The following is a 72,089-nucleotide window of genomic DNA, read 5'->3' on the forward strand; positions in this document are numbered from 1 at the left end:
CAAAATAGACTTGTGGTTGCCAAGGGGGAGAGAGGACAAATTGGGAGCTTGAGGTTACTAGATGCAAACCATTCCTTTTGGATTGGATTATCAATGAGGGCTTGCTGTGTAGAACTGAGAACTATGTCTAGTCACTTATGATAGAGCATGATAATGTGAGAAAAAAGAATGTATACATGTATGTGTAACTGGGTCACCATGCTGTACAGTAGAAAAAAAAAACTGAATTGGGGAAACAACAATAAAAAATTTTTTTTTTTTAATTCCACCAGGAACCTTGCCCGTGTTGCTCCAAAATCTCCATCACTATCAGTTTTAACAACCACATAATAGACAACGATTTGTAAATGCTGACATTGAATTAGCCATTCCAATATTGTTAAGACATTCAGAGCTTCTAATTTCGGGCCGTTATAAACGATGGTAGAAGGAGCGTTTCCACCTCTATAGCTTTTCCTGTGCGATCAGATTCAAAATTACCTGTGAGCACAGAGACAAGACGAGCAGCCCAAGGGTGTGTTTCCTCCTTGACCGAGTGCCGTCCCCTCTGCAGGGCTGCCCTCTTCTGATACAGGGTGGGGGAGGGGCTGTCTTCCATCCTGCTGAGCCAGCCTGCTCTTCCACCTGTCCCTCTGCTGCTCCAAAACCAGGTAATTCGAGAGTTCCTGTTGTGGCTCAGCAGGTTGAGAACCTGACATAGTGTCCATGAGGATGCAGGTTCGATCCCTGGCCTAACTCAGGGGGTTAAGGATCTGGCATTGCCACAGTTGCAGCATAGGTCCCAGATGTGGCTCAAATCTAATGTTGCTGTGGTTGTGGTGTAGAGCTGCAGGAGCAGTTTCAATTTGACCCTAGCCGGGGAGTTTTCATGTGTCACAGGTGCAGCTGCAGAAATAGGAGAAAGAAAGAAAGAGAGAAAGCAAGCAAGCAAGCAAGCGAGGGAGAGAGAGAGAGAGAGAGAGAGAGAGAGAGAGAGAAAGAGAGAAAGAAAGAAAGAGAGAGAAAGGGAGAGAGAGAGAAAGAGAAAGAAAGAGAAGGAAGGAAGGAAGAAAGAAAGAAAGAGAGAGAGAGGGAGAGAGGGAGAGAAAGGGAGAGAGAGAGAAAGAAAGAGCGAGAGAGAAAGGGAGAGAGAAAGAACGAAAAAGAAAAAAGAGAAAGGGAGAGAGAGAAAGGGGGAGAGAAAGAAAAAGAAAGAAAGAGAAGGAAGGAAGGAAAGAAAGAAAGGAAGGAAGGAAGGAAGGAAGGAAGGAAGGAAGAAAGAAAGAAAGAAAGAGAGGGAGAGAGGGAGAGAAAGGGAGAGAGAGAGAAAGAAAGAGAAGGAAGGAAGGAAAGAAAGAAAGGAAGGAAGGAAGGAAGGAAGGAAGGAAGAAAGAAAGAAAGAAATAGAGGGAGAGAGGGAGAGAAAGGGAGAGAGAGAGAAAGAAAGAGAGAGAAAGCAAGCAAGAAAGAGAGGAAGGAAGGAAGGAAAGGAAGAAACAGGAGAAGAGAAAGCCAAACCAGGCAATTCAAAGCACCCCAGTGCAAGGCAGCAAACAGTTTCACATTGAGTGTCAGCCTCCCTGATGCAGAAAGGCCTTCTGAGACCCTTACGACGGGCATTGCTTCCTGCTGGTGCTGGCCTCTACTGAGCGCCACCGGGCCTCCCCTCTCTCCTCGTGGACCCCTCCTCTGCCTCTAACCCTGGACAGACTCTCACCTCCTAGATTCTTGTTAGCAGAGTTTAGACACACACACACACACACACACACACACACACACACACACACACACGCCCTCTGCTTTACAGGCATTTTCCAAAACTCATTAGGGTGTGGTGGGAAAACAAGAGAGCTTAGCAGAATCAGTTTTGAAATCAGAATTTTCTCTATTGGGACAAAATCTCGAGGCATTGCCCTTGCCTGTCGCAACCAGCATGAACTCCAGGCCTTGCCCTTCTCTGTGGTGTCCAAGGTCATTGTAGATCCTGGGCCACAGAGTGCATCCTGGGAAGGAGGAGGTTGCTGGGGGACCTGTGTCAGCCTGTGGCCTCGGAGCCCCGGGGAGGCACACAGCCCAGGAGGATGCTCCTAACTGCTGCTTGCTCAGCACACACACAGGAGGGGATCTGCAAACACTTTGTGGGGGGTGACTCACTAGGGTCAACCACAGCCTCTCCCCTCCTGCCCTGGACGTGTTTCTAACAGAAGTTACAGCAGCACGAAAAAGCCGGGGAAGCGGGAGCTTATTTCCAAGGACAAGAGCGCCTCTTCCCTTCTGGCCACTAATTTGGGAGACAGAGGCCAACCTCTATCAAATATTCTCGAACTACCTGTGTCCTGTCCTGGTTCCCTGAGCTGAGGACAAGGCGCGTGGTCGTTTGTTGAATGAATCCTCAGACCAGGAGATAAGTCAATAGTGCCACCTGCATCTCAGGGACAGGGACCTGACACTCCGAGAGGTGACGATCAAAGAGCTGCAAACAGTGGGGCCAGGACTCAACCTCCAACTACCCCCACTCCCCCACCATCCTTGCCAGTGGGGCTTTCAGATACTCCTCAGCATCGGCAGGTGGAGGACTATGTACCCAATGCTCTGACAGTTACACTGATTTTTAGGCAAATCTTTAGCGAGAGAGCTGTATCTTTCCATTGCAACATAGAATCAAGGATGCATAGTATATAACTCCCCACGTATTCAGCAGAGGAGCTTATATTCAAGTCAATTCCAAACCAAATAATTAAACATAAACCCTGCAGCTCTGTCCCCCCGCCCCCCGATGCCATTCTTTGTGCTGTTCTGTGATAAACACACACAGACACACACTCTCACTCTGAATACTGACGGTAGAAAGAAGGAATTAAGAAGTCCACCAATAAACAATGTGCTTCTGGAGAGCTTTTAAAAAAAAAATCATTAAAATAACATTTTCTAACATGTAGCTTCACACCCATTTTGGAGAATCCATTAAGATCACAGATATAAGTGGATTCGGACGCTAGAGGCTCCTTGGCGAAGTGTGTTTTCATTCGCTTGGGAGTGATGTTTATCAGCATAACCTTCAGAAGATGCCTTTCCAGAGACCGCCAACCTTCTGGAGTCTGTTTTGTGTTCAATAATTCTATAACCTGGATGGTTGTCGGAAAACAAACAGCACGGCCGTTTCCCCATCACACTCGGCAGCCTGGGGGAAGGAGAGCCCGGGGCAGCCGGAGAAGCAGGACCCCGGACCCCAGGCAAGGGGGCGGATCTCGTCGGGGAAGAACACCAGAGCCCGCTCCCCAGAAACCCGAGGGGCTAAGCCCCCTGGTCGGTGATCATTGGCTAAAAGCTCCCCGAAGCTCACCCTGGACCTTCCCCCCGCAACTACTTAAGCAACAGCGCGTTTATGTTCACAGCAAAGCCAAAATGCCGCTGCTGCTTTTTTAGCAGAATCCAGGCTCACACGACCTCAGGCTTTGAGAAAGGTCTGGCAGCGTCTTCTTCAGGAAGGGGTCTTAGGAGCAGATAATGTGGCCGTAATGTGACACTGTCCCCAGACAGATGCCTGTTCCCACCACGTCCTGGCCAGCTCCTCCAGGGCGCAGGAAGCCCCGAGAGAAATGAGACCAAAAAGCAAAGAGCCCCACCCCACGGGGCCACCAGGCTCCACAGGTGGAGTCTTCAGAAGCCTGGAGCAGACATGTGGGAGTTTTGTCCCCATTTCAATAACCCGCCTAAGAAGAACGAAGCATCCTTTGCAGGAGCACATGTCCTGCGTGGAGCACTAGCCACGTTTGCAGAGTGTGGTTCAGACATGAGCTTCTCCCTGCTTCTCTAGTTCTCAGAACAAGGTGGACAAGGAGACATGCAAATGGCCCGGCTTATAGAGCAAAACGCCCTCGGGGAAACAAACACAGCTCACTGCAGGCCACTCACAAAGCAATGTTCATATGCACAGCTCTGGGATGGTTTGCGGTCCAGAGACCCACTTAACCATTTTGAAACTTGGGTGACAAAGAAGCCCGAGCTCCTGTCCCAAGGCTCTTGGGTTCGACGAGGCCACCCCAGATGGAAGACCTGAGGGGTGCAAGCAGGGCCCTTTCCCCTCGCTCCCGATAGAACTTCACTCGCAGTGGCTTTGACATTGGAGCATTTTCTGGCCACTCAAGCAGTTAATGACTCAAAGCAAACACTCAAAAACTCTATGCAAGGAACTATATTGAATATCTTGTAATAAATTATAATGGAAAAGAATTGATTGAGCCGTTCCCACTGGGACTCCGCGGTTTAAGAACCCCACTAGTATCCGTGAGGATGCGGGTTGGATCCCCGGCTGGACTCACTGGGTTAAAGAATCTCGCGTTGTCTTGAGCTGCAGCATAGGTCACAGGTGCAGCTTGGATCTGGTGTTGCTGTGGCTGTGGGGTAGGCCGGCAGCTGCAGCTCCAATTCAACCCCTAGCCTGGGAACTTCCATACGCCGCAGGTATGGCCCTTAAAAGAAACGAAAAAAGAAAAAGAATTGAAAAATAATTTTTAAAGAATATATATGTGTGTGTGTGTATATATATATATATATATATAAACTAAATCAATTCACTGTACACCTGAAATGAACACAATATCGTAAATCGACCACCCCTAAATTAAAAAAAAAAGAAACTATTCAATTCTACGTGGAGAATCCCTCAGCAAAGGGAAGAACCCTTTGGTAACATACGTTTTCACCTCTTATAAAGCCACTTATCTGCTTTCAGACAAACTGGCACAGCGGCTGCCTGGTGGCCGAGAAGAATAGTCATTTGCTTCCTCCTTGGAATTGATGGAGTTTCATCCTGGAAACTGGCCCTTTGAGCCAACAAGGAAAGTTTTTGGCTTTCAGAGTTCCTCACTCCTCTTGGAAAGCTGGCTTCCCTGGAGCCTGTGGATTGGCCCGGCTTCTGTGGAGGAGAGAGGGCGGGTCCTTCACACAGTTCAAGCTGTGCCCTGAAGCCCAGGCCCTGTATTCAGCGGCCCTGGGCTTGGGTCCCCAGGGGAACAGAAGGAGATGCTCACCTTTCCTTTCTGTTTCTTTTTTTTTCTTTTTATTGCCGCACCTGCAGCATGTGGAAGTGCCCAGGCTAGGTGTCCATCAAAGCTGCAGGTGCAGGCTACGCCACTGCTACAGCCACGCCAGATCTGAGCCACCTCTGTGACCTGTGCTGCAGCTCACGGCAATGCTAGATCCTTAACCCACTGAGTGAGGCCAAGGATGGAACACACATCCTCAGGGAGACAACTGCAAGTCCTTAACCTGATGAGCCACAACGGAAACTCCGAGATACTCTCCTTGTATCCCCAGGCTCCTGGTTCTGCCTTGCTGGTTCTAGGTGTGCATCCCCCCCACCCTACCCCCATCCTTCAGCCTCAGTTTTTCTCATCCCCAGGAGGGCCTGGCTGTGCGGTACTGCCTGGAGTCAGGGCAGATGACTCACACGCCAAGAATTCGCCACTTGACTTGAAAGCCCAGCCAAAGAAAGGAAACTCCCTTGCATCTGGCATCCTTCTGGGGGCCACTGGGGGCGGGCCTGCTCTCCCAGACTGGGAGGGGCCGGAATGTTATTCTTCTTTCCCCAAACTACAGATGTATCTGTTTCCTGAACTTGCTGTTTATTCTGTTGGAAACTGAAAATACCCAGTTAGAATCAAGTTTCATTTCACCCAGAAATAGGGCAAACGTAGACTCTTCGAAAAGGATTTGTGAACAGGAAATGAACCTTAGTGTTGAGTTCCAAAATCATGTACTCCTTGGTGAGTTCTTAAACAAAATTTCAATTCCTTGAAAATAGGACATGAAGAGGATTTCAAAAACCACGTATGATGGTCACAGATACTCACGAATTCTCTTTTATACCCAACAAATACAAAGAGCAAAGATGGTTCTAGAGAGCTGGCCCTCGTGTGGCTCATCCCCAAACTAGAGCTCTCGGGTCCATTCCAGAGGGTTCTCACAGGTGCATGAAAAACAGGGTCATTGCAGGACGGCAGCGACGCAGGATAAAGAAATCCTCGCACAAGCCCTCAGATCTAGTTCCAGACCCCAAGCCAGGAGGAAATGCTACAGAGACCGTGTGTGCATGACGTGGGAGTGTTGCCGGCTGTTTTCCTGCTTATCCAGAAGATAAAACCAGAACCAACTTGGCCTTGAGGGAGCCACACAGGCCTGCACCCACAAGTGTATCTAAGAGAACATATATTCAAATATGTGAGAATTTTGTAAGCTAGTTGTTACATTGTTGGTAGTTTGAAATAGACTATGATGGGAGTATTTCTATCACAAAAATTGGCAAATGCTACAAATCTTTGCCTTTTCTTTTCTTTTTCTTTTCTTTCCCTTTTTTTTTTTTTTTTTTTTTTTTTTGAGTTGATTTATCAGCACACCATTGCCTGAGCTGGAGGAGGAGAAGGAAATACCTCTGGCCAAAGGGCAGACCTTAAAGGCAAGTCACCACATTTTAAAGGTGTGAGCAACCCCGATTTGATCTGATGGGTCACCACGCCTAGAGCTGTGACGTTGAAAAACAGGCATGACCATTGTACGGGCCACCAGCAAGCCCGGGGGGTGCAAGGGACCCGAGGCTTTCATCTCCCCAGAGTAAGGGTCAGGAAATGATACAATCCGTTCCTTGTGCTGCTGTGGGAAGTTAAGAGGAGCCGGGGTCATGCTTGGGTGGAGCAGGGCAGAGAAGGCCCATTTGTTCAGACCACCTGTTGATGTGATAAGAAAGAGCCAGAGCAGATTTGCAAATCAGGTAACACTGGCGTCAGGATCTTCCTGGAAATGCACAAGAGAGGATTGTCTAAAGTCATCCTGGCTGGGGACACAGGCTATTGCACTACTCCTTTGAGCCCTGAAAAGTAACATGGCCTTTGGCGACCTGCTAGCATCAGGAACCTGTAGGATACTAAGCAAACCTATGACCATGTTTAGTGTGTTGGTGGAGGGCTCACGCCTCTCCAGGCACTATTTTGGACAAGCGCACGCCATCTTCATAGCGACAGCACAGAGTAGGACTTGGCTTCTCCCATTTTACAGATGAGGAAACTGAGGCATAGATTTGATTCAGCTACAAGGTAGAAGAGTCAAGATGGTGATTTGACTAAAGCCAGCACTCTGGGGATGTCACTGAGGATTCCCAGGGCTCTGCTGTCCTGAAGCTGCCACCCGCTGGTCCAGGCACAGCCCTCTGGGGGCCACCTGAATGGAACGCCCTCTACAACGCTTCGGATATTTGAAGACCACTGTTCCATTCCTTGAACCCTCTTCTGTCCTCCAGGGTAAACGTCCTTGGCTCATTCAGTCGCTTCCTCTGCAAAGTGGCTCAAATCCCCTGACTGTGGTGAAAAACCATGGCAAATGCACACCGCACTCTGCATGTGTGAGATCAGAAGCGGGTTGCAAGCACCATGCTCTTTGTTCTAAAATGATCCACCTCTCTTAATACACCAGCTAGCGGAAAAAACAAGCTGCAGAACAATTTGTTAGCGGGGTTCCATTTTTGTGGAACAGTTATTTACGTACGTAGCGTAATACACCTGTGCATATGCACAGCTATTAATATGCACAGAAAAAAGCCTCTGAAAAGGAGAACTAAGTGCCCCCACCATCGCATGTAGGTGGTGAGGCTGCAGATGGAGACAAGAGATTGGGGAATTTCACACTTTGCACACTGCTTGAAGTGTTCATAATAATTAGGTGTTACTTTAGCATTTTAATTCAGATAGCACAATATTGACTTCTGGAAGTTATTCAATGACTCTTTTTAAAACACTGCTTAAATGCTATCTTTTATAAACTCATCTAAGAATTTCATGGGGAATAAAATGATTTAATTCGGATTCAACTCCTCCCCCTTCCCAAAACAGTCAATGTGAAAGTTTGAAAATTGTGGCTCCCAAGTCCCGCTGTGTCTTCTGGCAGCGAAGGCGTTTCCCAGCGACGTAGATGCGCCATTTCTGGGCATGTCCGGGTCTCAGGACATCCTGTCAGCTTTGTGCATCCTTGGCTGTTTTCCAGCCTGCATCACTTGATACGGATAAAGGGCCAGCCCACGGCGTCTCCTCATCCTTTCAAAGGTGGCGCTACTTACTCGTTCCCTCATCTGCTTCTGAGGTTGCTCAGGGAGTCCTAACCCCACAGAGCAGAGCCCAGCCTGGGGAAGAGGACAGAGCCTCGGGCAGGCCTTGGGCAGGCATGCCCACGAAACTCAAACGTTCTGGAGCTGACGGGGCACGAGGCCAACGGTTTCCTAAGACCTAGACGAGCTGTGGTGCTGCTTGGCTGGGTGGCGTTACCTTTTCATGGCTCCGGAAACCAAGGTTCATGGAGAGGAAGTGAATTACCCTGGTTGGTACAACTGGGACTAACTTATATTCCTTCCAGCCCATGGCCACGTATTTGAACTAGAAAGTGAACAGTCTGGAGCCCAGTTCCGATACCCCTGGGGTGGGGGCATTACATGGTGTCAGCCTCTGTGGGAGGCCATTGGAATGATGGCCCACATTTTAAATTCTTAGACTCTTTGACAATTTTACTTCCAGGAATTTATGGAACACACATACCCATGTTGAAATGATACGTGTCCATGAACTTCTACTGTAACGTTATTTGCATTAAGAAAAATTGGCTCGGCAGTAATGAATCCAACTAGCATCCATGAGAACACAGGTACAATCCCTGGCCTCGTTCCGTCGGTTGAGGATCTGGTGTTGCGGTGCTCGGGGACATAGGTGGCAGTCACGGCTCTCATCCCGCATCCTGTAGCTGGTGCGGACTGACAGCTACAGCTCCAGTTCGACCCCCAGCCTGGGAACGTCCATATGCCATGGGCGTGGCCAGTAATAATAATAAGGTTCAAAAGGAGAAATGTCTTGGCTCATGAACTTTGGCCAATTCTGCAGACCGTCCTACGCCTTCACAAGACTGAGAGCAGCCTTGCTGCCGGCCCTGCGACAAGAGCCAAAAGGGTCCCAAGAAGAGGAGCCTGGCATCCTGCTCCTGGAGAAGGCATGAACCCACCCTACATAAGAGCTCCGTGGCTCATGGAGTCCCCAAGTGGAACAGGCCTCCGTGTCCTGTAACCTAGGTCTCTCCCACCACAGCACCCCAACATGGACCTCTGGCTGGAACACCTCCGCCTAAGAAGTCACGTGAGCATCCGTGAGAAAAGCCCAAGAAAACGCCTCACACCAGGCCTGGCACCCAGTACATGTCCCCTGAGTGGTTGTCTGCTGAATGCGAGGGATGCAGAGCATGACACACTGGAGGAGAGAGGCAGCATCCTCTCCCTCCTCCGCCCCTTCCACCTGTCACACCGGCTCCCATTGTACTGTCTTGCAGAGGCTGTGCAGTACCCCACTGATGGGGAGCTATCATTTTCCTTTTTTTTTTTTTCCTTCTTTCTGTTTCTTTTTTTTTTTCTTTATAATGGCCTCACCTGCGGCATATGGAAGTTCCCAGGCTAGGGGTTGAACTGGAGCTGCAGCTGCCCGCCTACAGCACAGCCACAGCAACGCCAGATCGGAGCCCCATCTAAGACCTACAAGGCGGCTTATGCCAACACCGTAACAGGAACTCTAGGACCCGTCATTTGCTAACCACACATCCCATTTGCTTTGAAATTTTCAGAAGCATAAATGTAAATACAGATGAGCATCCTTTTGCACATTGTATGTTATTTTTCATGCATCCTTGTTTCGGGAGCACAAGTATTCCACCATAGGAGTGACCTGTTTGAGGCACAGGCAGCTGTTTGTGAACAATAGCACATGGCCGTGGCATGGACATTGCGTTCGAAAAACAAAGCTGCAAAAGAAATGGGTCTGAGGAGGAGGGAGGAACTAAGAATATAAGCTAATAGAGTCTCCAGGATCAAAGCACTAAAGATTAGTCTGCACGGAAGAACCAGACTCTGCGTATATCACTGAGACCACCCCCGGGACACTCAGAGTCCTGTAACACTTGGGGACCTGCACACAGTATTTCCACAAAAAGCAAAAATGGCAAAAAGCCTCGTATTTCAAAGGGTAAAGAGGCATAACGTCAAGATGCAGAAAGTTTTCATTGCCTCGGAGAAATATTTTTCATCGCCCCAAAGAGAAATATTTTTCCTGTTGGAAGAAAGAGAGAGAGCAGTGTTTTATAGGCAGAAGGTGGCGGTCCCCTCCCGCGGTGGGAGCCTGGGGTGAGGGGAGGAATGAGAGCTTTGCCGAGGGGATGGGAGTGTCACAATGGCTGGGGGCACTGGGCCAGGCCATGTCACCAGCCTGAGCCCCTGTGTTTCTAATGCATGAGTTTACAGTGAAAATTAGGAGTTGGGGGCTCTAGTATGTCAGGTGCTTTAATTAAGCCCCTCTCACTGGTGAGTCCCCAGGCCAGACAGAGGCTCGCTGTGGACCCTCAGTCCGTAGACTCAGGCCCCGGCCCCTCCCCTCGGCTGAGGGGGTTTAGGGGCCCATTGCTATGGGCAGGGGTGGGAGGAAAACCACAGGGTGCCCTCCTGATGGGCCAAACTCAAAAGTAGGACCCAAAGAGGGAACATTCCTGTACCTGGAGCCGGTCAGTATGCTGAGCAGCCCCCAGGTGAGACAGCGCCAGGGGTCCCCCCTCCTTCCTCCTCTTTCTCTGTAGGTCCCCACCTTCAGGGCACCCCCCGCCCCTTGGCACCACTTGACTTCCAGAACCATGCCAATCACACCCATCCTAGAACTTCCTATGGCAACAGGAGATGGTTTCCTTTCTCCGGGCAATTCCCTCCACCTGTCAGGACCTCTGATGCCCTTCCTTGCTGTGGCACCATCCCTTTTCTGCCACACCTTGAAATCTTGGTGAGGCCGCGGCTCAGTCTTAGAAGGTCTCCACCTGCCCTCCCAACAGGTGGCCTCGCCTACACCTTCTAAACACTGTAGCACCCAAATGAAATAAAGACCACCCTATAGCTGTAGGCGTCCCAGCCCGTTCCGGCTGCTATAACAAAACCGCAGCCCAGGTGGCTCATGAACAAAGAAATGTACTTCTCACAGCTTTGGAGGCTGGACGTCTGAGGTCAAGACCCTCTCTGAGTAAGACCCTCTTCTATGTAAGACCCTCTCTTCACAGCCAGTGTCTTCTCCCTGAGCCCTCACAGGGTGGATGGGGTTAGGGAGCCCTGGGGCGGGGGGCTCTCTTCTAAGGGCACTAATCCCAGTCACGAGCTCCACGCTCAGGACCCATCACCCCCCAAAGTCTCCACCTCCTAATAGATCCCTTGGAGGAAGGGTTTTCTGATGGACGCCAAGGTTTGGACCAGAGTCCAAGTCCCGCTGTTTCCTCCTCAGTGGCCAAGCTCCATGAGGGGTCTGACACTCAGTTTCTCCATCTGCAAATTGGGGATAACAAATCCAGGGTGAACTAGGAGTATGAATATCGAAGCGCTTCGCACAGCCACTGATGCCCTAACTCCAGCGCCCGCGGGCCCCAGCCCGGGATGGGCTGCCTCCTGGTATCCTCAGGGGCTCCAGTCCTACCCAGGATTTGGAACTGACCTTCGCTGGATCCTTGGAGGGTTCTTCTGCCTGCTCAGATCACAGTGGCCTCTCCTGGGCTCACCCCAAATCTGGGCGTCCCGATGCGTTCTCCTTGCCTCACTGAGCTTCTGGGCAGTGGGGTCTGCCCTGTCCCTTTCACCCCTTCTCTAAGAATGTTTTGGAAGCAAAGTGCCTTGTGTACACCTGACGTGCTCTTCCAGGTCAGACTGTGGAGGTGCAAGTAGAGAATGGACTCCAGAGACAGGTCTTTTTTGTAAACACCAGAAATTTTAATTTGTGTTTTTGGAAACCTCAGATCAACTCAGTCTTTCAGTTTTTCAATTTCATTTTGCTTTTTCAGTCCAATATGGCTCCTCTTCATCCTAGTGGGAGACCTCTGGCTTTCCAGCATGACCCAGTGCGTCTCTTTTCTGCAGAGATCCAGACACATCGAACCTGAAACTGCTGGCGTGTCAACTATGCCCTCATTTTAAAATCCATAATGTCTCCTTTGCACCCAGTGGTCAACACTATTTAGTTCCCTGACATTTTGATAGAAAAATATCTGTAACCCAGAAACTTATCCTGCTACACAGTAATATTTAATAAACATGGGTTCCCTCTCTCCCCTCCCCAGCAAGCATTTCAGACCGGAATGTCCTTTCTTATTTTTCTGTCTTGGCAGGAGAGTTGAGGCCTGAGTTCTAAAGTTTACTGCAAGAAACCAGAGTTCCTATTATGGCTCAGCAGGTTAAGAACCTGACATAGTATCCATGAGGTTAAGGATTCTCAGTGGGTTAAGGATCCAGCATTGCCAAGAACTGTGGCATAGGTCACAGATGTGGCTCGGATCCAGCATTGCTGAGGCTGTGGCATAGGCCAGCAGCTGCAGCTCCAATTCCACCCCCAGCCTGAAACTTCCATATGCCACAGATATGGACTTAAAAAAAAAAAAAAGAGAGAAAGAATGAAAGAGAGAAAAAGAGAGAGAGAAAGAAAGAAAGAAAGAAAGAAAGAAAGAAAGAAAGAAAGAAAGAAAGAAAGAAAGAAAGAAAGAAAGAAAAAGAAATTCTAGCTTTTTCTCCTCATCTTTGTGCATTCTGGCTTATTCCCCTTACAGCTCAGTTTTTAGATACAACATACATTTAAAAAAAAAAAATTTAAAGCATGTCCACAGTATTCACTTCAAAGTCCTAACCCTACTATAAAAATTTCTGGTACATTATTCTCATTTTCCTATTTTTCCCAGAAATGTTGGCCCGTTCCCTTACCAGAAGGATCAGAGTTTGATTTGATAGAACATAAAAGACCCCAGGGTACATTTATATGTCTTGTCTCTGCCGATGACTGAAAAACCAAAAATAGCTGTCCTAGGAACAGAGCTCGAGCCAAGCAGCCTAGTCCCAGAACACAGAGGCAAGAACCTGGGACCCTAAACCCACATCTCAGCCCTGTTCTTATAAAGAAACAGAAAGCGAAAAGAAAGCAAATCCAGGCTACTTTGCCTGAGCACATATTGGGTATTAATTTAGAAAGTCTGACTTGCCAGTTGCACCCGATGCCAGAAAAGCATAAATCCAAGATGCGTCTGGTTGGCGGTGCCTCTCCCCAAGACCACAGATAATGAAGCACCTGATTTAAGCTCCCTTTGGGATAAATATGCCGAGGCTCCAATTCTGCAAAGGAGTCATAGATCAACCCCCATCTGGAAAATGCAACCAGCGGCGTTTTCAACATTCATCAATTGTTGCATCTGGTGACTCTAAATCCTGGGGGTTATGATATTAAAGCAGACGGTTGTATTGGGAAGAGTTATACTAAGCCAGGAAGATTTCTAGATTCCTAAAATTATGTATTTTTTAAGTAATGAGAAAACAGGTTGCTTTGAGGACTAATGAGTGATTGGTTTCCTTTTGGATAATTGGTTTGGTTCGGTTTTGTCAGCTCTGCCCACTCAAGCATCTGGTCAACAGTAGGCTACCTGGTATCTGATGGCCTTGGCTGGGACCCTCAGCTCTCCTCCACGGGGTGTGTTATCCTCCAGCTGGCTAGGCTGGGCTTATCTCTTAGCATCTCGAAGTTTCTAGAGTAGAAGCACCCACTGTCCCCTGAGGTGCAGCTCAGAACCAGCTCATCCACATTCTACTGGCCAGAGCAGATGACAAGGCCAGTCCAGGTCCCAAAGATGGGAAAATAGACTCCACCTCATTTGACAGCAGGGGACCCAAGGCCACGTCACCAAGGGTGCTCGTACAGGGAGTGGTGGGAGCTGTGCTCCACTTCTGGTCAATCTTGAGGGACTCGGCATCAGTTGTTTGAATAAATTTGCTTTAGTGGCAGCTCCAAGTTCCTGCTGAAATATGCCACCCGGAGGCAAAGACAAGGCTGGGGAGCAGACAGCCTGTGAGAAACACTCACCAGCGTGGCTGGAGGAGAGCAATCCCTCCTGTCCAATGGGTAAGAAGAAAGGAAACAGAAGAAAGGGCAGAACAAGGCAACCCAAGGTGAACCAGCTTCTGAGAAGTGAGTCAGGGTGGATGAGCCAAGAGAAGACTATGATAAAGAATTCATAGGAGTTCCTGTCATGGCTCAGTGGTTAACGAATCCGACTAGGAACCATGGGGTTGTGGGTTCGATCCCTGGCCTTGCTCAGTGGGTTAAGGATCCAGTGTTGCCATGAGCTGTGGTGTCGGTCGCAGACGAGGCTCGGATCCCGCATTGCTGTGGCTCTGGTGTAGGCCGGTAGCTACAGCTTCAATTCGACCCCGAGCCTGGGAACCTCCCTATGCCACGGGAGCAGCCCAAGAAATGGCAAAAAGACAAAAAAAAAAAAAAAAAGAATTTATAGACTGTGGGGCTTATACTGTGATACACAGGATGCAGGAAATGCCTGATTTTTTTTGTCTTTTTAGGGTCGCACCTGCAGCATATGGAAGTTCCCACATGCAACACCAGATCCCAGCCACATCTGTGACCTCTGCTACAGCTTGTGGCAATGCTGGATCCTTAATCCACTGTGTGAGGTCAGGGATTGAACCCACATCCTCACAGAGACTAGTCAGGTTCTTAATGTTATGAGCCACAACGGGAACTCCCGATTTTTTTATTTCTACAAAGCAAGTGTCACATGCTCTGTACCCACAAGCACAGAGCTGCTGGTAAATCCAGTGGCTGCCTTTCTGAGGTTCCATCCCCCATCTTCGCGGGTGGCACTGCAACGACCTGGATCCTGCCGTCTGGTCCTCTCATGTCTATCTATGCTGGTCATCTCCGATTGGCTCAGTGTCCAGCTTGGACACAGGACCTTCATCCAGGCAGGGATGTTCTGAGCTCGGGGTTCAACCATCTCTGGGAGCAGCACCCAGCCATGCACCTGCCACCTTCCTGATGCTGTGGGAAGCAAAGCAAGCCCCCCTAGGTCCTGGGACCCCAGGTCTCTGCCCCTTTCATCTTAAGTAAGATTAAGTAGTGCAACAGGATGGGCAGTATCTCCGGAGCGCTGGGACACAGGTTTGATCCCTGGCCCTGCACAGCAGGTTAAGGATCCAGCATTGCTGCAGCTGCAGCTTAGGTCATGACTATGGCTGGGATCTGATCCTTGGCCTGAGAACTCCGTATGCCAAGGGGCGGCCAAAAATGAGAACAAATAAATAAATAAACCTCTCTCCACATCCATTTCCATGTTCTGCATCTCCCAGAGCCCCACGTGGCCTCCAGGACACTTTGCTCAGCTTTTTTTCTAAAGCAGAAGCTTATGGGTGCTGAGGTTGTCCAGATTTTCCAGAACTTAAGGCAGAAAAGGGGGGAGCAGAGTTAGAGATGGCCAGGAATTGTTCTCCTTCTCTCGGACCCTTTCACAGAGTCAAAACAAACGTGAATTAATATCTCAGTAAATCCCACTGCCACTTTCAGCTTCTCTATAAACCTGCTCTCAGGGCTGATCACGAGGGGCAGCCTGGTCAGACTCCTCACAGCCCCTCCCTCAACTGAGTCGCTGATGGGGCCACAGGGGCTCTCTTCTCTGCCTCACCAACAGACAGCCTTTCTTTCCTTTCTAATTTAAAGACAAAAAGAAGAATCGCTTGGCTCGCAACAAAAACTATTTTTATGTATGTCATGCTTTTATTTAAGTGAGATCTTTCTTTTCTTTTTTCTTTTTCTTTCTTTTTTTTTTTTTTTTTTTTTTTTTTTTGGTCTTTTTAGGGCCACACCAGTGACATATGGAAGGTCCCAGGCTAGGGTTGAATTGGAACTACAGCTGCCAGCCTATACCACAGCCACAGCCACGCCAGATCTGAGCTGTGTCTGCAACCTACACCACAGCTCATGGCAACGCCAGATCCCCAACCCACTGAGCGAGACCGGGGATCAAACCCGCATCCTCATGGATACTTGTCGGGTTTGTTAACCACTGAACCACGACGGGAGCTCCCTAAGTGAGACCTTCCTTGATCGTGTGGCCTGGGCTTTTAAGGGCTGTCCCATGGTGGAGACACCTGACCCTCGTCGAGGGCTTTTCTCATGGTAGTAAGTGCCTGATGCATGGTTTGGTCCCAGAGTTCCCAACCACCAACTGAGGCTCACCCCTCACCTGTCAAAGCCCTTCCACCTCTTCAAACTCAATGCATCTAATTCCAGAGCCCTTGACCCTAAATGCACCTCCCCCTGGATTCTGGGATGTGCGACTCAGGAGGCGAGAGTGGGATGAACATTTGGGTCCCCTTTCCTCTTCCTGCCTCATCCAGAGTCCAAGTGACTCCTCACTGCTTCCCGCCCATTCCTCAGTCCCCGCCCCCCTGCCCCCGCCCCCCTCCGCCCATCTCCTCTCGCCCCGACCTCCGCCAAGGTCTGCCGGCCTTGCCTCAGCCCCTCCCTCCTCCAATCCACTGGGATGTCTCTGCCCTGTGAGATGCTTTGAGATGTCAAGGAGCCCAGGGGAGGGAATTTGCAGGAGGAGTCCCCCCACCCTCACCCCGCCACAAGGATTCCTTCCTTCCAGAGAGAGAAAGGTGTCAGGAACCAGCCAGCCTCACACAGATCTGCAATGTTGCGATGGATTTTACAGGGAAGGAATGAAAAGAGCGACTGCCCATGAGTCCCCTGGTGACCTGGAGGGTAAGGACGCAGCGTCGTCACTGCTGCGGCATAGGTTCAATTCTTGGCCCCGGAACTTCTGCAAGCCATGGGTGCAGCCATAAATAAATACATAAATAAAGAGTTCACCAAAATCCGGTTGTAAGTTTACTTATCAAGCTCCCACCCAGAAGGCGTTATTCTCTCCTCAAGTGTCAAAATTCTTCAGTAGTTTCCTATAACATCCAGGATCCAGGCCAGGGAGCTCAGGCTCCCGTACAACAACCTTCACGGCTCGGCTGCAACCCCGCTCTCTCTTCCCATCTTGGAAATAGCAAACCCTTTCCATGATGGGATACAGTCTCCTGAGGGGTTTTAGAAAATTTTGAAATCATTTCATTAATTTTGCATGGTATGAGACAAGGAACTAGTTCAAGGAGTAAGTAATTACTCTTTACTTGAGCTGAATATATTATTGAAGATTTATTACGGATCCAGAGTTTCCTACGCGCAATCGCGAAATCCCAAAAGCTCTGAAAACCAGAAGGTCCTTTCTATTTTTGGCAACACATTTATTTGTCCACACATCTGACCTTCACTGACGGGAGGCTGTTCAGAGTCTATATTTATCCTACACGGTGTGAATATTCAGAGGTTTCACTGTAGAAATATTAACGTGCTTAATTACAGGCTGTAGCCCCAGACCTCACTGGGGATTTTAGGTAACACAGGATGCATACAGTGTATTTCTTCCTTAAAAATCCCCAAACCTCTGAAATCAGAAACACATCTGCCTTAAGGTTTTTAGCTAAGAACTTGGACCAGGATATATGCATCACAGTGTACCTCAATAATATTGGAAATACACCTTTTAAAATCGACAGGTGCATTGTATGTAAAATAATGCCACCCCACCCCCACCATCCCTCCTTGTGGTAGCTTAAAAAAAATTGTCCAGAGAGTTCCCATCGTGGCTCAGCGGTTAAAGAATCCGACGAGGAACCATGAGGTTTCGAGTTCGATCCCTAGCCTCAATCAGTGGGTTAAGGATCCAGCGTTGCCATGAGCTGTGGTGTAGGTCGCAGACACAGCTCAGATCTGGCATAGGCCAGTGGCTACAGCTCTGATTAGACCCCTAGCATGGGAACCTCCATATGCTGCAGGTGTGGCCCTAAAATAAGGGGGATGGGAAGCTTAATTCTCCGTCCGGTGAGTGAGGGTTAGAACAAGAACCTCCATTCTAATGAACAGAATATAAAGTGATGGCGAGTCACCCTTCTGATCAGGCTCTGAAAGCTGTGGCTTCCCTTTTGGATGAACACTGTCCCTCTCCCTCTCCCGCTCTTGGACCATTAGCTCTGGGGGAAGGCAGCCGCTATGCTATGAGCCCCCCTATAGAAAGGATCAAAGGAGAGTAACTAACTGGGTTGGTGGAGACAGTCGGCCAACACCTAGCAGGGAACTGAGGCCCTCAGCACAGCAACAGGTGCAGATCTGAGGCTTGCCCGCAACCACAGGCGTCAGCCTCGAACCCGGTCCTTCAGTCCAGGCTGAGCCGTAGGATGAGGTCTCAGCCCCAGGGCACAGTTTGACGAAAGCTTTCAGACAGCCGCTGAACCAGAACCAGCCAGCTAAACTGCTCCCAATCCCTAATCCACAGAATCTGAGATAATCGATGGTGCTGTTTCAAGCTGCGGGGTGGGGGGTAATTTCTGTCGCCGCAATAGACAGCTAACACGCCCCTCAGCGTTCTCCACCACAGCACCCCGTGTCTTTTCTCATCGCCTGTTATCACGCGGTAAAGTGCGATTTGTTGTGTTGTTGTTGATGTTGTTTTATTTTGCGGCTTGTTTGTTTTTAGGGCCGAACCCAGAGCCCACGGAAGCTCCCAGGCTGGGTGTCAAATCAGAGCCACAGCTGCCGGTCTACACCGCAGCCACAGCAACGCCAGATCTGAGCCACCTCTGCAACCTACACCACAGCTCGTGGCAACGCCAGATCCCCGACCCCCTGAGCGAGGCGAGGGATGGAACCCGCATCCTCCTGGATGCTCGTCCAGTTCGTAATCCGCTGAACCACAAGGGGAACTCCCAACAGTGTCATTCTGAATCATGAAGGCCCAGGACAGGCAGAGCCCCTGGCCCCCCGCCAGCAGTCTGGGGAGGAGGGGGACCCCGATTTATGGAAGGGCAGAAGACCGGCGTGGGGAAAGTCAGTGTCAGGAAAAGCTAAATTCATGGCTGGCACGGGCCCGGGCAGGGTTGTCTGGAAGTCTGGAGCAGCTGCTTGACAGAAGCCCATTCTAAGAAGGGACTGAGGTGAGAGCCTCTCAAGAGAGACTTTTCACCAAAGAGAGCCAGGGGGCAAGGTCAGGCCGGAACACGCCTTCGCCATGCCAGGACGCAGACCCTGTACCCAGCCCAGATGCCCCTGATCCAGCCCGTGGGCACCTGGCTGAAATCCTGGAGGCGGAGACCTGCGGCTGAGACAAAGAGGGTCCTTCTCGCTATCATCAGACCCAGGGGTGCAGAAGAGGGGGCCTTTGCTCCCACAGCTCCGCGGGGTCAGCAGAGGGTCTGGGGAAGCAGCTGGATGCCAAGGAGGGGCCAGAGCCACAAGTTCAGGTACAAACGGCACGTCTCTTAGGGGCCCCCAGAAGCACTGGGGGAGAGGCACAAAGCCATGATGAGGCAGGCAGGGAAAAGGAAGCACTTGTTTAAGGGTGGAATTTATATGCTTTTTTTTTTTTTCATTTTTTTTGTTTTTCTTTACACAGCCGCACCTGTGGCATATGGAAGTCCCTGGGTTAGGGGTCCAACCGGAGCTGCAGCTGCCAGCCTACACCATAACCACAGCAATACGGGATCCAAGCTGCATCGGCAACCTACACCACAGCTCATGGCAACCCCGGATCCTCAACCCACTGAGCGGGGCCAGGGATTGAACCCACATCCTCATGGATATGAGCCAGGTTCGTAACCCACAGATCCACGACAGGAACTCCCGAAAATTACAGGCTTTTTAACTTCAGCCTTGAGACCAAGAAAGCAGAAGGCAGGGACATCAGGGGACGCCTCAGTGATGCCGCGGCACGAGTGTCACCTCACCGAGGCTGCAGCTCTCCGAGCACAGGCAGTCCTGTCGCTTTTGCTCAAGGCTCTCTCTCTCTGGAGGCTAGAAAAGCACCTGGTAAGTGGTGAGAGGACAGCTGTGGCCTCCCCCTCCCCCCCACCCCCCAGTGACACTTACCCTCAGCGATAAGAGAGGCGGCCCCTTGGGAAAGGCTCAGTGGGGGCTGAGCTTGTGGGTGGATGGGGAAGGTAGCACAGGGCAGCTTCTCGGGCAGTGACAGAAGCTGAGCCACCAATGCCAGGCCGTCCCACTCCTGCCAACGTGTCACCCCCGAGGGCGCTGACTCTTCATGCATATTAATGGCCGCTGGCTCAGCAATTGCTGAATATTCCTCAGTTTGAGCCCAGCCTCCACGCTTGCCGGGACAAGGAGTCAGGCTGAATTACGATGCAGCCCTCACAGTCTTAGAACACCATGAGCTTAATTCTATTATCATTTGAGCCTTCCCAGCCAGACACCAAAGTTTGCATTTGTATCAAGTTACTCGTGACAAGGTCTGGTGGTCATTGTCACACGCCCGTCAGGACACATGCCAGGGATGGAGGTGACCCTCTCATTCCCACTCACACCAGCATCTCTAGCATTTGCCCAGTCTAATTCCACCAGTAAGACACAGCCCGAGTCCGACACGACCCAGCCCCTGGGCTGCACGGTGCGGACTCTGGAGCTGCGCAGACTGAACGGGGGGCTCTGTCACTTGGGCTCGTGCATGTCGCCGATTTGGGTAGGAGTCACCTGGTTTGCCCAAGCCTCCGTTCACCATGCCTAACCTGTGGGAAACAACCCCGGGTCGGTTTCCTATTCCCAGCATCACGATCACAAACAAGAAGGGTGCAAACCCCCCAAACTTCTTAACTTCCCGTTCAGGGGGCCCAGAGTCCTAGTGTTACAGGCCGTGTTCCTTTTGGCTCGGTGTTCTGGCCTTTTCCAGCTTCCAGAAGCCACCCGCATTCCAGCCCGGTGGCCTCTGCCTCCATCTCCAAAGCCAGCAGTGGCCGGGCTGGTCCTTCTCAGACAGTCCCAGTGACTTTACTGCTGGCGGACTCCATGTGGAAGGACTCTTGGGATTGCACTGGGCCCATCTGGGTAATCTAAGCCAAGCTCCCTATTTTAAGATAAACGGGTTAGCAATCCCCTTTGCCTTGTAAGGTGGTGTCGTCCCAAGTTGCGGGCGTTAGGACGCAGGCCGCTCTGGGGGACCCTCATCCTGCTGACTGCGAGCCTGTCTCACTGGGTGGCGGGGAGGCTGATGTGAGAGCCAGGGGCACAGTGCTCGCCGAGGGCTTCCTCCAGAGCTGGATACCCGGGGGCACACGAGCACCCGGAAGCTGGAAGGCCCCACTGTCTTGCCTTTTCCTTTAGGACGTGCTCCTCCCAGCAAGGCTCCCGTCCGACTGGGCCCCTCGACCCCAGCCTCCCATCTCAGGAAGAGCAATCATCCACCGGGGTTCAACCGACCTCCCTTTTGCCGTTGTCTGCCTAGAGTAAAAACAAGCGGGAGTTCCCCGGTAGCACAAGGGCTTAAGGAGCTGGCGTTGTCACTGCTGTGGCTCAGGTCACTACTGAAGCATGGATTCGATCCCTGGCCCAGGAATTTCTGCATGCCATGGGCACAGCCAAACAAACAAACAAACAAACCAAATGCAACCACTTTAAGCTCAAGCTCCCTTTTCACGTTCCACTCCCCACCAGCAACAATGACACTGGGTAGGGTCCCTGCTGGACACATAAAACCACACGTCCATGAACCTTCCCTTCAACATTTGGGAGCTAAGCCCCAGGGGTTCTCCTGGAGCAGACACCCTCCCCCCATAAGCTTTTGGAGAAACTCAGCCTCGCCCTCCGGAGACCAGGCATGGCCAGCTGACCCCCTGACCGGCAGGGACACGGCAAGCCCAGCTTACACGCTGATGCCCACGTCTCACTCTCAAGGAGTCTTTCCTCACAGCACCTGTCCCCACAGTCCTCTTTTTAAAGCCTGAACAATGCTTTCCAACAGGACATCTCATTTCTGCTTAACATATGCACCACTGGGAGTTCCTGTTGTGGCTCAGCGGTTAATGGACCAGACCAGTATCCATGAGAACACGGGTTTGATCCCTGGTCTTGCTCAGTGGGTTAAGGATCTTGTGTTGCCGTGAGTAGGGGTGTAGGCTGCAGATATGGCTCAAATCTGGCTTTGCTGTGGCTGTGGTGTAGGCAGTGGCCACAGCTCCGATTGGACCCCTAGCCTGGGAACCTCCATATGCTGTGGGAGCAGCCCTAAAAAAAAAAAATATGCACTCTGCACATGACTAAAAATTCTGCCAAAATCCCCAAACTAAAGGGAACAAATAAACTCAGCGGTGTTCTTAATTGTCATGCAGACACAACCTGAGGGGCAGAAAAGGAAAGAAGAGGCCGGGGCCTGAGCCCCTGGAGTGGGTGACTTCAATTATTTCAGCAGACAGCGAGGCCAGCAGGGAGGGCATGAGTCTGGGCTTCACCGTGGCTGGGTTGAGATCCTGCGTCACCACTTCAAGCCCCAGCACCTCCAAGCTGGTTAGACTTTCCAATCCTCAGTTTCCTCACCCGTAAATCATTGGGAATACCCCAGTGTGCAGTATTAGGGTTAGAAAAAAGGAGAAGAGAAGCCCTACCAATTACCACATCTGGTGCCACCTCCTGTGTGACCACCAATGACCCCAACACAGCAGATCAAACAGCAGCCATTGTCCTGTACACACCTCCCTGGTTCCCTGAGCCAGGAATTCGGCTCCCCGATCCCTCTGCTCCCCCTGTTGTCGGCTGACGTCTCGAGCTCAGCTGGTGATGACCAGCCTGGAGGGCACGGGGCAGCCTCACTGAGAGACAGCAGAGGCTCCCTCTTTACCGAGGTTATATGTTGCAAAACAACCAGGAGCCTTAAATTAGCAGATACTGAGCTTTTGCTCCTGGGGGATAGTCACGGTGACATCACAACATTTCTGTCAACTGATCCCTAAGCAACTCTGTTTTATCAGTGCTTCTGGTTTGTGGGGGTTTTGTTTTGTTTTGTTTTAATGGCCATGCATGCAGCATAAGGAGGTTCCCAGGCCAGGGATCTAATCCAAGCTGCAGCTGCAACCTACACCACAGCTGTGGCAACACTGGATCCTTGACCCACTGCACTGGGCTGGGGATTAAACTGGTAACTTCTGCAGCCACCTGAGCCACTACAGAGACAACACTAGATCCTTAACGCACTGTGCCACAAGTGGGAATTCTTTAAAAGTGTCTCTATTTAAAGACACTTTATATATTTCTTCAAAATAATGAATTCGATTAGTTATCATAATAATTTAGTGGTACTTCTTTACTCTAAACACTAAAACACTAGCTGAAAAGGACTCAGCGTCCTCCCAATGCAGGGTAAGGTGACCTGAATGTTTTTTGGCTTCTAGCCTCACCGCAGTGCCATTCATTATATTTTTTTTAATCCGTCATCATTTCATGAGTCTGCCAAGTTAGCCACTCTCCAACTTTTCCAGTTCCATACTTACTACAACATGTCACTCACAGTTTCTGGAGTGACCTCTGGACAGGTTAGCAAACGTCCTCTTCCTTGGCTGAGATGGACCATGTTGTTGGGTCATTAACATGGAACTCAGGGCCACCGGTGCCACAGCTCAGGCCTGAATGAAGCTCATCTCCCAAGAGGATTTTCTCCCCATAAGGCGCATCACAGCCTTCCCGCACTTAGGACAACAGACAGCGTGTCAGCACGAGGCGTGGAAACTATTTCAAATGGCAAAATCCCCAACGAAAAGCACAAAAATGCGGAAAACATAGCACTAAATAGACCACAAAAAGGACATTTATTTCCAGTATGAGATGGACTCCGCTGAAATATGCCCGTGTGTTGCTGCTCTGCACACATCCCTGAATGGCCACAAAGGTGCCGTGAGTGTGGATGTGGGGGTTACACATACATTTTAGTGACTAAAACGCACAGATGCATAATGTGTGAATAATGAGCATCAGCTGTTTCTGGTGTTTTTGCAGGAATGGCTGGAGGGCTGCACTCAGCTGGGACTGTCCACCCAGGTGCCTACATATGGCCTCTCCAGCAAGGCACCCTCTCCAGAATGGTGGTCTCTCCACCATGGTGGCCTCTCCAGTATGGTGGCATCTCCAGCATGGTGGCATCTCCACCATGGCGGCCTCTCCAGCATGGTGGTCTCTCCAGCATGGCAGCCTGGGGTTATGGGCCTTCTTATGTGGTCTCTCCTTCCCCGAGGGTGGGCCTCCTAAGAGAACAAGGAGGCCATGACCTTACCTCTCCTGGCCTAGCTTTGGAAGTCACAGAGTCACCGTGCCACATTCTGTTGGTCGCAGAGGAGCCCAGCTTCAAGGAGAGGAGGCTTGGACTCTACATCTTTGCGGGGAGATGTTGTGAAGGGCATCTTTGGAAAACACAGTCTGCTTGAAGGCTGGAAAAACACAGTAGCTATTATTTGATATAAAACAACTACAACAAAAGATGTTTCAACCAAACGCCCACAAGTGTAGCAGTAATTACTCAGAAAGATTGCTTTCATAATCATCTCCTACCTCACAAGTCTCCAAGCACAGCCCGGCTACATCTTCCAGGAAAAGATAGGCTCTAGGAGAAGTGACAAGTGAGCCAGAGTCCCGTCATCCCGGACTTTGGAAAGGCTTAGAGGTCTTCACGCCCAATCAGGACACAGTCAGGTCCCAGCCAAGTCCCAGGAATTCACGTCTGAACCACAGTGACCTAGAATGTTGGCTTACTCAGAAACAAACACCTGGAGACGGTGTAAAAAAAATCTAGATGTGTTCAACCCTGCCCTAAATCTATGCATTCGGGGGCCTGTAGTACTTTTGACAAGTACTCCGAGTAACCCTACTCCAGCCAGTAAAACAGAGTTTTTCCCCAGATGTAGGAACCCAAGAAAACTCTCAGCTCCCACACCATCAGGAGGCAGCAGCAGTCACTGTGAGGTGCTTCGAGGCCACCTCATGTTCCCTGGATCTTCTAAAAGGGATTTGAGTGGTGGGCAAACCTCGCTTCCCAGCTATCATAGCGGACCTTGGGTCTGCCCTGCTCTGTGACAAAGAGCCCGAGAGGAGGATGGGACGAGCTTCAGAAGACTTTCTACGTCCTCATGTAAGGACACTCTTAGACTGGTACTGTGCCCGAATGATGCCCCTGAAAACTTTCTAAGCCCTAAGCCCCGGGGCTTGCGGTGCACCTCCTTACAGGGCAAAGGAGAATTAAGGGTGCGGATGGAGTTCGGGCCACCCCATATTGGACTGTCCGTATCTACCACACTGAAAAAAGGACCAAGCTGTGTTGGGCACATAGTAGGAATTTAATAAATGGTACAATAAATGGTGGCCATGCTTCTTTATTTTGCTTTGCTCTTGTCTTCCAATAATTTCTTTAAGTTTTATTGACGTATAGTCGATTTACAAGGTTATGATAATTTCTGCTGCACAACACAGTGACCCAGTCATACGTATACACATATCCATTCTCTTTCAGATTCTTTTCCCACATAGGTGATCACAGGATATTGGGTAGAGTTCCCTGAGCTCTACAGAGGTCCCCGTTGGCCAATCATTCCATAGACCTCAGTGTGCATGTGCCAATACCTCACCCCAGTCCATCCCTCCCACCCTCCCAATACCTTTAAAAAGCTCCCCGTTTTACTTCAGTAGAAGAGTTGCTGATGCAAAGAGGACTTTGGGGGCAGTGTGGAATGTGGACATCAACAGGGGCTTGGAGGTTCATAGGGTGCTTTTCTGGAGACCTCAGTGGCCAGGGTCCACACTGACTTCATCCCATCTCTATAAGCACTTCCAGTTTTTACAACCAAAGGCAACAGAAATTTATTCAAATGTACAACAGATATTTGCCCAAATCGCAGGGAAAGGGCCAATCTCCCTAGTAGATCCTGGGCTCCTCAGAATTATTAAGAATAAGACTTTAAAAAAAATAAAATAAGGACAAATGACATGAAGGATGTGAATAGATACTTCAAGAAGGAAAAAGAAGGTGTGGATGCAATGAAAAGAGACTAAACATTGGTCAAAGGAAGACGAGCAAGTTAAAACTACACTGGAATTCCCTCTGCTGGCAAGGCTCTTGAGAAACAAGCACTTTCCTATGCAGCTGGCAGGAGTGGACGTGTGTACAGTCACAGTGGAGGGTAATCTGACAATATCTATCAAAATTATAAATCAGTTCCCTCTGTCCATCCACTCCATTGGGGAGTTTATCTCACAGACCTACCCACAGAGGGAAGAAATGACACCCCACAGCTATGTTTGTGATGGCAACATCCCGGAAGCCACCCAAACATTTATCAGTAGGGGTTTGGTTATATAATGGTACATCCATTTTGCCATTCTGTGAAATACTACCTAAATGTTTGCTTAAAAAAAAAAAAAAAAAAAAAAAAAAAAAAAAAAAGCTCAAACTCTGTAGGTGTGACACAGGAATATCTCCAAGACATATGGGTAAGTGAAAAAAGCAAGAACAATGTGGAAAACATGCCACCTTTTTGGTAAGAAGGAGGGGGTGGAAGATGAGACTTGTGTACTTCTCTTTGCATGTAGGATCTCTAAAAGGATGCAAGAGATTTGAAAGCGACATTGGAACAGAGCCTGAGGGAAGACGGGGATTGGAGGTACATTTCACCATGTGCCATTTGGGCTTCTGAGCCTTAATGTTTGTCAGTGCGTTGCTCACTTAAATTTTAATGAAATGAAGAGGATTATTTAATAATTAAAATTTTTGAAGATCCAAATTGCAAACGATAGATGTCTCCTCAGTAGGCTAAGGCGCAGGACCACATGCTCTCCATGCTCCATAGAAGTGTCTCCTTGCTCCCTAAAATACCAGCCCGGGAAACACAGACAAGAAGCCGGCAAGAGCGGAAACCAGCATGAAAGGTAGATGCAGTACCTGTGGTGCAGAAGCATCATTTCGATAACGTTAATTTTCATTGCTGTTTCTAAGTAAAATACATTTCCATTCCAATATTGAGACATTGCCAAAGTTTATTGTTGGCTTTCTTTATTTGTTTTCCCTGACTCTCCTCTTCCAAAATTGCTGGCGGGGGAGGGTGGGGCTTAAAGAATGTCTGTAGGTAAACTAATTGTGTTGCTATGTAGTCATAGAATTCTGGCAAGTTTAGCAGACAAAGCTGATCCAAGGCCCAGAATTCCATGTAAAATATGACTGGTTTTTAAATGCTTCTAATTGTACTATGTTTTGAGCATGAGGAATCTGATACCAAAAAACAGAATCCTATTATCATTGGGTCAAATTCTTTAAAGGTGGCCGTTCTTAGATGTGGTTATTCTGTACTGGTCCCTTAAGAAATTATCAGGGTTTAAATATTTAGAACCTGACTCTATCACCATGTTTTTCCCTTTTAGTTACACAAGTCTGGAGTCCACCTATGTAGAAATAGTCTTTCCTACGTACTCAAGTAACAGAAGGACCAACTCATTTGTCATCTGCCTGGGACACTTTTCAGACTTAAAAATGGATACTCGTAATATTTACATGGGGACAACAACCTAAACCAGACCACCAAGGCAAACAGAGGCACTTTCCCTGCTGTGGGATTCACAACCAATGGGAACCACAGGATATTTATCAGGCTGGTTTGGTTGTGACGAATGGCGTCCTTCCAATTATGCTACAAAGTGTGTCCAGGAGGCACCACATGGAACTCTTTCCTATAAAGACGCATCGACTAGCCCTGAATCAGTTCACAAACCTCTGCAAAGCGAGAGGTCTCTCCACCAAAACACTTTCATCAAAACTAATGCTGTGTCTGAGATGATTAATGGCCGCCTTGCTAAAGCTACTCTTGCTCTAGCTTATTTGAATTTATTGCACCCAATTCATTTCCCAATCTGGAATTCGTTCATGTGTTTTTAAAAATTGTGTGACATGGCTTTCTAGGAGAATATCTTTACCTTTTAATTTCTCCCCATTCATGACACAATAGATCTTGCCCACTGTATCCAGGCAGTAAGAGCTCAGATGGTCCATTCTTGGACTTATACCTCCCAAAGGCGAGTCAATCCGTTCCAGGAAAAGATTCAATCTGGTCTGCATTGTATACATTAAAGTCATAGTATCAATTATTTCACAGATCTGGGCAATTCATTCCCTTTGTATAGACATATGCAAATCCTTTCATTCTGTTTTAAAGTGGGTATAATACTGTTATCAGTTGTTAGACCTCCTGACCCAGTGACTTAGAAGCACTTAAGGACATAGAGAAATCCCTTGGAATTATCTAGAGCAGAGTTTCCGTTGTGGCTCAGCAGGTTAAGGACTTGACATTGTCTCTGTGAGGATGCAGGTTCAACACCTGGCCTCACTCAGTGGATTAAAGATCGGGGGTTGCTGCAAGCTGTGGCATAGATGGCGGATGTGGCTCGGATCCAATGTTGCCGTGGCTGTGGCAAAGGCCGGCAGCTGCAGCTCAGATTCAACCCCTAGCCCAGGAACTTCCATATGCCACAGGTGTGGCCATAAGAAGAAAGAGGGGGGGAAAAAAGAAAAACAGAAAAGAAAAAGTAAAAGGGAAGAAAATAGAAAGAAATTATCTGCAGCGTGTTTTGTGCTGGTGTGTATGCATTTTTTTTTTATGAAAAAAAGTTCATAGCATACATCATATTCTCAGAGGGGTTATCTGAGGGCTAAGGAAGATTAAAACAGGGCACTCCTGAGTCAGGAGGGCGGCTTTCTTCTGGGAGTTTCTTCGACAGACAGAGGTACCCACCTAAGAGGAAACTCTGTCACTGGCTGTTTACATCAACAGAAGCAGGCCCTGAGTGTACACTCCTCCACACGGCCCAGCATCCTGGGTTGTGACGGGGTTGGCCTCTGCCAGCCACCATCCTTAGGTTGCTCGTGTACACCAAATATACGTGGCTCATTTTCCTCCTAACAGAAGCCTATGCACAACTGACCCCGTGCACGCTTGCTCTCTTGACTCAACTGCTGAGATTAGGAGAGTCGAAACCTCTTCTCCATGACTTCTCCTATGTTCTGATTTCTCCTGCATCAGAAAAGAAAGTTCTTCCTGCCAGTGTCCCACCAAGGTATTGCTGAGGTTAAAATCAACATGTTCTGGTTATGGTAAAGTAAGACTTGCCTTTCTAACATCTGTTTTGACAGAGACAATTGGGCTAAAGATAGAAAGCATTGGCCATTTTACACAAGTCAAAGGAAAACAAACTTTCCAAGAAGTTAGTCAAGACTCGATGGAATCCTAATCTGCCTTGAAACTTGTCATGGCCTTGGATATAATCAGTCTTTATGGGAGGACCTGACTTAGCTCATTAGATCTGGTAACAGGGACAGCTGGGGACACTGCTGCCTTGGCTGGAAAGCCTTGGAGATCCTGATTGGCATCCCTCTCCCCTGGCCCCACACCCATCCCCTTGGCAGGTGCAAAGGTTCTAAACCGTGCTGCTCGGCCTCCTCCTGAACAGACATTGTGCGATTTCCCCTCTCACTTCATTTAAATGCTCAGGCCCAATCACTCACCTGGGGGAGGGGTCCCTGCACACCAGCCTCAGGATAACACGCTAAGCAGCAGGTGACTCAGGCACAGTCATTTAATACCCACTCCTGTTCTATTTTCATCATCCTACAGAGAATGCGCCCAGAACAACAAAAGACTGTTGGTAGTTCTCCTGGTTTTTCCCTGGCCTGTGACCCGGGGGACAATACTGCCTTCTCTGCCCAATAAAGAAAGTGTCTATGCGTAACAGCTGTGACAGCTGCCTCTCTCTTTGAGTCGTGTGGACTATGGGTTAAATGCTCAGTGAATGATGCCCCTCTTAGGCTCTGTCTCCGGTTCTCAGGAATTCGCCCACGTTTTATGTCGGTAACTTTGCCTTTGCAGGCTTTCCTTAGCCTTTTAAAAAAGGACTCCAGTCAGACCAAGGCTTCAGAGCCATGGGGAAGAAGAGGCCAGCTGGTGCTAAGACCTCTTTGGGGCTTTTAGTCGACGGCCAGCAACATCTCCATAGGAGTTGGGTCAACAGCCAAAGGCTTGGCCTCACTCCGAGAGCACAGTGGGTGGTGTGACGGTGTTTTCTCATAGGAGGACATGAAGACCTGTCCCCTGGAGTCTAAACAGAAGCTGTCCTTTTCTTACCATTTAAACTGACCATCTTCAGATGCTGCTGAAATCCATCTTCTCTTGTTTTGCCTGTTCTTCATTTAGATGATCACACATCCAACCCCATAGTTCAGAAACGATCCGGTTCCCTGCCTCTTAATGACCATCCAAGTGGCTGGAAATATATCCAATTTCTCTATCTTCATTAACTACAAAATGTTTCAAAAATCAGCGGCTTCACTAAACCTCACAACATCCTATTTCAGATGGCATAAAAGACCAGCAGAGCAGAGTGTGCTTGCCCCCTGACTCTGACTACATAAAAAATCTCCACTAGGTAATTTTCTACTTTGGATTACCCAGGACAACGTGTCTCAGAAAAAATGCAAAAAAAAAAAAAAAATTGCCAAAAGCACTAAGGTAATTATTTATGCCTTATAAATAAAAATATTTTACAAATATATAATAGCTTCACACCAAAGTTACCTATGTTTCATTTTTTTAAATTTCTTGGTTAAAATAGAGTTGATTTACAGTGTTGTGTGGATATCTGCTATCCAGCAACGTGACCCAGTCATACATGTATACACATTCTTTTTCTCATATTATCTATGTTTTAATATAGAGGTTAATGCCTCTGGGTCCCTAGCTGAACAGTCAGATGTGGGTTCCTGGGACCCGGCAGGAAAGAAAGAGAAAGGTATTTATAGAGTCACTCCTGTGTTGTTATACTTTTGACCCGGTTTAATTTTCACGACAGCCCCAGGACTTGATATTATCATTTTCCTGTTACAGATGAGGAAACAGAGGTTCAGAGAAGTTCCATGCCTTGTTCAAGGTCATACCAGCCAGCAGAGTCTAGATTTGAACCAGATTTGGCTGTATCCTCAGGTGAGAAATAAAGGACAGTCCCTCAGGGAGTTCCCTGGTGGCTCAGTGGGTTAAGGATCCAGCGTTGTCTCTGCTGTGGCTCAGATCGCTGCTGTGGCACCAGTTCAATCCTTGGCCTGGGAACTTGCACATACTGTGGGCTTGGCCCCCTCAAAACAAAGGATGATCCCCTAGGACCCATAACCCTGAACAGTAAGCCAACTTCTTGCTGGATAAGCAAGCATGGGTGTATTAAGTAGGCAGAAGGAGAGGCTCATCCATGAAACAGTGGCAAAGAGCTCTCTTCCGATGTGACCTACACCCGGTCCTCCTGGGACATCTGGGTGGGCCTTGGTGACCCTGTAGTACAGATAAGACAGCCCGAGGTTTGGTCAGGAGGCATGGGACTTAAGATACACCCAGGCAAACAAGAGTCACACTGGAATAAGTGTGTCACCTCACCTGTGGGCTGATCTGAGATGTGTCCTGCAGGGTGGAAAGATCACGCCAGATCCATGGACCACACGGGGCAGCATGTCTCTCTGGGAGGATGCAGAGAAAGAGTAACAGGAGCTGTCAGAGGAGGGTCCGAGGCTCAGGGAAAGCCGATGGCATTGGGAACATCCGAGAACAAGCTCAGAGGTAGTCTGGACAGACCAGGTGGGAGTGGCGGGTATCCAGTGGCCTGGCTATAATGGAAAGATGGGTGAGGGCATGTTCCCAGGGCACCCCGCTCCCGCCCCCACATGGTCAGCATCACCTTGGAAACTTAATAGGACAAAGCCTTCAGGCGCTGCCTCTCGGCCATAGCAGCTGCCCAGCCCCCAGGGCACAGACTGACACGTGTTCTTAGGATGGGTGTGGGAAGGCACTAGAAGCCTGTTGTCAACTGGGTGGAAAGTTAGCAAAGAAATAGAAATTTCCTGCAACCAATAAGCAAACTAGGAGTCTGAGAATAAGAGTTGAGTTGAGGGTTTTCCTTTAGAAAAAGCACTGGCTTTCTCTCCTGACCAGGCTGGAGGAGGAGCTGGAGGGGCGGAGGGCGCCGCTGTTTTCAGTGATAACACACAGCAGGGATCTGAGCATCAGAGAGAATCATAATACATCCACTTGAAAGAATGGTGGGTGTGGAAATAAAGTGAAAGGAAGTGGCCATCATCAAAAAAGTCTACAAACCAGAAAAGCTGAGAGGGTGTAGAGAAAAGGGGTTTCCCCCTACACCTCTGGTGGGAATGTAAATTGATACAACTGGTATGGAGGTTCTTTTAAAAACTAAAAATAGAGCTACCATTTCCTGCAATCCCACTCCAGGGGATACATCCAGGAAAAAAAAAATCATAATTTGAAAAGATAATGCACCCCAGTGTTCATTGCAGCACTGTTTACAATAACCAAGACAGGGAAGCAACCTGAATATCTATTGACAGAGGAATGAATGGACAAAGAAGATATGGCACAGATATACAGTGGAATATTACTCAGCCATAAAAAAGAATGAAGTAATGCCATTTGCAGCAACATGGATGGACCCAGAGATTATCATCCTGAGTGAATTAAGTCAGATAAAGACAAATATTATATGAGACCACTTACATGTGGGATCTAAAAAAAAAAATGATACAAATGAGCATATTTACAAAATAGAATCAGACTCACAGATTTTAAAAACACACTATGGTTACCAAACAAGACAGACTGGGAAGAGGGATGGACTGAGGATTTGGGACTGGCATATGTACTTTGTGGTGGTGTACGGAATGAATGGTCAACCAGGACCTACCGTACAGCACACAGAATGCTACCCAATAGTCTATAATAACCTGTATGGACAAGAATCTAAAAAAGAATGGATATGTGTATGTATATAACTGAATCACTTTGCTGTACAGCGAAATTATCACAACTCTGTAAATCAACTGTATTTCAGTATGATATTTTTTAATCAAAAAAAAAGAATAGAGGTGAAAAGGTTGGAAAACACAATGGGTGTTTGGGTAGATTGAGCCAACAGCTTTTCAGGTGCGGGCTGCACCTCTGGAGGACAGAAGAGGGGTGCACAGAGAGGGCAGGTGAGCAGAGCTGGGTCAGCTCTGAAAACCCTTGTCTCAGCCATCACATCCCTTCCTTGGCTGGGCTGGATGGTTTCATAGGCAAGGTGAGCCAAATGGGGTTCTTTCACCCTCTCTGACAAGGAGACAGTGCCTCCCTAATTTAGCACTCCATCTGCTGAATCATCGGGTCTGAGCTTCCCTGCAAGCAAAGTGCAGATGCTGCCGCTGCAACACCTAAGTGCCCCGGGGGCTTTGGAAGGTGTGGGGGTGGAGCAGGGGCACAGGGACAGAAAGCCACACTTCAGCACATCAACATCTGTCCTGTATAGGCAAACATGTTCCTGAGATCTCCCCTGAGTTGCTTTAAAGGAAAATTATTGACTTGTCTTGCTGCTGTCTGACGCAGAAACATTAATCTCTCCATTTTGCTACATCTTCCTCTTTTCTGATGCTTAAGGGGTTTTTTGACTAAAATTTTTATTCAATAGAAGTGCTTTTAAATTTGTGTGTATGAAGAATAGATGAATCAGCTTTCCCCTCTGCTTTTCTAATTTTCAGCTGTTCCTTTGCTTTACCTGTTCAAATGCACTGACCTTTCTCTCTAGACAGTTTCTTTTGTCTCACCATTGTTTTCTCTCAAAATTTTAAAAACATGACCCTATCATCATCTGGATTTTGATGCAAACGTCAGTAGAGAAGTGTGAACTAGGATGATTTTTGGTCCTTTGTGAGTTACCTGATTTTTTGTTGTTCTTTTGTGGTTGTTTTTTCTTTTTCTTTTTCTTTTTTTTTTTTTTTATTATGAGTCCTTTCTTTATGCCCCAAAATTGAAAGAGCCTAGATGTTAGGGTCTTTTAACTAATTTTGCCTTGTTTTTGATGAGCCTTTTGAATCTGAAGATTCGATTCTTTCTGTAGCTCAGGAAAGTTCCTATTTGTTTAATGCTTCTTTTCCATTTGTTCTATGCTTTCTGACACATACACGAGGCATCCCTGAACTGTCATCTTTGTCCCTTTTTTCTTCCCATCATTCTCACTTCCTCATCTCTTTCATATCCTCCACTTTCATTTTTAGGTACAGGAGAATTTCTCACGCATATTATCTTCTTAGCCAATCGATTTTCCGCAGCATTGAATCTGTTACTCGATGCTTGCATGTAGGATTTTTTTTCAATTCTGCTACTGTGTTTTTCATCTTGTCTGAGCTCACTGGTCTTTTTCTACGGCTGTCTGCTCACCTTTCGCAGGTGTGGTATCTTCCTGAATGATTTAAAGAAAACGAAGTAGAAAACCGGTAATACTTTCTTGAATTCCTAACAGACTCTATTCCGTTGAAAAACTTTTGCTCTGACTTCTTTTGAAGTAGTCTGTTGGCATTGGCCAGTGATTGTCTCCATAACATTCCTTTACAAAGCTATTTATTTTCTGTCTTTATTAATTCTGGTAGATGCTACTCCCTGGTTGTTTATTATTGGAAATCAGCATAGATTCTGACACATATTGGTTCTTTAATTTATTTTATTGAAGTATAGCTGATTTACAAAGTTGTGCTAATTTCTGCTGTACAGCAAAATGATTCAGTTGTACAGTCTTGTTCATATTTTTTTTCTGTTAGAGTTTGTCACAGGATATTGAATACAACTGCCCGTGCTATACAGTAGGACTCTGTTGTTTACCCATTCTACAGATAATGGTTTGCATCTGCTGATCCCAAACTCTCAATGCATCCCTCCCCCACCCTTCCTCCCCTACGACCTCTTCCCCCTTGGCAATCACAAGTCTGTTCTCTACTGACACGCATTGTTTTAATACCTCCCAGATTCTTTGGGCCCAATGAAATATAAAAGCATTTACAGGGATGTAGTTAGCCAGGTCAGGTATGCCAAATTGCGTACAGACCACAGAGGGAGGCTGAACCAGTGCTGTGGCAACACAGAGCATCATGTCATTACCCCATGACATGTCTCTCTGTGTTCCTTCTGACACCCAACAACTAATACCAGGGCATAAATCCTGAGACTTACACTTTCAGAATACCTTGACTTTTCCAAAAATATCTTGATTTATGAGTACAAATTAAATAGTACAATATTTTAATCCACCACATCAACAGACTAAAGCATATGGTTATGTCCACAGGTGCAGAAAGAGCATTTGACAAACTGTAATAACTACTGATGATAAGAACTCTTGGTGAACTAGGAATAGAGGGGAACCTTCTCTATTTGATAAAGATTATCTACAAAAAGACCTGCAGCCAACATCACAACGAATGGTGAAAAGCTGGAAGCTTTCCCACTAAGATCGAGTACAAGGCAAGGATGTTCATTCTCACCACTCCTTTTTGACACCAAACTGGAAGCCCTTGCTAATGCAATAAGGCAAGAAAAGGAAATAAAATGTATGAAGAATGGGAAGGAAAACATAAAATTGTGCTTGTTTGTATATGTCTTGATCATTTATGTGGAAAAACTGACCAAAGAACTCTTGGAACTAATAAGTGTTTATGTCAAGCTTGGAGAATACAAGGGCAGGGAATAGTATAGTATGTAATACAAGCCACTGCAGTGAAAATGCCAGGTCCTTTGCCCACAAGGGAACTCCTGTACATGCTGTTCTGTAACTTGCTTGCTTCACTTAATGGCATACCTTAGACATCGTTATATTTCAGTACATGGAAGTCTTCTTCATTCTTTTTTATGGATATACAGCACCCCATTTGATAATATCAAATTTACTTGCCCAGTTCCATACTGGTGGCACTTAGGTTGCTTCAGAATTCATTGGTAGGGTGTAGGTTTTTGCTTACAGTATGATATCATGGACCCCCTTATTATTTCTTTTCTTTTTCCTTTTTTTTTTTTTTGACGTTTTGTCTTTTCTGGGGCTTCACCTGCAGCATATGGAGGTTCCCAGGCTAGGGGTCTAATCAGAGCTGTAGCCGCCAGCCTACACCACAGCCACAGCAATGCCAGGTCCAAGCCGAGTCTGTGACCTACATCACAGCTCATGGCAACACCGGATTCTTAACCCACTGAGCAAGGCCAGGGATTGAACCTGCAACCTCATGGTTCCTAGTAGGATTTGTTAACCACTGAGCCACGATGGGAATCCCTCCCTTATTATTTCAGTATTCCCTTAAATTTTTCCAAAACACAAACTAGGGCTTTTATAGAAATGTCTCCAATCTGTTCACTGATGTAAATTAACAATTTCAGAATAATACTCATAGCAATGATTGCCAATGAAAAGTGAGATCAGAGAGGAGGGTCATATGGTAGGAATGTGCCTATAAATTTCACTTTACATTCTTTTCTACATCAGAGTTTTTAAAATTAAACGCAGTGCTTTTCTAATTATAATTAAAACATAAGAAAACAATGCTGCAATAACAGCTACACAAAACTGTTTTTCTTCTTTAGGGCTATGTCTCAGGGGAATGATCTAGATGTTAGATTACTGGGTTAAATGCCATCCTCTAGGAAGCGTGCCAACTCCCATGATCCTGTGGGGTTTCAGAGGTGGGGCATTCTGCAGGTGGTCCCCATCATCAGGGAAAAACAGAAGCAACTGCATACAATTGAGTTTCATCTAATAGTGGAAGTTTCATTCACACAGCTAAGGAGGAGGATATTGTCTTAAAATCTATTAGAAAAGATTCAATTGGTGGAAATGCTTGAACCGGTGCACTGCGATGCAGCTGCATCCTTGCCTAGTGACTGCTCTGGATCAAAACCCCAAGGAGACAGCCAATGAGTATTTCTTCTTGTGGAAGCTCAGAAAGGACATCGGTGCATTAAAGACGGGCAGAACAGACATATAGCTCAAGTCCAGCTCACGCTTTGTTCAAACTGGTCTCCTGCCTATTTCTTGGAGATTCCGTGTTCCACCCTTTCCTGTTCCCGGCCTTATCCCGCTTCTCTCAAGGTCATAAGACGGCTTCCACAGCAGCCCGGGCTTTAGCAGCTCTACTCACCTCCCGGAGGGAGCAAAATCAGTCCCTGAGCTTTGCGCTGATTGGGCCAGTTGTCGGCTAGGTGACTTACACGTACCGATCATCTTTGGCCAGAGCTTATGAAAACCAATCACATGGCAAGAGGACGAACAGCTAACTCTCATTGGCTCAGGTCAATTAAGACACGCCCCTGAAGAAACCAATCCCAACCTAGCCTGGCTGAGATGGCCTGGCACAGCAGGGCAAGAAACCCACTGTGTGTACCGCATCAGTATTTTCCACGGATTGAAAGGAGAAAATGACTATCATGTAGCCACCCTACATTGTGTCCAAGGCACCAAGCAAGAAGCTTTTATTATTTAGTTTAATCCTTCTAACAGTCCTTTAATATTGGCATTGCTAATTCTTATTTCTCAGATAAAGGAAACTTCAGCTCAGGGAGTTTGAGTCATTTGCCTAAGGTCACACAGCTAACATGCATCAAAGTTTATCTCACTGATTTCATATGCTGCTTGGCACAGCTTACTCATGACCCTAAAGTGCATCCAAGTTCGGCAGGATAAATATGTTTTAGATCCTATTCCCTTGACGTCTTTAAAAAAAAAATTCTTTGAAAGTCATGTGGATTATTTGAAGTATATACATATATAGTTAAGACTAAAGTCAGAAGGGAAAAAAAAATTGTCTCATGTTTTCCAGTTAAGCACCTTCTAGCAGTTGAAGTATTTGGTTTGTGTTATCAGATTTTGGCCTAAAACCAGATCACAGCTATGAATCATAGCTGATGTAATGTGCGTCTTGGTAGAGCTATTATGTATTTCCCAGGTGCACTGCACTTTACTGTAGGAAATCAGATCTCTGCCTTGGTCCCTGGTGAGCAATTATGACATCATAAACTGGTGCTTGGGCACAGTTCAAAGAGCTGAGAACGAGTTATGAAAACCAGGGAAAGCGAACTTTGGAATTCCAGAGAGGTCACCCAACCTCCCCTTGCCTAACAAAACTGCTAATATTTACTCTCTGTGGAACCCAGGGGAGAAAACCAGAGTCTAATTTTGCACTTTCCCCCTGAAAGAATAGGGGTTGTTGAGAGCAAAATAGCCTCTGGGATGGTGACTCTCTCTGAAGAGCTGTTCCAGGGGAACACCGTCGAAGGAAAAATTCCACACTGCCTGCAAATTGGGGGCTTTCTGCTCTGTTACCAGTGTTTGACACGGAACCCAACAGTTTCTGATGGCAATTCTGGTTGGTGGGGTGGGGGGAGGAGTATGAGGGTACGCAGGCAGGTGGAGGTGTGGTGGCCAGGGCAAGTGCACAGGCACACATACCCCAAGGTGTGAATTGTCATGACTGCCAGGTAGAGGAATGTTTCTATGCCACGACTCGAGGAAAACAGCCCGAAAGAGGTTTATGCATCCTCAGTGGCCTGTGCTCAGGAAGTACTAGAGTTAAAATCTGCTCTTATGAAAGAGGAATTAATGCCACAGATCAGTACATCTAAATAACAAAGACAAAAAAATGAAGAAAAAAAAGACGATATCATAAAACGTCATTAAGATCCATTTTTCTTCAGAGAGAGTATATGGAAGTTCTGTTGTTGGAATCATTAATTGTGTTGAGCTTTACTTGAAATGCTTAAACATCTTCTAACCATTGCATTTGTGCCTTTTCTCAAAATAATTGCTTACTTTCTAAAATGTAAAGCCTACTCCATGGAAGGTGTAGTTCAGGCCAACAAAAGGGGAGGGAACACTCATTTGAATAGTTTTTCAGAAACAAAAAAAATGACACTCTTAAGTTTTATAGGCTGAAAAAAAAAAATCATGCCCCAAAGATGGCATGATATTATTTAAAACATAGCAATGTAACAAGTACCCCACTGGTGAGGAGAGGGGAGGCAGACTGCCAAAATATTACCCCATCAAAAAATCGCCCTCCCCTCTAAGGAAAACTGGCCAGGCACGTTGCCCACAAAAGCAACCATATTTGCGTCACATGACCCTTGGCCCACAATCTGATGGGAGCCCGTGATACAGCTCCCTACAGGGGCTGCTGCCAGTTTGTGGGGCCCCCTGCAAAAGGAATATGCAGATTCCCTTTTTCAAAAAGCAGGGGGCAAGTGCTATGAAATGGAGGGAAATATAAAGCTTTTTCCTTTCCTCCACAGTCTCTCTCGACTTATCATGATGTTTTTAATTTGCTACTTAAAGTCATTTTCAGTAAAGAAAAAAAAAAATTTTTTTTTTCACATCACGTATTTTATTATTTCGGACTCACTTCTGAGATGTAGGAGAGGTGGGAGTAGGGAATGGGAGGGGAATAATATTATCCCTAAAGAAAATTTGCAAGAATTGGATAAAAAACAGACAAAAACTCTTTTTTACCAAGATTCACCTATTCTCAGTGTTTTCTTTTTTTCTTTTTTTTTTTTTTTATTTTCCCACTGTACAGCAAGGGGGTCAGGTTATCCTTACATGTATACATTGCAGTTACAGTTTTTTCCCCCACCCTTTCTTCTGTTGCGACATGAGTATCTAGACAAAGTTCTCAATGCTATTCAGCAGGATCTCCTTGTAAATCTATTCTAGGTTGTGTCTGGTAAGCCCAAGCTCCCGATCCCTCCCACTCCCTCCCCCTCCCATCAGGCAACCACAAGCCTCTTCTCCAAGTCCATGATAGAAAAAAAAATTTTTAATGTTTACCATTTCTCTTTATATTCTGCAATTCCTGTTGAAATGCAAATATAGGATATCTAGCTCGGACACTGAATAGCCAGTACCGCAATTTGTATTTTGTAGCTCATACATGCCCATGGATTTATTTCTTACCAGAACTTTGGAAACTGCAAAACATGAACTCAATGGTTTTTCTTTCCTTTCTTGGTATGCTGTATTCTACTAACACTCTCTGCTTTTGGTTTACTGATGAGTAAGGAAGGACCGAAAGGGGAAAGAAAAGGCTCCCCTCTCCTGTCCTTTCCTTCTGTGTCATCATTTCCAGTGTAGACGGGCTAATACAGGGAAGTAACATGAGTGAGAAAGGGTAGGACAGGACTTGGTGGTCATTTCCAGTGTAGACGGGCTAATACAGGGAAGTAACATGAGTGAGAAAGGGTAGGACAGGACTTGGTGGTCATTTCCAGTGTAGACGGGCTAATACAGGGAAGTAACATGAGTGAGAAAGGGTAGGACAGGACTTGGTGGTCATTTGTGCTTCTCACATGGACTTCTTCCTGCATCTGAAGCAAGTGTAATGGGAAAGAACAAATCTGACTCCATGTTTCTCTGTTTCTCTTTAACTTTTGTATTGTTACTTTTGCTTGGAGTTAAGATTATGTTGCCTATAGCCTGAAATTTACAGGAGAGCCCATTCTCAAGGCTCTGACCTTTAAAAGTATAACACTTTCCCATTCCTCTGGAGATAAAAAGTTGCAGAAGAGAAAATAACATTTTCTTATTGTACCTTTACAGGAACATTGATTATGATCTGACCTATGTGGCTGCTGCAAGAACAAAGGATTCCAACATGACAGTTGCAACAATCAATCATGCCCGTCTCTCACCTTGCCTTTAAAAATGCTTTGCTAAATCCTTCGGGGAGTTTGGAGTTTGAGGGGCAAGGGCCACCCATCTCCTTGCATAGCCTGCAATAAACATTTCTCTGCTCCAAACACCAATGTTTTGATTTCTTTGGCCTCACTCTGGTAACACAAGCTCTAGATCTAATGGAAAGTAGATCTAGGGACTTCTTGGGGTCATCCAAGGCTTCCTCCTCTTGCTCAGGCACAGATTCAGCAAGATTATCACTTATCTTTCAGTCACATTCAGTCTCCTGAACACCCAGGCATCACAGTGCCATGGGATTTTTTGCACTCATGGAACAGCACAACTGGTCATGTGTGAAGAAGGAGACACATATTGAGCGTATCTCCTCTGCTCATGCATGTGCTCCATTGTCCCATTGAAACCATTGGGTTTCACCCTCAAAATACAAGTTCAAACATAAAATTGCAAATAATTTCCAATAGCAAAGCATTAAACCAAGGACAACACCCCCCCCCCAAGCAGGTCACACTTCCATGTGAAGTAAGAGTTTTAACTAAAGAAACAACTACCCCCCACCCCAGCTGAGGAGGCAACTCCATGCCTGTCAGCAGCTTTGCTCCCCACACACCACCTCTCTTGTCATCTTGTAGCAACAATATGCCTTATGTCCTTGCTAGCAGACCTGCACCCCAGAGCTCCAAGCATTGCTTATCAGTTTTGCTTTTGGAAACTTGCTTGCTCAGCTTCTTAGGCAGGAACTCTGTCTGCTCCTCCCAAAGGGGGAGGGCTGGGCTGCTTGCACAGGAAAAACAAGACCCAGAAGTCTGTGTTGTATAAAAGCTACCCAGAGCAAAGACATGGTGCTCAGATTCTGGGGACACCTCCTCTGAGCCACACCCATGCTGAATAAACCTTGCTGAATAAATATTCCACATCTCCGAGTGCCACTTGTCTCTTTTTGCTGCCACAGTTTCTGCAACATTTTCTCCATGAAGTTGGTCCTGCCCATCGGTAACAAGAATCAGAGAATGAGCTTGGCCAATCAGAAGCTGTCTCTTGGGAGTTTGAACAGAAGGATAATAATGAGAGAAGCATCATCACTAAGCACCAAGAGAAGAAGCAGAGGAAGACAATATCTTTATGGCAGTATCATGTAGACTGTTCTGGGCCTGAGGTATTTTCTTTAGCTTCTGATAACCTTCTGTTTCCATCTCTGTGTGTTCTGACCTCTCCACCATTTCTGCTTTTCAGATAAGGTCTGAATGTGTGGCTGAAATTTTAGTTATTACCCTTTTATCCTTGTAACACATCTCTCATTCCTCAGCATGATTTGACTAATTCTATATTCCTTGCAGCAAAGAGCCTGAAAAAAAATTAAGGTAACTGATTGCTCTTGGTTCTGTATCTTTTTAACAAAAGGGGGGAAAGACAGCCAGAAGTTATAAATGAACCCCGAGAATGAGTGTGTCAGTGTCCCCAACAAATTAGGTGCGATGGCTCCTTTTCAAATAGTTAATTCTCTTCTTAGGCCGGAGTTCCCATTATGGTGCAGCAAAAACATATATGACTAGTATCCATGAGGATGCGGGTTCAATCCCTGGCCTAGCTCTGTGGGTTAAGGATCCGGTGTTACTGTGAGCTGTGATGTAGGTGGCAGATGTGACTTGATCCCATGTTGCTGTGGCTGTGGTGTAGGCTGGCAGCCGCAGCTCCAATTCGACCCTTAGCCTGGGAACTTCCACATGCCGTGGGTGCAGCCCTAAAATAAATAAATGAAGAAATAAATAAAAATTATCTTCTTAGGCCAATGGAGATGAAATAACAGTGGTTCTCAAGTAGCCAATCGACATAAATATATGCATATACATATGTTTATAAGTCATCCTAAGTTATTTATAATAGCCAAAAAATTACAAAAAACTAAATGTCCAACAATGTATGTTTTGCTAAATAGAGTTCATCATTTGGATGGGTTTTTTCAGGCACTAAAGAGTATGTTTGTAAAATAATATTTAGCCGCATACATATCAAGAGCATCCTAATACAGCTGAAAAAGCAGAGTAAAAATGCATGCTTACCTCAACATTGCCAATTATGTCCTGAAAGTATGAATATTTATTTACTTATTTAAATGAATAGAACAAAGGCCATAAAGTTACAAGCTATTTCTCTCCAGACTACAGGATTAAGAGTTTTTTCCATTCTTCAGTCTGTAACTTTTAGTTTTTTAATGTATTTTAAGCTTTGACAAAGAATTAATATATTTCTCTGAAAATCCAATAGATTTCCATCAATATAATTCCATATTCTAAAACTAACTTTATACTTGTGATCTGACCTCTCATGCAGTAAAGTATGATGATTTAAGAGGATGGGTTTCTGAAGTCAACCAGCTCTTGGCTCAAAAAAGTCTGCCCCTTTTTAGTTATTTGACCTTGAGCAAGAAACTTCAATGAGCCTACATTCTCATCTGTAAGATGAGGGTTTTAATAAATGACCAGTTTCAGGTTTGCAAGAAGAATTCAATGAGACGAGCACTTCCCTTGGATCAGGCCTATTGTCCATTCTGTTCATTTGGTACCAAGTGGCACAGTGGTGGTGGACTCATGGCAGCTACTCGATACACACTGATTAAGTGACTGCGCAGGTACAAACACAGGAGCGGGCCACATGAATGATGGTGGAGTCATAACGAAAATCAGACCAATACAATTTTATTTTTCTACATTTTGGGGCTGACTTTTTGTGTCACTTGTGCTACCTTAAAGTGAATATCACCTTTTAAAACCACCACCTTCCTTTTATTAAACAATCTTGATGCTGTTCTGTCTTTAGGCTTTAACTGTGTTGACAGTCTTAGTTGACATCGTGACTTCTATTTTATCAATTTTAAATTAACTTTGATTAGTGAAGACTTAACAGATAACCTAGGAGTTCCCGCTGTTGCACAGTGGGTTAAGAACCTGAGGGCAGCGACTTGGGTCACTGTGGAGGCATTTGTTCCATCCCTAGTCTGGAAGTAAGTTAAAGGATCTGGGGTTGCCATAGCCTGTGGCGTGGGTCACAGCTACACCTCGGATTCAGTCCCTGGTCCAGGAACGTCCATATGTCAACGGTGCAACCATAAGAAAATCAAAAAATTAAAAATAAGTATTTACTGGGCTCAAAAATTTAAATGATTTAAAAATGATTTAGAAGTTCCCGTTGTGGCTCAGTGGTTATGAACCTGACTAGTATCCATGAGGATGCGGGTTCAATCCCTGGCCTTGCTCATGGGTTAAGGATCAGGCATTGCCATGAGCTGTGGTATAGGTTGCAGATGCGGCTCAGACCTGAGGTTGCTATTGCTGTGGCGTAGGCTGGCAGCTGCAGCTCCAATTCAACCCCTGGCCTGGGAACCTCCATATGCCACAGGGGTGGCCCTGAAAGAAAAAAAAGGGGGGGGGCAAAAAAAATTAAAATTAAAAATGATTTAGAGTCCCAAAATTCTCTTTTCCTCTCCTGTTACCTTCTCCCCACTTCCTATCACTCTCTCCAAACAGGTAATCTCTGTTATCAATCCCTTAGATACTTTCCTGAGATTTTTGAATATATATCTAGAGTCAATTAAATTATCTCCAAGCACTAATGCCCAACACCTATGAATGGGACCTTATTGGGAAATAGTCTGTGCAGATGGAATCAAGTTAAGGATCTAAAAATGAGATTGTCCTGGATTTAGGATGACCCTTAAATCCAAAGGACAGGTGTCCTTTTAAGAGAAGAGGAAGGGGAGTTCCCATTGCGGCTCAGTGGTTAATGAATCTGACTAGGAACCACGAGGTTGAGGGTTCGATCCCTGGCCTTTCTCAGTGGGTTAAGGATCTGGCGTTGCCATGAGCTGTGGTGTAGGTTTCAGATATGGCTCGGATCCCATGTTGCTGTGGCTCTGGCGTAGGCCAGTGGCTACAGCTCCAATTAGACCCTTAGCCTGGGAACCTCCATATGCCACGAGAACAGTTCTAGAAAAGGCAAAAAGACAAAAAGGAGAGACAGAGAGAGAAAAGGAAGGTGTCCTTTGTGTCCCTGAGACATAAAGAAAGTGGCCTGTGAAGATACAGAGGTTGGAGGGATGCTACCACAGGCTAAGGAACACCTGGAGCCAACAGAAGCCAGAAGAGGCAGGAAGAATTCCTCCCTGGAGTCTTCAGATGGAACACGGCCAAGCTGACATCTTGATTTGGGCTCTGACCTCCAGAATTTTAAAAAGAATAAATTTCTGTTGTTTTTAAGCCGCAGGGTTTTGGGTGATTTGTTAGTTAGCCCTAGGAAACGAATAAAAAACATCTAAGCAATCTAAAAACATTCGTTGACTTTCGTTTACTATCTAACAGTTGTTCTTGTGGCTTTGATGTGTTATCTGCACTGCTGTCATCCGAGTCAAAACCCCAAATAGTTTTTAAACCACAGGAAAGTTGAAAGAGAAATATTTTCTACTCTTTGATAATGCTGGGGCTTAATTACATGTTTCTCGAATCGCAGCTTCAGGGAATTTCAAAACACATAATTTAGCTGCCTTCTACTATGTGAAATATTCCATTGGAACAAACCAGATTAAGGCTATATTATAGTCGGTTCATCTTACCCAGAAGGTAGAAGTAGTAATTCATACTTCCAGGGAGCGGGAGAGAGAATTAGCCCAAAGTGGCCAATTTTAATTTCTGCATTTTCCAGATTTTAAACTGGGTTAAGCTCTAGTTAATGCTGAAAATAAATGTGTGTTGCTTGGAGCCAAAAGCAGAAAATTGTGAGTCTCACGAATAGTGCCAGGCGTTCACCCTCTGGTCGCTTGGTAGGGGGATGGGAAGGAAGGGGTGCACAGGGGGGTGAGGCAGTTAGAGCAGTGGGGAGCCCCCGGGGAGGGGGAGAGGGGGCCTGGGAGGGCAGCAGTTTACCAAGTACGACAGAAGTGCACGTCCCCAACAGATTCTGCGGTCCAGAAAATACAGACGACTCAGCGGACTACAGTTCCAGGGATATTTGTATAAACGACGCATCTCCCAAATACTTCCACGTCCATCATCCTGATTCTAAGCAACACTCAGAGGTGTCATTGCCCTCCCATTTCACAGGGGCAACCACTGAGCCCCAGGATATAAAAGGACTCTCCCAGGGTGGCCCCCATATTCAGTTCTGAACCCATATTTTAAGATATGAGATTCTGCCCCCTTTTCATTAGAGCACGGCTACTTTTTAAATAACAGTAAATCACTCCTGCCTGGGCAGACAACCAAACTGGTTTCCCTTTTGGAGGCAAGATCCAAAGAAAACCCCACTGGAGCCGAAGATGACCTAGAGGGCACACCAGCACCGAGGATGTCCCCAGAGATGTCACGAGGGGCAGCTTTCCAAACAAAGGACTCTCCAGGGAGTATTCTGGTGGACAAGGCGAGTGGACAGCACCCCCTCAGCCAATGACCTGGTTGAGGCCAAAATGTCAGACCAAAGATTTCAAAGAGGGTTTATATTAATACATGGTGAGACCCCAAATGGATCGCTTTGCAGGAGAATGGGGTTGAGAAGGGCACATCCTTGCATTTGAAATAGACAACAAAGGATACAGTTTACCTCTTTGCGGGTGGTTGGTGGGGACCAAGGGTGGGGTGACCCGAGGCCTCGAGGGAGGCAGGTCTTGTGTTCTCACAAGGCAGGTCTTGTGTTCTGGGTGCCAAGGAGGGCATCTCTGAAGGTCAGGTCTAAAGGCAAACAATTGGCCGGTGCCCTTGGCCGGAAACGCCTGCCTGTGGCTGAGGCTTGCATCTCTTTCTATAGATTTGCAGGCAGAGGAAATGAAGCCTCGTTCTCTCTCTCTCTCTCTCTGAAATTCCGGTGGGCCTCGCCGCTGCCAAAACTGAGGTCTGATGTGTGCTGTGTGTGCACTTCTGCATATGCTGCATTTGCATATGTTATTCCTGGTTTAAGGCTGAATAATGGATTCAGGTTCTGAGCAGGAGCAACTCTACAGAAGTGATTAGCCAGGCGATGCTCAGTTCTGGGCTCAGGTGAACCTCGCCCCACTTTTGCGGCTGCGGCTGCTCTTCGCGAAGAAACCCAAGGCGCTCACCTCTCAGGACGGAGCCCCGGGGGCTGGGACGAGGTGGTGAGAGGGTGTTTTTCCCGAGTGCTTCGTCTGTGGAATGTCAAACAGCCGAGGAGGCTGGCGTTGCTACAACCCTGAGAGCGAGTTCAAAGCTGCTGTGTGCTGGGAAGCTCTGCCTGTCCGTGTCCCGTGACCCTAGCGGGCTCAGATGACCTCCACGGGTCCCACAGCAAGTGAGAGATGTAATCGTGGACCTTAGGAACACATTTATTTCTGAACCAACCAAGTACTAATGACCTACCTTATATTCTGTTTCATGTTATAGAAAGTGAAGAGCGTCACCACCTAAAAAGCAAAGTAAATTAATTCCACGGTGTTAAAACTAATTACAAGTAAACCCGAGAGAGCCAACGATGGGAATAATGTGAAATCCAGGATTTGTTTCAGGTAACTGTGCCAGCAGAAAGGGATTTGCGTGGGGGAGAGAGGAAGTAAGACTACTCAGGAGTTAATCATTGTTGAAGTTTGGGTTTGGGTTCAGAAAGGTTCTCTGTTCTCTCAAGGTGTGTGTGCTTTTGGAACTTTCCACTATAAAAGTATTTTTTGAGTATCCCATTTACAGCCAGAAGCAGCCAACACATTAAACTAAACCTTCCAAGGAACGCGCTGTACCTATATTTAAAAAAATCTGTAACATCTAATTGACAAACCTAAAGATGCAAATAGATAAACAGAATATTCCTGGAGAGGAATTTTTATCATAATGACATCAATTTTTCACCCCAATTAATCTGTAAATTCAGTGTCGTTCCTGTTGAAATTCCTTCAGGAATTTATTGGAGCTTGATTCTCAAATTCATAAAGAAAAGAAAACATGCAAGAATAGCAATGACAGGGAGTTCCTGTCATGGCTCAGTGGTTAACGAATCCGGCTAGGAACCATGAGGTTGCAGGTTCAATCCCTGGCCTTGCTCAGAGGGTTAAGGATCTGGTGTTGCTGTGAGCTGTGGTGTAGGTCGCAGACATGGCTCTGATCTTGCGTTGCTGTGGCTCTGGTGTAGGCCAGTGGCTACTGTTCCAATTAGACCCCTAGCCTGGGAACCTCCATGTGCTGCGGGTGCAGCCCAAGAAAATGCAAAAAAAAAAAAAAGAGTAGCAATGACATTTTTTAAAAGAATGAAAAAGAAATTATCCTACCACATATCAAAACACATTACAAGGCTATAATTAAAATAGTGTGAAATTGGCATAAGAAAGGACATGTATTAATAGAACAAAATAGAGAATTCAGAAATAGACACACGTATATGTGAAAATCTGGTTTCATTTAGAGATAACATTTCAAATCCCTCCCCTCCTGATTGATTGGAATTTTCACTTGGAAAAAAATATATTTATAAATATTTATCTATATATCAATATACTTATATACTAAGGTGTCTGCATAACCTATTTCTATATTTATGTGAAATTACATAATTACTTTAAATATTATTTTCTATTTTTGTACATTTCACTTGAAAAATAGTTAATATTTGTTTATATATCCCATGTGGATACATTTCACAAAGACTGAAAAGGTAAACAAAACATTTACCTATCAGAGTTCCCATTGTGGCTCAGTGGTTAACGAATCCAAGAACCATGGGGTTGTGGGTTCTATCCCTGGCCTTACTCAGTGGGTTAAAGATCTGGCATTGCCATGACCTGTGGTGTAGGTCGAAGACGCAGCTGGGATCCCTAGTTGCTGTGGCTCTGGTGTAGGCAGCGGCTACAGCTCCGATTCGACCCCTAGCCTGGGAACCTCCATATGCCGCGGGAGCGGTTCTAGAAAAGGCAAAAAGATTTAAAAAAAAAAAAAAAAAAGCACATTTGCCTGTGTGGCTCACAGGTTGCATATATGAATGTAGACTATACACAATATACACATGCATGTATATGCTTTTATATGTACGTATGTGTGTGTTACATATACATTTCATATATATGTGTGTATGTGTATGTACATGTGACACATGAAAAGAGATGTGGGGACCCAAAGTGAGGGAGATGTGGAAGGCTCCCGAGAAGGAGAGCTTGCAGGGGGGCGGTGGGAAACTGAGAGCGCAGGTAGAAAGGTCCAGGGGCTCCCCATGATGCCCTAACAGCAACGTGTCACCACAGGAAGGGTCCACGGCGGAGAGGAGCCAGCAGCAAGGGTGGAAATAAAAAGTAGAGCCCAATCTGGACTGTCGGAAGTGTAAGACTCATCCTAAACTGAAGAAGGAGCCAACAAACGTTGAAAGAAGACAGAGTGGGGCACGAGCCTGGGGATGCTAGCTGGATCCTCTGGAGGACAGCCCGGAGATGCAGGGACCAGACACAAGCCCGCACATCTGGAAGTCACTGCAGTGATGTGATCTAGAACAGAGGCTAAGAGCTTGGAGAGGAGTGACAGAGGCCAAGGTCAGGTGAGAGGTCTACTGACTGGAAGAGGGAGAGGAAGTCAGGACAATGGACAGGGTCACGGCAGCGCGCCTGAGGCATCTGGGGCGCATCTTGCTTATTAAACAATGATGCAAGGACCTGGCTATTTCTGCCAGAAGCTCTGTGGGTGAGTCCACCAAACTGCTGGGGTGGAGAACCACTGATGTTTGGGGCCAAGGTGGCTGAAGTGGGCTCTGAACTGAGGCAAAGAGCAGGGAAGAAGAGGTCATTGGAGGAAGCCTGCTGGGCTGAGTTTGCAGTGCCTCCAGCACATCCTTCTGGAGAGGTTGGTTCATCCACAAGAGTGGAGGAGCCACCTTCACCAGGAAGAGCTTCTGTCAAGGTAGAGATGTCATCTGTCCTAGGAAGCTCAGGCTGCTGTGAAAAAATACCAGACACCAAGTGGCTTAAAAAGCAGGCATCTCTTTCCTTACAGTCCTGAGGCCCTGCAGTTCAAGATCAAGATGTGCTCATAGCTGCTGTCTACTGAGACCCCTCTCCCTGGCTTGCGGGCAGTGATTTCTTGCTGTGCCCTCACGTGCCCGCATTCCTGGCGTCTCTTTTTGTCCTAATCTCCCCTTCTTATGAGGACATCCTTCGGATCAGATTAGGGCCCACCCTGATGGCCTCATTTTAGCTTAATCGTGTTCTTAAAGGCCTTATCTCTAAATACAGTCCATTCTGAGATACCAGGTGTTGAAGTGGGGAGGCATATAATTCAGCTGTAAATGCTTCTTCGTGGTGATGGGCAAATGTCAGCTTTGCCCACTGAGCCCTGAAGGAACCACCGGTCCACAGGTCCCATCTGATAAGGAGACCTTCTAGTTTGGGGGCAAGGGGGTGGGTCTTGCTGGGTTAACCTCCCTGTAGCCCACCTCCCCCAGACCATGGATGGATCGACGCTTGCTGTGTGTCTGATGAACCATCTCATTTCATCCTCACACCAGCCAGCATGCACTATCTGGCATCACTCTCTCTGTTTCTAAGATGAAAACAGGTTTGGCATGAAGGTGTGACCTGCTAGAGGTCCCCCTGCAGGGAGACCTTGACCTTGGTTCATCTGGACTCTCCAGAGCCCGTGACCTTAACCCCGTACCGTACAGCTTCTCCTCGAATTATTTGAACCAGAATTTCTTTGGCTTAGAAACATCTCTGATTCTTTTAGAACTAAAAGTTCTTAAGAATTCACAGGTCAAGGAGGTGACCTTCTGTCAAAGGTTTCAAACTCTTTCTTATCCCTGTGACTCTGAAAACCCTTCACAATGTCGTAGATGTGACGATGGGTGGCTGGGACGTTCTCTGGTTGGCCTCACAGCAGGGTCATTCCCGGTCTTCTCAGGAGCCCCAACTGCAAGAGAGAGAAGCAAAGGAGAGATAATGGCCCCAGGGGCGGCACAGAAAAGAGGCGGCAATGACCGGGGAAGGGTATTTTGATTTCTGTCTCCCAGCAACACCCAGGGGACTGTTCCAGAGAATGAACTGAGGTGAGTAAGTTATGTGGTTCAGGAGTTGCAAAAGTGGTCCATGCCTGGTGGTGCTGGCATAGACGTTGAGGGAGTAGAGAAATCTCCCTGGGCATCACAGCATGGACGTGGGGCAAACAGCATCCAAGGAGTCAACACAAACATCTATATATTTTTTTAATTTTTTTGTCTTTTTCAGGCCACTCTTGCAGCATATGGAAGTTCCCAGGCTAAGGATCAAATCAAAGCTGCAGCTGCCTGCCGACACCACAGCCACAGCAACACCAGATCCAAGTGTCGTCTGCGACCTACACCACAGCTCATGGCAACACCGGATCCTTAACCCACTGAGCGAGGCCACAGATCAAACCTGCATCGTCATGGATACTAGACGGGCTTGTTACCGCTGAGTCACAATAGAGCCTCCCAAACATCCTTATCTTGGTCACCAGCAGCCAGTCACTTTCAACCATAGAACTGACCCCTTGGTGGAAGACGGATGGTTTGCCAACTTCATATAAGAGACATCACTACTGGAGTTCCCTGGTGGCCTAGTGGGTTAAGGATCCAACGTTGTCACTGTGGTGGCATGTGTTTGATCCCTGGCCCAGGAACTTCTGCATGCTGTGGGGGCAGCCAAATGAGAAAAAAAACAAAAAAAGGAACCATCACTGTCATTCTATGATAGTGCCTCCGTATTCCGTTGAAAAGAGAGGCATACAGCTAGTGTATTCCAAAGAGATTCATTACTAGTGGTTTTAAAACACAATAAAAATTACACAAAAATGGAGGCTGCTGACACTGAGCTTTGTAATAATAATGCTAGGGAGAGGAGTTCCCCATCATGGCTCAGCGGTTAAGGAATCTGACTAGCATCCATGAGGACGCGGGTTTGATCCCTGGCCTCACTCGGTGGGATAAGGATCCAGTGTTGCCATGAGCTATGGTGCAGATTGCAGATGTGGCTCGGATCTGGTGATGCTGTGGCTATGGCATAGGCTGGCAGCTGCAGCTCCAGTTCGACCCCTCGCCTGAGAACCTCCATATGCCACAAATGTGGCCCTAAAAAGCAATAGTAATGATAATAATGATAGGTACAGAGTCTTAGCTGAGGGGTTGGTGTTCTTGAATTTCGACTCTGTGATCCATGCAGAAGGATGTGCGTACAGCCTATAAAGTTATCTGCTGAGGAAATGTTATGCTAAATATCCTTATTTTCTGAATATCCTCTTCTCATCTCCAGGGTGCAATAAGACGGGAATCATCAGGTATCTTTGGACATCATCTCTGAGTTGGAAACATTGGGGTATTGCAGAAAATTGAATGAATTCATTGAAGGAAAAATTACTTTAGTTCTTATATATTGTCCAACCAGGACAAGTGTACTCAAAATAAAACAACATTTCTTTCAGCGGCTGCCACAAGAAGCCACTTTTTTAAAAAGGCTGACATCCTCATAACAGAAACAAGTTTGATTTTTAAGGGTAAAAAAAGATGAATTGAAAGGAATAATTTTTATCGTTCAACAGATCGGCCCCCAGTCCTCCCCTGCCTGTCATCATTTCTGGGTGTTTTCTCCACGGGGTGGATGGTCTGTGGCCAAATTTTAACCACTTGAGGTCTTTCCCCTGGCCACCCCACGCAGGGGGGCAAGCACAAGTCCAGCTTCCTGTGGACAGATGGGCACGGCCGAGGATTAGAAGTCAGACAGGGCCACCGTGCCATGTGGGCGGGGTGGGGGGTGGGATTGGAGGGGAGGCGTGCGCCCAGGTCCCTTGTAAATCACCATCTCTTGTTAGACAGCACGCATCTTTCCTAATGGAATGGGCTACTATGACCTATCAGAGATGCTGTAAATATGTATGACATCATTCACCTTGAATTTCAAATACGCTTATAGGACAAAAATAGATGTATTTTCCTCATTATTCATTCAAATATATTCTAGTCCATCTGTTTGATAGTGAATTTCTTACCCTCTCTTTGCTGTGGCTCATTCTGCCTCCCTGAGTGTTTCTTATCCCTCCTCCTGAAAGGACCCAGAAGAGCCTGGGATCGAGGCTGTGGAAGGTGGAGGAGTCTGCTGAGCTTGAAGACAAGCACAGACCACTGTCTTCTTTCCAAGTCACCAGGAGGTCTGGATCTCAAGCCACCAGATCCCCAGTGACCCAGACTCCCAGATCCTGTATCCTACACCACCTGGGTCCTTGCGCCACAGTGGACCACCCAGCACGGATGTTGGAAAGTTGGAGATCGTGAGAGGCATAATCATTAACCTGGACGGAATGTTTGGAGGTTCCCGAGTTGAAGCAACTCAGGTGGAACCACGAGAGCTGTCAGAGGAGAAGGGACTCATTGGGAAGGGCTGAGCTGACCCTGGCACCAGGCAGACTCAGGATGGGCGAGGGTGTCTGGCCACTGCTGGGGCAGAACTGCTATAAACAAGCTGTGCCTGTCATGTCTTCTCTTTAGCTTGTCCAGATAACGACGCCTAATGTTTCACCTTGACCGTCTGCAGCACATTGACAAGAAGCCTGCTGAGGAGCTAGTATTTATTATTTCAATGAGTGATGGCATAATAACATTATAGTTTTGTTCATTGTCTCTGTATGAAAAGTGAGGGGAAATGAGGATGGGAAGGCTTGTCACTTCCAGATGACACAAGGACAGGCTGGAGTACAGGCTCAGCTTTTCTCCACGATGCACCCAGGAGGCTCAGCCTATGCTCCAGAAAAGACCTTCCCAGAGAGTGGGTCAAGTTCGTCACTTGCCCTTGTCCCATCCCCTACGCTTGACAGAGCTCAGTACATAGTACCCAGCAAATTGCAATTGGTATGAAAGCAGCACCTCGCCTGGCACATGAGGTCAAGTCCAAGGATGCCAGAAGGGATCTTGTCTTCAGTGTCTCCAAAATGCCAAAGGGAAACAGACAACACGGAGAAGCCAGGTTTCTTTAATGGGCTTGCCCTTTCTCTGTCGTTCTTCATCTCGCTCTGCAACCAGCAAGCGCCTCTGCAGATGCCTGCCTCCTCCAACTGAGCCCCTGGAAAGGCTTGCTCTGCAGCCTGGCCAGCGTGCCGCCTATCTTCTCTTCTCCCTCATGTTCTAGCAGAAACTGCAGGTTCTCTTCCCAACAGACACAGGCTTTCTTTCAAAACCCTGTTTTCTCTATGCTCCAGGCTATGAATACACACATGCACACACACACACAAAAACACACACACACAAACACACACACAAACACGCACACACAGTAACCAAGTTAGAAAGAAGAAAACCATAGTTTCAGCAAGAATTTTCTCGTTTGCCCTGTGCGAAAGGGTGGGGGTCAGATGCTGTCTCTGGCCTGAAGACATTCTGTACTTCGTCTCAGGTCCACAGCTACCTCTGGGCTCTCTGCCCTGGGGAACACCGGCAGGGCTCTCAGCCAGAAGGAGCTGCTTTAGGGAGCTAGAGGGGCCCATTACTGTATTTGCTTTGTTCTGGTTTTTGTCTTGCAGAAAGGTTTGGTTTTCATTTATGGTTTTGTTCATGTGAAAGATATCCTAATTTTGGAGTTCCCCTCATGGCGCAGCAGTAATAAACCTGACTAGTATCCATGAGGACGTGGGTTCTATCCCTGGCCTCACTCAGTGGGTTAAGGATCCAGCATTGCCATGAGCTGTGGTGTAGGTTGCAGAGGTGGCTCAGATCTGGTGTTGCTATGGCTGTGGTGTAGGCCCGCAGCTGCAGCTTTGATTCAACCCTTAGCTTGGGAACTTCCCTATGCCTCTGGTGCAGCCCTAAAAATTAAAAAAAAAAATCTTAATTTTGAAAGTCTTATATTTGCCTGCTGTAGTATAGCCTACATGTATGAAATATAGCTTTCTTACTGTTTGCCTTTTAAATTATCTCTTTACTGTCCTGCTTTTATCTTTATCTTGTTTATCATTGTAACAGATTGAATTATGTCCCCACATCCCCAAATTCTTATGTTGAAGTTCTAAACCCCAGTATGTCAGAATGGGATAGTATTTGCAAATGGGGTCATTCTGGATGGAATTAGTTAAGATGAGGTCAGCCCGTAGCAGGGTCAGCCTTAACTCAAAATGGCAGGTGTCGCTCTAACAAGGGGAAATTTTGACACAGAGATACACACAGGGAGAAGGCCATGTGTACGGGAAGGCTGAGATCAGGATGATGTTTCTAGAAGCCAAAGAATACCAAAAATTGCCGGCACCTGGGACAGAGTCTCCCTCACAGCCCCTCAGGAGAAACCTTCCTGCTGACACCTTGATCTTGGACTTCCAGCCTCCAGAACTGAGAGACAGTAAATTTCTCTTAAGTCCCAGGATGTGGATTTTGTTACAGCAGCAAACTCATACAATCATTCTGACATATTTTATAGTTTTTCCTTTCCCTGTTTACTTTTCTTTACCCGTTTTCATTATTCAGTCTTGCCATTATCACATCACTTTTGTTTCTTAAAGTCTGATTTTATTATATCCAAACATTTGAATCTTTTATTATTTCAGACTTCATTTCTCTTGCTCCCTTTCTTTTGTTTATGTCATGCTTTGAGGCGGATGCTGTCTTTGCCTTTGGTCCTCTCCGTAATTTTCCCGTTGGTTTCACCAACTTTGTCACCACCCACAACGTGATTTCTTCTCACGTCATGCTTGGACAATGTGGCTGCCATGGTGTGCACCCCACAAATGCCTGTTGTGCTTGGCACTTTTTTCTCCTTTCTGCTCCCCAATTTCCCTTAATGGATCTTCCATCACCTTCAATGCCAATTCTCTAAGTATTTTCAGCTTGTTTACCTTGAGACTCTCAAGCCAAAAAATGTCTCCTAGGACCATTGTGATTCTCCTTGCACAGATTAAACACTTGCTGCTTGGAATATGTTGTTTTGGACATCATACGTCATCAAGGCCCTTTTGGAGAGGGAGCCACTTCACGGCCCCCACGCTCAGCAGCCAGTGCCAGGTTTAATGCTCTACTCTTAAGTCTTGAATTGGTTTCAGTCCTGGACCCTGAAAATTATGTAGCCAGCTCTGTTTGAAGAGGAGCCTTTTCTACAACCTATACCCTCATGTCTTTGCTCACTGGAGGCTGAGATAATTGCACACACTCTGTGCCCTATGACAGTAGGTCCACCGGGAAAAGACCGTCCCTATGAGGCATGGGCAGGATGTTGCTGAATTTCTCGCTTGGTTTTTGTGGAAGGAAGCTGAGGAGAGCCTGTGATCAGCCTGCCTTGAAAGTGGTACGTTTCCAGTAGGACTGGAATGCTTCAATACACAGAAATATGTCTTTACAATCTCCAGTGCCTGGAAGAGAAAAAAGAACCCTGGAGTGCGGTGATGGGCTGCTGGATGACATCTCAGCTCTTGAAGGGGGCTCGATCCTGGTAAAGATCCCCGGGTCTGCAGACCTGGTAAACTGCAGGCCCCCAGCTGCCCTGCACACCGTCCGTCACAGTGCCCCTTCCCCTGCGTCTGCCCACAGACCAGGCTGAGCCTCCACCGCCAGTCTGTGGTCCTTCTGGGCTAACTTCCTAAATCCCTCCCTGAATGGTGACCCATCTTGACCCTCTGGTTAGATCCCTCCCTCTTCTTCTCCCCGGGCCCCTTTGCTCTGTGCCCCAGGCATAGCTGGACAGACTCCTAGAAACGCGGCTCCGGCTCCTTTCGGGATCCTCCCAGACTCTCTCTCTGCCCTGCTAGGGCTGTCAGCGCACTTCCCCGGCCCCCACCCTGGATGTCTTGCCCCTGAACAAAGCCAGCCTCACCCACCCGACAGGGACCCTCGCTGAACAAAGGTCCTGGCCCCAACACAGATTCCCAGCATGCCCCAGTAGGTGTCCCTTATCCAGAAAAGCAGAAGGGAGCTTGTTGATGTGCAAAATGTGCTGGCAGCATCTCCAAAGTCTGAAAGAAGATTTTTTTTAAAAAATAAGGCTCTAAGAGTTATGGGATTCATTTTCTTTCTCTTTCTTCCCCCATATTTCATAAATATTTTGTTCTTGTTTTAACAAAGAAGAAAATTGTATTACACATGCCAAATATTGTAAAGTTCAGCTGGGAAATAAACTCTTGAAACAATCTAACACAGTTTTGAAAAATAAAGATAGTGGGGTGAGACATACCCTAAAGAATATTATAAAGCAAAATAATAATGCCAAAAAAAAAAAGAGTTAAAACAGTACAATGAGAGTTCCCGTCCTGGCTCAGTGGTTAACAAACCCAACTGGCATCATGAGGACTCAGGTTCGATCCCTGGCCTCACTCAGTGGGTTAAGGATCCGGTGTTGCTGTGAGCTGTGGTGTAGGTCGCAGAGGAAGCTCAGATCCTGCATTGCTGTGGCTGTGGTGTAGGCTGGCAGCTGTAGCTCGAATTCAACCCTGGGAACCTCCATATGCCACCAGTGAGGCCCTAAGAGGCAAAAAAAAAAAAAAAAAAAAAAGTACAATGCTGGCCTAAACAATTAAACAAAACAGAGGGGACAAAAACATGGTATAAATAAACGTAAGATGATAAAAGTAAAATTGCAAATTAGTAAGGAAATGAAAGAATTTTCATCAAAATCACATATGCGCAATTGGCTAAGAATTGGGGAGATACAATTACGTCCTTACTTCTCATTTTAAACCAAAAAGAGTTCCAGATGGATGAAGGATTTATAGCCTGAAAAATGTATCCAAAATATATCCAGAGCCATAAAAATAATAGAAAAAAAATACTGGTGAAGGATTTATGTTACATCAAAGTTAAATGATGACTTAGAAACTCGACACCAGAGGCAGAGGGGTCAACGGGAAGGATGGTTTCCACCAGGCATTGACAAGGCCAGAAACACAGCTTTACCTGTAGAGGCTCATGTAACCCACCTGTAAATACCCACAAGTTATGAAGCAGGTAAATATGATCAGAGTTCCCACTGCAGCTCAGTAGGTAACCCAACTAGCATCCATGAGGATGTGGCCTTGCTCAGTGAGTTAAGAATCTGGCATTGCTGTGGCTGTGGTGTAGGCCGGCAGCTGTAGCTCCCATTCGCCCCCTAGCCTGGGAACCTCCATGTGCCACAGGTGGGGTTCTAAAAAGACAGGAAAAAAAAAAGAAAGAAAGAAATCTACTCTTTTAACCTGACAAACATACTGTCATAACAAAAAACAAAAGCAAAAGATTTTGCATAAAGCTATGGTGCTAAGGTGACTGGAAATTGGCAAAATATCGAAGACCAATTTTAACCATTACTATGTTGTGTCAATGTTCTGTCGCTGACCCAGCGATATTGGGGTGATTCATACAACAAATACGTGCATAATTAAGATGTTCTATTTATCAAGTACAATTATTTTATCGCTTTCATTTCAGCAAAAGTCACCATACTAGTTTTTCCACGTAACTGGCATTCTGTTGACACGAATGATTTAAAGGATTAAAAAGTAAAATCTAATTGAATTCCAAATGGACAAAATTTGAACCATTTTCTTCAAAACTACAAATAGAATGAAGATATAACATTTAAATTATTTTCGTGAGTTCTCAAAGTATATATTTCTTCTAAAATAGCCAAGATTTTCATTCAAATGAAAAGGCAAAGTTTTAGTTAACAGCAGAATTTTATTTTATTTATTTATTTATTTATTCATTTATTTTTAGGTGTTCAGAATTTTAAATCACAATTGTCTATGCAGAGCTGAAATTTCGAATTTATTTTTATTAAATCTTTTATCGGAATATTTCAATGAAAACAAAAATATGTGCAGGTCTGATGTTCGCTGTCCTTGTTGCCAATAGAGAGAACGGGAATCAGGCTTCACACCCATTGGGTTTACACGTGTGTGTGTGTGTGTGTGTGTGTGATGTTAATCCTTACAGAGCGGGTGATGTGTACACACGAGTACATGGAGACAGAGAGACGGTGAATATGAATTCTCCAGAATTGCATCGTGGGTCCTGGCCACCAGATGCAGTTGTGCCTGGAAAGCCCTCCAGATTCAAGAATCTGCACGTGCAAAGAAGCGAGAAAGTGGACACTCCATCCAACCAAGAAATAGGACTTTCATAGGCAAGGCTGTTTTTTATTTCACACTCTCCGAGAGGCAGGGTTTGACCGTTCTGTCTTTTTTCTCCCCAAAGCACTTGCGTCACCCAGTTCTCCCGACTTGAGAGTAGCCGCGCTCCCCAACTTTAGCGGCTCATCACAGCCACACACTCCTAGTGTGGATGCAGTCACTTTTGTTTTGAGGACATGGGCAAGAGATGAGAAAGTTTTCTAGGAAGCTGCATGATGGTCGTCAAAACAGCTATTATTTAAGGTACAGGCCCACAGTACCAGTGCCAGGCACCTCCGATCCATATGAGGCAGCATTGAAAAATCACCTTCCCTTGGGAGTTCCCATTGTGGCTCAGCGGAAACAAACCCGACTTGTATCCAGGAGGAAGCAGGTTCGATCCCTGGCCTCACCCAGTGGGTTAAGGATCCAGCATTGCCGTGAGCTGTGGGGTAGGTCGCAGACGCGGCCCAGATCTGTCATTGCTTTGGCTGTGACATAGGCCAGCAGCTATAGCTCCGATTTGACCCCCAGCCTGGGAACTCCCATAGTCCACACCTGCAGCCCTTAAGGAAAAAAAAAAATCACTTTCTCATATAACAAACTAGGAGTTCCCCAGATGCTCAGTGGGTTAAGGATCCGGCATGTCACTGCTCTGGCTTGGGTTGATGCTGTGATGCAGGTTCAATGCCTAATCCAGGAATTTCTCATGCCAAAGACACAGCCAAAGATATACATGGTCCAGAGGTCACCAGGGACCTCTGAAAGAGCGAGTCGGTAAACCAATGACTTTGCCAAAAGCAGCTTTGCAAATCTGGGACCTGATGCTATTTTAAATAGCCATGGCTCCTCCTAGCACAGATATTAAAATCACCAGATTTTGCTTGGAGTTCTTGGACGATATATCTAAAGCATCACTTCCTCTTTCATAAAACACATAGCCAAGAATTTTCTGCTGCCATGATTAATTTAAACTAGCAATAAGCATTTAACTAGAGGTTCAGGACAAACAGCTTGGGAGACTAAAAATAAATTATTTTTATTTGCCATTAACTGCTAAACAGAGGACTTGATAAGTCATTTCTGTTTAACAAAGGTCTTTATAAGTCGTTATTAAAAAGAAATATTATAAGAGCCAAGTCTTGGAAATCACCCCCATTTGCCACCATCTCACAGATTTATGTATTAAATAATAGAGGCCCAGATAAAATAATAACACACTTTTCTCTAAGTCAGCCTTCCCCTGGCCATATTCGCACTGGAATAATGTGCTTGAAGACGGTGGTACTAATTTTATCCCAGATTTAACTAAACGGAGATAATTGCTCCCCTAAATTTTGGGGTTTGTTTTTTTTTAAGACAGCTTTTGTGTTGTTCCAGTAGGTTCTTCCATCTGCTCCTCCCCCGGGCCTCCCCCAGCAGATCACCGCCTCTCCTCCCTAGAGGAGTTCACCCCGGAAATCATATCTGATCTGGGATATAACAACTTGCAAACGAAAGAGTTACTTGCTTGCCACCCTCAAAGGTGTTTTTTAAAGCGGAATTTCTGAATCACATGCCCAGTCGTATCTGTTTTTGCCAAATAAGCAACCATCTAGAAAAACCAGGAAGGGCGTAAATCTATCTATCCCCTTCTAGAATCTGTTAGAGCAGGACCTGCAGGGCGTTTGCGCTAAAAACGCTTGGCAGAGCAATCAACTCCAGCCAAGGTCATTTTCTCCTGCCTCCCAGAGGCTTCACTGATAGAGAGTCAATGTCCTCTTCTAAGCCTTCAAAACCCTGGGTCCCTCTCCCAGGCTCTTCTCCCATGACTCATATTCCTGCTGCTGCTGCTGTTGTTGTTAGTCTTTGCTCTGTGCTGCTCTGCCATGAAGATGGAGAGACTGAAGAATGTTCATTCAAAGAGCTGACGTGGCACAAGCACAGCTAGACTACCAATGCCTGTAGATGAATGAACAATTTTAATTAGAAAAAATTTTGCTAAAATCACACAAAAAAAAATCCTACGATGCTGTTTCCCCATGGTTCACACAGCTGGTGGTCACGTGTGGCTGGACTTTAGCAATTGATCTGAAGCCACATCACCCCCAACACTTCTGATCTCTAAGGGTTAAGACTAATAAGCCTGAGAGTGCGGGCACATGGCAGGTGCTTGCTGGATCCCTCTTTAATCAAGGCCAGCGAAATGTGTGTCCACTAAACCTCTGTTTTATGACTATTGCTGAGAAATAGTGAAAAGAAGCAGGACCCTGTGATCCTCCTCTCTCCCCAAGTCCTCCGCCTGCCTTTCATCTTGTAGAAAAACTTTAGTCCAATAATACGTTTAATCAGAGAAGTGAGGAAATACAGAAGCAAAAGAGAACAGTCAAACGAGACCAAAGGATTAATAGTTTAGTCCTGAAGCAAAGTCAAGGTCCTTTAGTTCCTCCTCAAGGGCTGCAGGTAATATTCTGAGCCGTGTCCGGGGAGCTGTCTTGCAGGTCCTGAAACCCCCATCAGGTGGACGAAGTTAAGTAATAATGACCAGACTGTCGCCAGGACGTAAGCTGCCACAATCCTGAGAAGTGGCCTCAAAGAAATGGGAACAACCGCCCCTGGAAGAGAAGACAAACTGTCCTTGAAACAAGGTGATGCTGGTCAGACCACCGCATGGTCAATTTCAAGATGACGATCAGAGCTGACGGTGCTGTTTCTGCACGTAGCCCTCTCCCTCCCCCTATAAACACTTTTGCCCACTGATTGTTGGCGGGGTGAGGGAGGTGGCCTTCGGAGTCTGCTTTTCCCCCGTGGTTGTTGGCCTCCAAAATAAAGCAAATGTTCCTTGCCACCAGCCTTGCCTCCCTAATGGCTTTAGAGGGGTGACCAGCCAGACCCCGCTTGCGGTAACAATAGCACAGTCTATGTGTAAGATCTTAAACTGCTAACTTCTCAGGGCCAGCACTGCAAGAGAGAAGCCCTGGGCTTTGGCTCTGGACTCTGCCTTGGGAGAGGCCAATGCTGGGGGCACTTACAGAGCTTCTCCTTCCAGTGGAAACCACCAGGTGGAAGGGACACAGAGCTATTCGGACCTGGCTCGTGTGGTGCACGGCAAGACCGTGGAGAGAGGTCTGTTGATGTGGGATGGAAACTGGTCGGCCCTCGGGCAGGAAGTTACACTGGTCTGTAGTGGGATGGGGGCACAAGGATATGGTACATTCTGGTCCCTGAGATGGGGCAGCCCATGAATACAAGTGGGAAAGATAACAGACCCATCACAGGAAGCAAAATAAGGACCAGAACCAAAGTCCCGGTTAAACTACTCAGATCTGCAAGGGGTCCAGCGTCTTGGGGCTTAGGAATCAAGGGGGGTTCATTTATAACCGCTGCTTAGTCAGAGCGAGGCTGGTTGCAAAGGAAGAAAGCTTTGCTCAGCCTCTCAGGGTTGGTCTGGACAAGTCTGACTATCTGTCCAAGAAGGAAAAGGGAGCATGGAATGTCCGCATGACCCCAGCTAAAGGAAGAAGAGGAACTTGGAGGCTGGGCTACAGAAAGAGTGGGAACCACCCCAGAAAATACCTTTGGGAAATAGACCGACGTCATTCCACCAAGGCTATAAAGTGATTTACTTTGACACAACAATTACAAAACTCCTATTGTAAAGATCGGGAGAAAGAGGGGGAGGCAATAACTAGAATTTGTCCTCTAAATTAATTGCTTTTAAAATCAGATTTCTGTTTGGGAAGGGAAGGTGTCTATACCACGAGAAGAAAATCACAAAGAAACTTTGCTTAAAAACCTGTTCCTATAGACTCTCAATTGTTAAATCACACCAATCACTTCCTAGTACTGTTAGGAAAAATTGTAGAAGATTTTAAAGTGGAAAAAAAAAATTCCTGTGTGTTGTATCCAGCACACCTTTCCAAGGTCCCTGTTCACGGTCTTTGAGTTCATCTACGATTTTATAAGTTTTAGAAAAGCGACATTAATGCAAATCATTTTGTCCATAAAATGCACATATTTGCATCTGGTAGAATGCAATTGATTACTGACCCATTGGCCTCTCTTTACAGGATCACTTCTGCGTCTCTTAACTACCATTACAAGTTATGGCACCTGGAATTCTCCTTTGAACGGGAAGTAACACCGTACCGGGTCTCTCAGTTATGAACAAGTTCAATAAAATCTTTGACATACCTTCCCCCTAAATCAGTATGAGTCGTGTTTATCTTTCTTTCAAATATTCTCTGTTAACACTAGAAAAAGGTGGGGAATACTCGGTCGGGTGGAAAGAGAAAAGGTTGAGCTGATATGTGCTGGACAGAAGTGAATACGGTCAAAAGAAGCAGCGTTGTGACAGACCTGTGAACTGGTCACTGGAAATCCCAGCCCCCAGTCCCTGGTGGTATTGATTGCCAGGCCCTGGGCTCGTTCCTTTAGCTGGGGTCTCTGGGATTCCGTTTCCGGCCCTCAGGAAAGGAAGGTGAACTGACCTTTGTTTCTGTGACTCCAAACCATCCCATTCAACGTGATTTGTCTTTGAACGTGGGGCTTATAATCAAATACGAAAGTAAAATTCTTTTATATCCTAACTCATGGGTCTAAATCATCAGATATTGAATTGAAAAACAGTTCTGGGAGTTCCGAGGTGGTACAGTGGTTAAGGATCTGGTGTTGTCACTGCTATGGCTCGGGTCCCGGGTGTGGCGTGGGTTTGATCCCTGGCTCAGGAACTTCTGAGAAAGAAGGAAAGAAGGAAGGAAGGAAGGAAGGAAGAGAGACAGTTTAAAGCCAAACTTTCTGTTTCCCTGTCACTAAACAGGAGTGTAGAGTTCCATCGGCAGCCAGGCTCCAGCCTGGACAGTCCTGAGCAAGTGCTGCCAGGAAGACCAACAGGATGCGGTCACTTAAAAGGGGCACATTAGAAGGAAGGTGATGGCTGATGTGCCACACAGGCTGTGCCCACAGCCCAGGCTGCGATGACTGGCAGTGACGAGGTCCAGAAGAGAGGTTTCAATGTTATTATCCTACAGCAGAGAGAAGAGCCATCCGGACCCAAACTAGCATTCATCACCAGATGTGACAGCCCTTAGAAATTTCAACTTAAAATAAAGGAGGGGCTATAACTGAACTGACAAACCAAAGTCCATTTGTTTTGAGTATATACATTTGTATAAATGTGTATACATATTCAGAATATACATACCTTCAAATATACACATATAAATATTCAGAGCAGCTAACAGTGAAATGTTCCAAATATCTATGACATTTTTTAAGTTACTCACTTGCAAATCTTTGTCAAGTAGAGGCCCAGATTTAACTCAGCAGGGAAGGGGAGAGTGGGTGTAACGAGGCTGGTACCAGCTGGCCACTGCCTGTCTCGAGGGAAGCTTTAGAGAGAGACTCTTAGGCGTGACTGCAGATCCAAAGGGTCCAACCAGAGGGAGGAGTGGAGAAAAAGGAATCCTCCAGCCTCCAGCCCTGTGGGTCAAACCTGTTCATCAAAGCATCACAGCCCTGAACTTCCAGGTTGGGGGTAGGCTCCACCCTGGTGGTTCCCCTGTGGTCCATCCTCCCTGACAACGTGGATGCTCAGAGGCAGGAGACAAGTGATGGCATCTCTCAAGGGAATCACCTGCTCAGCCAAACCTTGTTGAAGCGTTAGGGGGCCTGGGAGCTGATGCAGGAGGGCTACTGAGAGCCCATCGCAGTTTGTCCCTTATCACACCTCTCCTTGGGCAGCGAAAGAAACGTTGGCAAAAGATGGCAGAGTTTTACTCAGGAGGGGGGCACCATCCCATCCTGACCTTTGACCACACAAAGGACTGGAGCATCCGCCTCCAGTGGTTCCCTAAGGTGACAGTGGCCTGGATCCCCCTCAGTCCCAGGGACACTCTGGTCAAAACCCAAGGCAAGCACATAGAGGTGGGAGGTGTGTAACCGAGTAACAAAAACACAGCAAAGTTCTCTGGGTCTTTATACATAATTCTATCTTGGCTTCTCATACTATCTTCCCTTTATTTTTTTTCCATGAGAAAAATATCCAATCACTTCTGTATTCACAGTTCAAAGAAGCAGCCTACATTTCTTCATTCTTTTCCCTTTGCTTCATGAATCAACATGAACTATATTTTAAAACCACTCTTTAAAGGAGAGTTGCATTTTCAGCATGTTCACTAACCTAGGAAAAATCACATCTTATAGAGGAAAGTTCACTGTCATAAGTGTAAATTGTCCCTTGAGCCCATAAAATCCTGGTCCTAGAACCTGTATATATTTTATGACTCGCTTCCTGTTAACAGACCCTAAATCTTCCATGAAGAAGGAGTCATTAAATAGAGAACTGCTAACCAGCAGCTGGGTCTCATTTTCTGGTGTGTGGCAGAGCGCATATTTCTACCCGGATTAATGATGGTCCCTCCAACCTGGAGCGCTCTCCAAATTCTGCTTGACACAGTCTGTAGCCACATCCAGCAGACCTCTTGACGTCTCAGTTGTTCCCCTTCAGCAGCGTTTTTCTGCTCCTTTTGCTGTTACTTTTGGTCTCTAATTGTAGGTGTCCCACTAAGCGTACACTTTGATGATGCAAAAATGTGTTGAAAAACAAGTAAGAGTTTCTGGGACATGTCCACCTTTGCATGGCGAATGCCTCAGCATGACAAATGGAAGCGTGGTCCATATATAGTTTTCTGAAGAATCTCCACGCTGTTCTGCATCGTGGTGGTACCAATTTATATTCTTACAGTGTAGGAGGGGTCCCTTTTCTCCACACCCTCTCCAGCATTTGTTATTTGTAGACTTAATCATGGCCCTTCTTGACTGGGGTGAGGTGGTACCTCATTGTAGTTTTGATTTGCATTTCTCTAATAATTAGTGATGTGGAGCATTTTTTCATGAGCCTATGGACCATCCGTATGCCTTCTTTGGAGATATATCTATTTAGGTCTTCTGCCCGTTTTTCAACTGGGTTGTTTGGGGGGGGGGTTGTTGTTGTTGACTCTGTATGAGGTGTTGGAGATTTTAGGCCATGAGCCCTTCCACAAAACAGAAACAGATGCACAGACATGGAGAACAGACGTGTGGTTGCCAAGGGGGAGGAGAGTGGGATGAATAAGAAGGCTGGGGCCAGTAGATGCAACCTCTTCCATGCAGAATGGATAACCCATGAGGTCCCGCTGTGCAGCACAGGGAACTATATCCAATCTCTTGGGCTAGAACATGATGGAAGATAATATGAGAAAAAGAATGTGTGTGTGTGTATGTGTGTGTGTGTGACTGGATCACTAAGCTGTACAGCAGAAATTGACACAACACTGTAAATCAATGATAATCTAATAAGAATAAATAAAAATTTTTAAAAATTACCCATTCTCCAGCTACTATTAAAACTTTTACATGAATGTGAAGGGTTTTGAAATATAGGTAAATTTGTATTTTTATTAATCTTAAAAAAAGAAAAAGAAAAGGAGTGGTCCAGATGACCCCACCTGGAGAGAAGTTTACAATTCCAGCAATAATCGTTCACAAAATTTGTTGTTGTTCTGGCCACCATGGCCTGTGTCAGCCTCCAGCCCACCTCACCCCTAGTCCTTGGTGGGAACCCCCTAAAGAAGCATTGTGGAAACTGCATACAGAGTCTGGTCTCAGTGGGAATCTGCAGCTACATGTCCAGACATGGATGGACAAAGCTCACATTGAAACTGGTGTTCCCTGGTTCCCACTCCTGAGTAGAACTCTGCCGTCTTTTGCCAATTTTTCTTGTGCTGCCCAAGGAGAGGTGGGATAAGGGACAAACTGTGATGGGCTCTCAGTAGCCCTCCTGCATCAGCTCCCAGGCCCCATAACTCTTCAACAAGATTTGGGTGAACAGGTGAGTCCCTTGAGAGATGTCACCGGGGCCACATGAGGCCCGTTGCATCAGCCACAGTATGTACAGAAAGTTGGCTCCTTGTCACAGAGCTTAGTTTCACCCAGTTGTAAAGAACCTCAAAACATGGAGTGTCCTGAGTCATGGCTGGGTGGTCAACACTTCCAGGATCCCTGGAGAGGACTATGCCTCAGGGGGATGAGCAAGTTCAGCCTGTAGCCTGAATAGGCGCCCAGAATGATCAACCTGTCTTGCTTTGCCCAGGATGTGTCCCAAAAGCTGACTTAGTCTTGGGCAAACAAGACAACTATTCACCCTACCTGCATTTTATGGGCCCTTCTCCCCTGCTTTAGAGACCCTGGGTTCTCAGTGGGAGGCCTTTCCTACCTATTTTCCCAAAGGTATTAGAGTATTCCAAAGAGAAATTACCTCCTTCATGGAGCAGCCTCACCACACATTCAAAATGAGTATGCAAAGAAAATATAGATTCTTTTTTTTTAATTTTATTTTAATGGTGTGTTTGAGCCTATATGACTATCAGGGAGGGGTTAACATACTTAAAAAACAGGGCAACCACAAATCAAAACTGAGTATTACAGTCACAAAAACTGAAAAGAAAATTACTCAAGCATAAAATAAATGGAAACTATCCAACCAAAAAAAGAAAAGAAGAAAAGAGAAACATAAAATCAACTGGAAAACAAGGTTTAAAATGGCAATAAATACATATCTATCAACAATCTCCTTAAATGTAAATGGACTGAATGCTCCAATCAAAAGACACAGAGTGGCAGATTGGATAAAAAAGCAAAAACCTTCAATCTGCTGTCTACAAGAGACTCACCTTAGGGCAAAGGACACATATAGATTGAAAGTGAAGGGATGGGAAAATATATTTCATGTCAATGGACAAGAGAGGAAAGCAGGAGCTGCAATACTCATGTCAGACAAAATAGACTTTAAAATGAAGACCATAAAGAAAGACAAAGAAGGACACTACTTAATGGTTAAAGGATCCATTCAAGATGATATCACAATCATCAATATATATGCCCCTAATATAGGAGTATCCAGATACCTACAACAAACACTAACAGACATAAAAGGAAAAATTGATGGGAATATGGTCATAGTAGGAAGCTTTAACACCCCACTCACATCAGTGGACAGATCCTCTAGACTGAAAATCAGTAAGGCAACAGAGATCCTAAAGGACACAATAGAAAATTAGACTTAATTGACATTTTCAAGACATTACATCCAAAAAAATAAGAATATACATTCTTCTCAAGGGCACATGGAACACTCTCAAGGATTGATCACATACTGGGCACAGAGCTAACCTCAACAAATTTAAGAATATAGAAATTATTTCAGGCATCTTCTCTGACCACAATGGCATGAAACTAGAAATCAACCACAGGAAAAGAAATGAGAAAAAACTTACTACATGGAAACTAAACAGCATGCTACTAAAAAAAAACCCATGGGTCAATGAGGAAATTAAAAAATACATCAAGACAAACGATAGTGAAGATACAACCACTCAAAATCAATGGGAAGCTGCAAAAGCAGTGCTCAGAGGGAAATTCATAGCAATACAGGCCTTCCTCAAAAAAAAAGAAGAAAAATTTCAAATCAATGACTTAACCTACCACCTAAATTAATTAGAAAAAGAAGAATGAGAAAAACCTAAAGTCAGCAGAAGGAAGGAAATCATGAAGATCAAAGAGGAAATCAATAAAATAGAGATTCAAAAAACAGTAGAAAAAAATCAATAAAACCAAGAGCTGGTTCTTTGAAAAGGTAAACAAAATTGACAAGCTTCTGGCCAGATCACCAAGAAGAGGCAAGGAAAAAACCCAAATAAACAAAATAACAAATGAAAAAGGAGAAATCACGACAGATACTGCAGAAATACAAAAAAAAAAAGTGCGAGAATACAATGAACAATTATATGCCAACGAATTTGACAATCTGGAAGAAATGGACAAATTTCTAGAGACTTACAGCCTGCCAAAACTGAGTCAAGAAGAAATAGATCAACTGAACAGACTGATCATGAGAAATGAAATTGAATATGTAATAAAAACACTCCCTACAAATAAAAGTCCAGGGCCAGATGGCTTTACAGGAGAATTCTACCAAACATACAGAGAAGAAATTGTACCCATCCTACTTAAACTTTTCCAAAAGGTTGAAGAAGGAACACTACCAAAGACATTCTATGATGCCACCATCACCCTAACTCCAAAACCAGACAAAGATACTACCAAAAAAGAAAACTATAGGCCAATATCTTTGATGAATATAGATGCAAAAAATTCTTGATAAAATTTTAGCCAACTGAATCCAACAACATATAAAAAAGATCATATACCACAACCAACTGGGATTCATCCCAGGTTCACAAGGATGGTTCCACATATGCAAATCAATCAATGTTATACACTACATTAACAAAAGAAAAGTCAAAAACCACATGATCATACCAATAGATGCAGAAAAAGCATTTGACAAAGTCCAACATCCATTCACAATAAAAACTCTTACCAAAGTGGGTATAGAGGGAACATACCTTTAAATAATAAAAGCCTTTTATGACAAACCCACAGCAAATATAATACTCAATGGAGAACAGCTGAAAGCTTTCCCACTAAAATCTGGAACAAGACAAGGATGCCCACTCTCACCACTGTTATTCAACATAGTACTGGAAGTCCTAGCCACAGCAATCAGACAAACAAAAGAAATAAAAGGCATCCAAATAAGAAGAGAAGAGGTAAAACTGTCACTGAATGCAGATAACATGATACTATATATAGAAAACCCTAAGGACTCAACCCAAAAACTACTTGAGCTGATCAACAAATTCAGCAAAGAAGCAGGATATAAGATTAACATTCAGAAATCAGTCGCATTTCGGTATACTAACAATGAAATAATAGAAAAGAAATATAAAAATACAAAACCTTCTAAAATTGCACCCCATAAAATCAAATACCTGGGAATACACCTGACCAAGGAGATAAAGGACTTATATACAGAGAACTATAAAACATTAATCAAGGACATTAAAGAAGATGTAAAGAATGGCAAGATATTCCATGATCATGGGTTGGAAAAATAAATATTGTAATAATGGCCATACTACCCAAAGCAATCTACAGATTCAATGCAATCCCTATCAAATCACACATGACATTTTTCACAGAACTAGAACAAACAATCCAAAAATGTATATGGAACCACAAAAGACCCAGAATTGCCAAAGCAATTCTGAGGAACAAAAACCAAGCAGGAGGCATAACTCTTCCAGACTTCAAGTAATATTACAAAGCCACAGTCATCAAGACAGTGTGGTACTGGTGCCAAAACATTCATACAGACCAATGGAACAGAATAGAGAACCCAGAAATAAATCCAGACACCTAAGGTAGATTAATCTTTGACAAAGGAAACAAGAACATAAAATGGGGGGAAAAATAGTCTTTTCAACAAGTATTTCTGGGAAACCTGGACAGCTGCATGTAAATCAATGAAACTAGAACACATCCTCACACCATGCACAAAAATGAACTCAAAATGGCTTAAAGACGTAAATGTAAGACAAGACACCACCACACTCCTGGAAGAGAACACAGGCAAAACATTCTCTGACATCAACCTTACAGATGTTTTCTCAGGTCAGTCTCCAAAAACAACAGAAATAAAAGCAAAAATAAACCAATGGGAACAAATCAAACTGACAAGCTTTTGCACAGCAAAGGAAACCAAAAAGAAAACAGACAACGTACAGAATGGGAGAAAATAGTTTCAAATGATGCAACTGACAAGGGCTTAATCTCTAAAATATACAAGCAACTTATACAACTCAACAGCAAAAAAGCCAACAACCCAATGGAAAAATGGGCAAAAGACCTGAATAGACATTTCTCCAAAGAAGACATTCAGATGGCCAACAAGCACTTGAAACAATGCTCAACATCCCTGATTATCAGAGAAATGCAAACCAAAACTACCACGAGATACCACCTTACACCAGTCAGAATGGCCACCCTTATTAAGTCCACAAATAACAAATGCTGGAGGGGGTGTGGAGAAACGGGAACCCTCCTGCACTCTTGGGGGGAATGTAAGCTGGTACAACCACTATGGAGAACAGTATGGAGGTACCTTAGAAAACTATGCATAGAACTACCATATGACCCAGCAATCCCACCCCTAGGCATATGTCTGGATAAAACTTTCCTTAAAAAAGACACATGCAGGAGTTCCCGTCGTGGCACAGTGGTTAACAAATCCGACTAGGAACCATGAGGTTGCGGGTTCGGTCCCTGCCCTTGCTCAGTGGGTTAACAACCCGGCGTTGCCGTGAGCTGTGGTGTAGGTTGCAGACGCGGCTCGGATCCCACATTGCTGTGGCTCTGGCGTAGGCCGGTGGCTACAGCTCCGATTCAACCCCTAGCCTGGGAACCTCCATATGCCGCAGGAGCGGCCCAAGAAATAGCAACAACAACAACAACAACAACAAAAGACAAAAGACAAAAAAAAAAAAAAAGACACATGCACCCACATGTTCATTGCGCTATTCACAATAACCAATATATGGAAACTACTCAAATGTCCATCGACAGACAATTGGATTAGGAAGATGTGGTATATATACACAATGGAATACTACTCAGCCATCAAAAAGAACAACATAATGCCATTTGCTGCACCATGGATGGAACTAGAGACTCTCATACTGAGTGAAATGAGTCAGAAAGAGAAAGACAAATACCATATGATATCACTTGCTGGAATCTAATATAAGGCATAAATGAATCTTTCCACAGAAGAGAAATGCATGGCCTTGGAGAACAGACCTGTGGTTGCCAAGGGGGAGGGAGAGGGAGTGAGATGGATTTGGAGCTTGGGATTAATAGATGCAGACTATTGCCTTTGGAATGGATTAGCAATGAGATCCTGCTGTGTAGCACTGGGAACTATATCTGGTCACTTATGATGGAGCATGATAATGTGAGAAAAAAGAATGTATACATGTATGTGTAACTGGGTCACCATGCTGTACAGTAGAAAATTGACAGAACACTGTAAACCAGCAATAATGGGAAAAAAATTAAAATCATTATGTATGTTTAAATAATGGGTATGCATGCCCCCCCACCACAAGAGCCCCAGCCTCATCTCCTCTTGCAACTTCTCATGGGAAACTGAAGTTTTCCTCTTCTGGTGGCATTTAGAGGTATGCTGTAACCAAATGACAACTCGCCTTGGTTTGAAGGCACATTGGGTGCAGCCAAGATGATCTATGCCTCCAAAGACCTTCCCCAAATCAAAGTCAGTGGGAAGGGGTGTCCTGTACAAACCTCATAAAACACTGTAAGTGTGAGACGTATCTTCTGCTGCCTCCACTTCAAGCAAGATTCCCCCCCAGGCCCTTTGCACTTGCTGTTCTTTCTACCTGAAATAGTCACTGCTTTCGAACTTCCACATGATTCTCTTACACACGTCATTCAGATCTTCACTCGATGCCACCTCCTTAGAGACATCTCCCACAATTACGCATCTAAAAGTACACGTCCTCATTCCTCTTCATAGGCATACTCTGCTTCATTTGTCTGCATGGCTTTTTTTTTTTTTTTTTTTTTAGGGCCACACCCCCAGCATAAGGAACTTCCCAGGCTAGGGGTGAAATCAGAGCTGTAGCTGCCGACCTACACCATAGCTCACGGCAATACCGGATCCTTAAACCACTGAGTAAAGCCAGGGATCAAACCTGCATCCTCATGGATACTAGTTGGAGTCGTTTCCGCCGCGCCACAAAGGGAAGTCCTGTCTTCATAGCTTTATTATTACCTATGCTTGATCCACACCTAATTATTCCCTACACATCTATCCATTTGCTTAGTAGATGTC

At 46.0% G+C, this 72,089-nt stretch overlaps 1 long non-coding RNA gene across 2 annotated transcripts; it reads left to right on the forward strand.

The window, feature by feature from the left end:
- On the forward strand, window positions 41,102–56,363 carry LOC102164001. 2 transcript variants are annotated; one of them, XR_001304723.2, is made up of 5 exons: window positions 41,102–41,442; window positions 46,673–46,794; window positions 48,511–48,797; window positions 50,153–50,297; window positions 52,313–56,357. It is a non-coding gene; the product is annotated as an uncharacterized LOC102164001 (long non-coding RNA). The 2 variants fall into 2 exon arrangements; XR_002339213.1 differs by having other exon boundaries at window positions 50,153–56,363.

The sequence above is a fragment of the Sus scrofa genome, chromosome 15 (assembly GCF_000003025.6).
Source record: "Sus scrofa isolate TJ Tabasco breed Duroc chromosome 15, Sscrofa11.1, whole genome shotgun sequence".
In the NCBI taxonomy this organism is placed as follows: Eukaryota; Metazoa; Chordata; class Mammalia; order Artiodactyla; family Suidae; genus Sus; species Sus scrofa.